Source organism: Triticum urartu, chromosome 7A (genome assembly GCF_056163025.1).
Source record: "Triticum urartu cultivar PI428250 chromosome 7A, HENAU_Tu73, whole genome shotgun sequence".
In the NCBI taxonomy this organism is placed as follows: Eukaryota; Viridiplantae; Streptophyta; class Magnoliopsida; order Poales; family Poaceae; genus Triticum; species Triticum urartu.
Window position 1 is genome coordinate 1,968,053 of NC_141879.1, and position 72,089 is coordinate 2,040,141.

General features: G+C 40.9%; 1 protein-coding gene and 1 long non-coding RNA gene across 4 annotated transcripts; both read left to right on the forward strand.

Moving 5' to 3' along the window:
• The first annotated feature begins 9,572 nt into the window (after positions 1-9,572).
• On the forward strand, positions 9,573-27,933 carry LOC125524235 (achilleol B synthase). 2 transcript variants are annotated; one of them, XM_048689306.2, is made up of 18 exons: positions 9,576-9,955; positions 14,372-14,557; positions 15,022-15,111; positions 15,228-15,413; positions 15,868-15,952; positions 16,898-17,064; positions 17,472-17,660; positions 18,275-18,388; positions 20,386-20,508; positions 20,596-20,715; positions 21,241-21,339; positions 23,080-23,136; positions 24,707-24,753; positions 24,847-24,990; positions 25,078-25,255; positions 27,127-27,201; positions 27,280-27,363; positions 27,635-27,933. In XM_048689306.2, exons 1-18 carry the CDS (start codon positions 9,758-9,760, stop codon positions 27,746-27,748), a joined length of 2,256 nt encoding a protein of 751 aa, XP_048545263.2. In that variant the 5' UTR covers positions 9,576-9,757; the 3' UTR covers positions 27,749-27,933. The 2 variants fall into 2 exon arrangements, with proteins under 2 accessions (XP_048545264.2, XP_048545263.2); XM_048689307.2 differs by lacking the exon at positions 23,080-23,136 and having other exon boundaries at positions 9,573-9,955.
• Positions 27,934-32,550: 4,617 nt separating this feature from the next.
• On the forward strand, positions 32,551-34,331 carry LOC125525900 (uncharacterized). 2 transcript variants are annotated; one of them, XR_007291469.2, is made up of 4 exons: positions 32,551-32,815; positions 32,889-32,953; positions 33,025-33,475; positions 33,978-34,331. It is a non-coding gene; the product is annotated as an uncharacterized LOC125525900 (long non-coding RNA). The 2 variants fall into 2 exon arrangements; XR_015611194.1 differs by having other exon boundaries at positions 32,552-32,953.
• The last annotated feature ends 37,758 nt before the right edge of the window (positions 34,332-72,089 follow it).

Consider the following 72,089-nt stretch of genomic DNA (forward strand, 5'->3'; position numbering starts at 1 on the left):
TTCCACTGCAGCAGAGCAACAAAAATCTGCATATAGGGTGATTAAATATGTACCATCTTTTTTGGCAAGGGGGCAAAAAGTAGAATTCTGGAAAGGTGAGGGGTTGTAACGTGACTGAGCTTATGATAGTTCTACAAAGTTCGGTATGGATGCGTAATCAGAATGTACAATTTCGAGCAAGTGTATGCCTCCGCGCGGAAATTGCACCTTATTATAAACAATGCGAAAATGTGTAGTTAGAGGTCGTGAAGTATTGCCCTTCCATCTCTATTAGTTGAGACATGTCCTATTCTCCTCTTATTTGATGCTCTTTATTAAATATAGCAAATTGCACAAACGGATATTTAAGATCGAATCAACAACAGGTAGCCTAGCACAGACCAGGACCTCGCGCGTGTGTTATTTCATTTGTAACGTGCATTATTAGCAATAAGTTGAGGAAGCAACAGGTAGCCTATCACACAACAGATAGCATTAAGTTGATTGTGATGTGTGTAATATGCATTATTCGGTCCAAGATCTGAAATATACAGAGTGACGTACCATGCATATATTATTGCATAACTTATATTCTGTGAGACACAACAAGTGACTAGTACACAATCCACCCGTTCTACATTTGCTCGAGCGCCACTTTGTCCCGCTAATTGTCGTAAAATTAACTGCAATAATCGTAATACACTTTAGTTGGTTACTGGCTAGCGAAAATAGTAACGAACTAAAAGGATTACTGGCCGTGCATTAGTAGACGGCCCAAGTGACTACTAGTGAAGTTCCTAGAAAAGATTGTAAAATATTAAAACGGTTACTAAATCTGCTAGCAACCATGCTACTAGTAAAACTCTCTGAAAAATATAGTAATATAAATAACTTGATTACCCAGTACGTTGAATTGTAATTGTATTACGATTCCAAACAAACCTATTCCTATCTAGGTCGTAATTACATTATTACTATCTTCTGTACGTTACTACTTGGCCATACAAATCCATTAGCTCATAGGTAGTAATTACGTTACTACTTCCATCATATGGTTTACTACCTGACCTTACAAGATATGTCCGGTAAAGTATATTTCTTTTATTACTATATTTTACTTCCTAATTACGTTGGAGTTACTGATACGGGCGCCTCGGATGGGAGGGTTGAGTCAGCCTAATTAGGCGGTCCGTACGTTTGGTCGGCGCGTACGCTAATAATAGTACCCTCCCATTGCATAATTGAATTTTTTTGCATGGTAATATGTGTCTCATTAATATCATAAAGATTAAAATACAAGTCACATAAAGACCCGCATGAGAAAACTGAAAAAACAATGAAACGTCTCTGAGCTTGACACCAACGCACGTCACCTTCCTCCAGCACCACCATACCAATCATCGAAAGAAAAAAAATGACAGATCACCTTCTAACCCGAGCTCGACGCAGCTCCATCGCTGATATCCATATTTACAGACTTCTAAGGTGGCTCGCCAAAGACGAAACCATTACCGTTGAACGAACCAGACCGGGGCAACACCCCGGACATGCCATTGAATTCTAGATCTAAAACCCCCACATGATAAAGACGTCGGAGGAGGAAACCTATCTGCCATCCAAGAACCACGAGAGACATGTCCACCACAAGGATGCCGACCAGAGAAGAATCCAAAGCTTCTTTATTCAACATCGCTGTGGCTGCCACCAAAGCCAAGATGTCGAATGATCCAAAACCCCAAGCTTCCTGGGCCCTAAAAGCTAATGCTAAAATGATCCACACGTGCAGGATCCAGCGACCCCCTCATCATCGCGGACCAAAAGTTCAACGGTGGAGACGAGCCGCCGGAAGATGGCGCGGGAAGGAGCAGCTCTCCTGGTGGCGCGGGCTAGGTTTCTCTACAGGAGGAAAACGATCTTGCATAGCACAGACCATGACCACGCGCGTGTATTATTGTATATGTAACGTGCATTAGTTGAGGAATCAACAGGTAGCCTATCACACAACAGGTAGCATTAAGTTGATTGCCATGTGTGTAACATGCATTATTCGGTCCAAGATCTGAATTGTACGGAGTGACGTACCATGCATATATTATTGCGCAACTTATCTTTTGTGAGACACAATGACTCACTAGTACACAATCCACAAATTTTACAAGCTACAATGACCTCTACTAGTTTCTTTACATATAAGCTCTCATTGCATAATTGGACTGGGGCAGACTATTCAGCGCTGGTCTAATTATGGGTATAAAATATAAATTTTAACACGTACAAGGATAATTTGTCGAGATCAACCATACGCTAGTAGGCGGTAGCTTGCTACTCACACCTTTTCATTTATTAAGCCAATTTATAAACTTATTAGACAATATATATGGACAGTAAGATTATGACAGTTGGTCGATTGACTAGCTAGTACTCCCTCCATCCTTTGAAAAGTGTACTTCCAACTTTGTTGGAAAGTCAAAATTTTTATGTTTGACCGTATTTATACAACAATACATCAACATTTATGCCATCAAATTAATAGTATTAGATTTACGATAAAATATATTTTCATTATATACCTATTTGGTTTCACAAACATTAATATTTTTTTGCATAAACTCGGTCAAACTTTAAGATAGTTTGACTCTTCAACAAAGTTGGAAGTACACTCTTTAAAGGACGGAGGGAGTAGGCGGTAGTTAGCTACCCACTAGTTTTAGCATTAGTAGTAAGGTTAGTATAAGTCAAAAACAGGTGGAATATAACACGTAGTCTCCAGATCTTTTCCTTCCCCTCTCACGAAAGCAAGAACTAGGGCAAATAACTCATCTCCTCCGGGCTAGCCAACCCATTCATTCTCCTCCCCTCTGCATGCCGCTTCGGTGGCTGGTGGCGGGAGGGGAATCCCGATGCATCAGTTCCAGCTAGTAATTTAGGTTAGGGTTTTTTAGTCCATGCTTCATCTTCGAGCCGTTCTTCCATACTACGATCCTCCCTAAGTTCATCCATCAGGGCCGAGGCGACTGAGCTCTAGTGTAGATTCCTGCCGTCTCCTAAAGACAGCGAGGTTAGGGTTTCTCGTCATGTGTGCGCCACAGCGAGATGTATTTGCAGGCGTTCGAGATCGATTCAAGGGTTAAGCGTCGAATCCACGGCCGTCCTTAGGGGCACATGCACATGAAGACTTCTCGACTATCAACAATAAGGCCAAGCCAGCTCCGGTAGGGGAGCAGCAAGAGTAGCGCATCAGCGGATCATTCTGACGGCGGTAGTGGTTATTCGGTGGTCCAGGAACCTTGATGTAAGTTTTATTATGGTTGAGTGCTTTGTGTTTCTTAGGAACTTACATAATCAATCTGGACCCTTTTGCAAAGAAAGGAGTAGAAGGCGTAGTGCTCACAACTAATATCTCTATATACTACTTAAAAACAACGTAATGATCCTCTTTCACCCTTTCCGTCATACAACCTCTCAATATATGGTCTGCACTTCCCTTCTCCTATTTGTTTTTTCTCCAATTTCTGAATTTTCTCCCAAATAAAAATACTCCTTTGTAAGACAACACTCCCTTCGTTCCTTCATACCAGGTGTGTATTTGTTTTTTGACAAAATTTCACAATGTAAGTTCACAATGTAAGGTGCATTTATTTTAATTCCTCGCAATTTCGTTCTTGACCTTCCAGAAAAACAAAAGTATCTTTCGTTGCATGTATCTGTGCTTGTAGACAAAAAGGAAATTATGTCTCTCCTGATTGCATGTATCTCTTTGTTTCCTAGCCTAAATGATTTACCTGCAGCTAATCAATGAATTAGACAAGGGTAATTTCATCCTAAATTGTATATAATTATGTGACTTGGTCACCATGCCGAAAATAATACACTTTACATAAAAGAATGTAGGAAGTACTTTTTTCTCCCAAAAAAGTAAATAAATTCTTAACAAGTAAGTATTTAACTATACGATGACATTTTTCATCCCATCTCCAATGTTTCTTTGAAATAATATTTTCTTTGGTAAGTCAATGAATTCTTACCAGATAAATGCTTAGCAATAAGATGGCAGGTGTATCGTGGCAATTGCATACAAAAACTTGTCAAGATTTTAGCGCTCCAATGTAATAATTGGCATGCAATTACAGGCAAATCCAATAGTACAATATTTATACTACCATCGCAACACACAGGCAATTATCTAGTTTTATATAAATCATTTAACTGTATGGACAGTCAATTATTGTGCCGTTCATATACGAGACAAAGCTATGGTAAGTATATCTCATGATCCACACAGATTCACATTCACGAGGTGCAACCTTCATTAATTGTTTAGCTTACCTCGCTTGCATTATTTGATGGGAAAAAGTTGGCCTTCAAAAGGAAACAGCAGTTTGTCATATTTAAATTATTCTTTTGTAATATAAGATACATGGTATGACGGTCTACCTCGTCTTCTGTGGTCTTAGGGCCATGGAGGTGTGGTGGATCCCGGCCCTTGCCAGCGGGAGGGCTTCGGTTTTTCATACTCTTTTGAGTTTTGTTAGGGTATGTGTCCTGCTCAGAGAGACGAGACAGCATCGGCTCTCTGCAAATGGAATAAGGTTCTCCCCGACCTGTCCCTGTCCCGGTGGTGTTTCTACCATTGTCGGAGGGTGTGTGGAAGTTTGTCTCTGGCGGATCTCACAGGATTCAGTCGGCGTTTGTCTTTGATGGATCCATGTGGATCATGTCTTCGTTCGTCTGTATTCGTGTGTCTACAAGTTGGATCCTTCTGATCTACGCTACTCTTCACCGGCGACGGATGCTGTTCTGGTGCGCTGGTCCTATGGGGCCTTAGCATGACGACTTCTTGAATATCTACTACAACAAGGTTTGCCCGGCTCCGATGAGGGAAGGGCGAAGATGGCGGCGCGTCTTCGGCTCGCTCCCACTAGTAGAAAACGGACCATTAGTACCGGTTTGTAAGGGCCTTTAGTGCCGTTTATGGAACCGGCACTAAGGTTTCGGCACTAAAGCCCCCCCCCTTTAGTACCGGTTCGGCACGAACCGGCGCTAAAGTGCCACCACGTGGCGTGAGCTCGCGCCCTGGTACGGGGGACCTTTAGTACCGGTTGGTGTTACCAACCGGTACTAAAGTTTTTTTTTGAATTTTATTTTTAAAATTTTGGAAAAAAAATTTGTTTTTTTTATTTTTATTTTTTCTGAATTATTTGATGATTTAGTCTCTAATCACCTCTCTTAACTGCTCAAGTGTGGATCAATCATTCCAAATCATCTAACTTCCCGACCGGTCACCCATCCCTCTCACTACTCCAGCCCGAGCACGCTCAACTTTCAGGTTCTATTCTCCTTCGTTTCCGAGTTTGCACTTGTTGTTTTCCTGACAATAGTAAGATGTCAATCCTATTAACCTTCAGGAATTTTGCTTGAGCATGAAGTGACACATTTCACTGTTTGAGTTTGAAACTATTGTTTTAAAAACAATAATTATTTAGTAACACTAATATTTCTTGAATAATTAGTTTGACCATTGTTTGACCACAGTTTGACCACAGTTTGACCAGATTTGACCAACATTGAAATAAATAAAATAATTATTTAGTAACACTAATATTCTAGAATAATTAGTTTGACCATTGTTTGACCACAGTTTGCCCACTGTTTGAATATTTTTCAATTTTTTCCACTCTAGATCTTAAAAGCCCCGTAACTTTTTTCTATTAGGTTTTTGAGGATTTTGCAAATGTTTAACGGGGTACCCCCGGTTAAATTCGGATGTAACTTTTCGAGTAGATGATTTTTCATATAAAAAACTTTTTCATCCGAGTTAGTATGCAAAAGTTATGCCCATTTTTACAAATTTCAGAGAGATTTTGCAAATAAAGTCAAAATTCACATTTGCAAATTTTCCCAACAACTAGACCACATATCACATGAGAAACTTATTTTCTTTTATTTTTTTGACATTTCCAATTTCCATTATTTTCTTTTATTTTTTTTAAAACTGAAAAGGCGATCCACGTGGGGGGGGGGGGGGTAGAGTTTGAAAATGGGACCTTTAGTACCGGTTCGTGGCACGAACCGATACTATAGGTTAGACCCCTTTAGTACCGGTTCGTGGCACAAACCGGTACTAAAGGTTAGACCTTTAGTACCGGTTCGTGCCACGAACCGGTACTAAAGGTGATCGTGGGGCCCCGGCCTGACGCCAGCCTGCCACCACCCCTTTAGTGCCGGTTCGTGCCACGAACCGGTACTAAAGGTTCAACACGAACCGGCATTAATGCAAATCCGTTCGAACCGGCACTAATGGTACCATTAGTACCGGCTCAAATACAAACCGGCACTAATGTGCTTCATGTTTGACCCTTTTTCTACTAGTGTCCAATGCTAGTAGTCGTCGCTAGGTGGTCTACGGACCTAGATGTATTTCTTACTTCTGATGTTTTTTGTACTACCTTACAGTGGATGAGTGGATCGGAAGTTATTCACGCAAAAAACGTAGGTAACCTGACCCACCACATGCAGGTTTAAAATTTACTTGAGCTACCCGTTATATTCTCGAGCCATATTTTTTGTTATGAGCGCATTGAATTGCCTGGTTGCTAGGATTGACGGAAAAATGTGCTCACTTGCCCACACGCGGTGCGTCACCCGTCAGTGTTCACTTCATCTAGTTTATTACACCATTTCAAAAACACCATTTTTTGATAGAAAGACTGTAAAGGAACCCCCTACAGTATAAATGGTGCAACAAACCCAAATTGCAAGTACCATGCCTTGAACCTGGGTGAGTGGGAAGGCATCAGCCCCTTCCCACCACTAGGCTATGACTGAGTCTGCCAAAAACACCCTTTGGTGATTGCACCTCATAAGAAACACCTTGGTTTGAAGATCCTTCACGGAAAAGTCAAGGGGGCCAAACTCCACGGAACATTAATTATCACATGTAAAATTGTGAATGGAGATAAGATTTGGAACGATATTTGGTGATAATATGGTGAGATAGAACGGTTGAGGAGGGATGCGACTGTTACCGATGGCGGCGATCAAAAGACAGCCCCCATAATTGACAGTGATGTGACCAGAATTATGCCCTAACTAAGGATGAGACTCGAGCAAAGTACCTAGTCCCGGTGACATGCGATGACGCGTCCGTCTCAATAATGTAGGGGAAGGTGGACCCATGGATTGGTGCAGCATGGCACATCGCCGTCCTATCCCAGGAGTAGGGTGGAGCTTGCGGGGATGATGGGTACATTAGTGGGTACGTGTGGGTAGCTGTCGTGAAGTCTTGCCCTTTCATCTCTATTAGTTAAGACATGTCCTATTCTCCTCTTATTTGATGCTCTTTATTAAATATAGCAAATTGCACGGAAGGATATTTAAGATCGAATCATGCTTCCGGTCACCCCCCGCTAGGGCGGCTCGGGTGGAAACCCTAACCCCCGCCACCGGGCACATCCATCCTCATCCTCCCCTCCACCGCCACTGGAGGCGGTCACCGGGCCAAGCCCCGGGCGGCTGACGGGAGAGGCGGAGGCCCTCGCCCCCCCCCCCCCCCCCCCCCGCGCCGGATCGGGTGAAGCGGGTCATCCATGGCGCCGGGGCATTCTTCCCCGATCTGCGTCGTGGTGGCGCTGTTGTTGGTCTGTGGCGACGGCGCAAGGTGGCGGCGTGGTGCTAGGTAGAGGTGGCAGAGCTGCTGGGCTTCATGGAATATCTGGTGGCGTCGGCTGCTCGGTGGGCTCGCAGAGTCATGGCAGCCTTGGTCATGGTGGCCGGCGGCTCGGCCTGTCGGCGGCGGCGGAACATGGCCGGTGGTAGCGTTGATGTTCTGTCTGGATACCGGGGCGGCGTCCCTAGAAGGTGGTGGCGGGAGAAGCTCGGGCTTCCCGCGGCGGCATGGCGTGGTGCAGTCCCTGTCCAAGGCGGATCTGCGTCGGTGATTTGGTGGTTTTTGCTACGGATTGGTTCAGATCAGAGATGGTGACGAGCGCGCGGGGTCATCTCGGCGGCTCTCACGGTTTGGCGAGGTGGGGTGGGAGCCCTCCTCCCAGGGTCCAGTGGTGGCACACTCAGGCAGTGGCCGGTGCGTCAGGGCTCCTACGGTGGCACTGCTATTGCGGTTGGTCGCCGAATTTAGGAAGCTAGATCTAGGGCTTTGAAGGCGGTCGAGACAGTGCACAGGTTGTCGGGTGGATTTCTAGGAACATATCCGGATGAAAACCTAGTCTTCGGTCGGTGGCCGGAGCTGGTGATGATGATGCCCTCATGAAGGCATCATCGAGGTGAAGCAGTGGAGGCTCGACGTCAGATGTGCGGTGATGGACACACGCAGGAGGACGACGTTGTCTAGCATCGTGGTGGCGTCGATGGTAGAGAGGCTTGACAAGGTCGATGCGTCAGTATATGCTTTGAGGATGGATAGATGAAAGACGGAGGTGACGGCCCTTGCAGTGTGTGCGTGTGGTACTCACTGAGAGTGCACCAGAACGGAGTGTTACCCAGTCCCGCCTATGTGGCTTGGATGGGGCATCCGGCTTTAGATGTTAGGCTTTGGTGCGATGTCTGTTTGGTATTTGGCCCGAACATTCTGCACCCCTTAATCAAGAGGATAGGAATAGCGTCAGGTGTCATCTAGATGATGGCTTCAGATTTACTGATGTATTACTTTGTAAGGTCTTTATGAATAATAAATAAAATGACCGCACGCATCACCCAGATGCAGCGGACGGGCATGCATCCTCCTTTTCTAAGAAAATAAGAAAAAACAACCAGTAGCCTAGCACGGACCATGACCTCGTGCGTGTATTATTGTATATATATGTAACGTGAACTATTGGCAATAAGTTGAGTGATATGTGTAGCATGCATCATTCGCTCCTGAGTATCAATTATATGGGATGACGTACCGTGCATATGAGTGACTAGTACAGGATCTTACGTGGGACACTACGATTGACTAGTACAGGGTTCACAAATTTTACAAGCTACGATTGACTAGTTTACATGTAAGTTATCTTTGCATATAGTTGTGAGACTTCATTTTTTGAGGGTGCGACTTCATTTGGTTGGAGCTGGCAGCAAAAATGGAACCTCTACTCGCCCTGATCACCGGAGACAAGGTTAGAGAGGAGAACGATGAACACAGAAGATTTGATGGCGCACAAACACCAAGACGCGCTTACGGCTTTTTTGTATTTTCTCACGAGCTCAAACTCGGCAAATCACCACAGCTACACAGGAGGAAGGGGACTTATACAAGCACGCGCTGATGCACCACGCCGCGGTCGAGATGCACCCCACTCGCACGCTCTCCACGTCCCGCGCTCCACGGCTCGCGCGTCTGTCGCGCTCGTACGCGATCGCTGCGGCCGGGTTCAACGCCCTAACGCGGTCACTCCTCTGCCTTTGTCGCTAACTAACACACCCACGAACGAACACATGCACACACATGCTCGTGCCCTGCACGGACCGCACCTGACGCACCCGACGCCGGTTGCCACCACATAGGGCATGGCTTATTACGCCAACAGGAGCTACCACAACCCAATCATTCGATCAGTTTAGAAAAGTTCGTTCCCTGGTTACAACTTACAACAAGGTTCTGGAGCTATCACATCCCTTAGATCAATAAACTTGGTTTAATTACTTAGATGGCTGGTAGCAGCCTATAAAACCCCGATAGCTGGATGGCTCCGCCCACCATATTTTGAGTTAGCTAGCGACCGAACATATTGTGAGCTCAACTCCCCGTCCGTACCGTTCGTCGCCCGCACCGAGTGAGATGTGGAGGCTGAAGGTGTCGGAGGGTGGCGGACCGTGGTTGCGGTCCGTGAACAACTTCCTTGGCAGGGCAGTGTGGGAGTTCGACCCCGATCACGGCACCCCGGAGGAGCGCGCCGAGGTCGATAGAGTCCGCCGGGAGTTCACCCAGCGCCGCTTCCACAAGAGGGAGTCACAGGATCTTCTTATGCGTATGCAGGTATATGATATCCGGACACATACTCTCAATTGTTGGCACAGCTGGACCTATCACTCAACGACGATCACCGGAGACACGACCCACACAGAGGATTTCCGCCGCACAGACGGCTTTTTCTATTTTTCACCTCGAGCACGAATACACAGGAGGGAGAGGGGTTTTATACCAGCGCGCACTGACATGCCAGGCCGCGCTCGGACACACCCTCTCACCCACTTGCCACGTCCCGCGCGCACCGGCTTGCGCACGCCTATCGCGCATGCAGGCGATCGCCGCGGCCGATCCCTACGCTCGATATGGTCGCTTTTCCCTAGTCTTTCGCCAACTAACCCACACACACACGCACGCTCCCTCGGTCACACAGGCACACACCCGAGGCTTCCACGGCACGCTGACGACTGACAACACGCGCGGTGGGCCTCACCATGAGTAGCAACGGCATGCGGCCGGCCAACAGGCGGTGGTGCCAACATGGTGACAGCTGCTGGACGTCAAATTTGAGCTGGAGGGCACGAAGGCCATATAGCTGCAGCTACAGCACGACAGCGGGGACATTCGGGCGTGGAAGTGGTTTCAATTAGCTGATGTGGGGATGTCAACGACCACATTTGCCGCCGTGTTAAGTTTCAGATAAAATCAGGCCACATTAAAATTTGAAAAGAGGGACTGAATATATCTGGTTTTACAAATTGAGAAACTGGTTTCTCTGGTTTTGGTGTCGAGAGACTATTTCCAGGCTTTCACAATTGTTGAGGTTGAGCGGTGAAAAGTATATTTTTCTCATGAATTTGGATATCAAGTCATGTGTTCACTTTTTGCATGCTGCTCATTCAGATTTAGAAGTCCCTTGTGTATTTATTTTATTGATAGTTGAGATGAGGAGTATATCTTTCCGAGCATGGGTATGTACCTAGTAATTTTTCAAAATAAATACCAAAACTCTCTGGAGAAATACTTCCACCCAAACAGGGCTTTAGTTTGGCACCTGCCAGCTAAAAAACACATGAATAAAAAGTATATTCAAATTTGATAGGAACAAATCGAATGAGTGATATATAGTTTGGACGGGGCATAAATAACTGAAAGAATTATAGTTATGTTTAAATTATTCCAATTCATTTCTTTTAGGGAAACTATAGGAACTCGAATTCGTATCCACAGTAACTTGAACCCAACTGATGGAATTGTATATCCCCAAACTAAGTGCGCTAGGCTAACTTCCTAATTAGTCCAATTCTAGATATTGAAAAAAAAGTCCTTCGGTTGTGTTGCTTCTAATTTTGGGTTTTTCCTTTTCCACCACTTGACCGTTCTTATATTAACGGATTATTTGATCCTAGTTTTCATCTAACTCTGGGTAGCCCTTTCGCATTATTTCAGCAACATATTTACACTATTTCAGTATATCGTAAAATCATTTAGCATATCGATTTAAAAAGGTCATATAAAACATATATGGCACTACAAGGTATTTTTGGGTAACTAAAAGAGGAAAAATTGAGTGTATATTCGAAACCAGACTAATTCTATGAGGTAAATCAAGAATTCTTCATAGAAAATTACATGGGAGTCTGTGCTAACCAATGGTTTAAATAGGACTAGCAAAAAGGCCCGTGTGTTGCAACGGGAGAAAAAAATACCACACACTCTTAATTTACAAAAAAATGGTCTATAATCTCAGAATTTGTAGTTACGATCCAAACAAAGATGGTCTTAACTTATAAAAGTGTGGTTTAAGAGTCTACAGGTGTTCTATTTCAACACGGCTTGCATGTAAATTTAATATGTACGAAGAAACGGGCAAGCGATCATGCATTTATTCATGTCATGTTCGGAATGGGGTGTTGTTATGGGTGAGTAAAGAAAAACGACAAAAACAAACGATGACATATTAGCACACTATGCAGACATGTGTACATCAATGGCAGTTTTTAGTTTAAGAATCACCAACTTAGGGTAACTCTTGAATACTTTTTTCACATGCATATTTCTTAAATACATGAAGAGTTGTTAAAAAGGTTGTTAAAAAGATACATGATTTTTTAATCATAAAAAGAGAATTTTTTTTGTATGGAAAAGAACATTTTTGTATAGTCTCCTGTGGACGCAGGTATTTACGCCTCTATTTCATCACTATTTCTTGCCATACATGTCATAGGTATTGGTCCTTGTTTCATCACTATTTATATCTTATCAAATTTGTCTTTTATTTTATTTTTTTCATGCATGCCTACTTTTTACTTTTTTTCATGCATCTCCTCTTTTTTCTTCTTATATATAGGAGAATAGCGCAACATCTCATTTTTATCTGACCTCCTCTGCATTTTCTCTTTTATTTCTTTTATGGCGGACATCCCATCTTTATTGGGTCTTTATTTTATTTCTTGGCATGCATGTCATTATTTATTGGGTGTCTCTAGCAAATTTATTTTCAATTTCATGTCCAATCTTGATTTTGCTGGGGTGTTCATTCCCGATCAGAATCAGTACCGGTATGAAAAAAGATGAATAATGCATTGTTGATTAACATTGCAGCCTAGATAGTATTTTCTAAATGTTAACAGGTAAAATAACATCATATTCAGATTCTACATATTTTTTAATCAAATTCCGTATATAACATGTTAAATTTGGAGTTACGGTTTAGAAGATATGAGTATTTAAAAAAACAATTACTATGTACTGCGGGTTTAATGTCAAAAATATTAAGGGGTTTTCTATAAAATAGCAAACGGACTAAGAATACCTAATTTTTTTATTAGTAGGTATAGATTGCGGTTTGTAGCATGGACCAGGGTTACCGCAGTGTCTAGGGGAAACCACAATGGAAATAGCGATGGTGGCAATAAATTTTTAATGGGAAACAATATATCAAACCATGCACAATTTAGGAGTTTTTTTCCACGTAAAATGTTCCTCTATTCCCTGACAAGTAAAATATTCTTTTAAACAATCAAAGGATAAGTTTCCCAGACTATGCCTTGCGCGCATAATCACATTAATTCAAACAATGTTCAAGGAAACAAGGTTGAATGGCTTACAAAATGCGAAAATGTGCCACAGGATGGATAACATCAGGGAAGATTAGCTGCTGCCGCTCTTACATCCTATCACAAAACACAAATGACAAACAATGCAAAGAACACAGTTAGGCCCTGTACAACGGGTTTAGCCAGATGCCATAGGAAAAAACCGGGTTTTTTTTCTCACATGGGATTGCATCGGTGCTTAAGAAGGGAGGTACAAGCAAATGTTTGCTTCGGTGCCAGCCGGTGCTTGGAAGGAATAACCTTTGCATGGCACCTCTGCATTGCAAATGTTCCCTTCAAGCCTCCATCCACAGAAAAAACATTCAGAAAAAAGACCCCAACGCCTCCTTATGAGAAACGAAGCACCTTTGCATGGCACCTCTGCATTGCAAGACGAGGCGCAAATTTACTCTTTTTCCTCAAGCATTTGTGCATAGGCACCTACCATTGTACAAGGCCTTAGCAGTTCGGCACCAAGACAACACCTTCAGGAAGGTAGGAACACCCATATGACAAAGTTGCTTGAACCACCCAGTGAAGGCCTGAAAAGGGGTTTTCACCTGGAGCACTCCTCTACCATGAACCTAACGCAATTAGTGATGGCTAGATCACGCGAGGCATCATGATAGTTCAAGACATGTCTTCAAGAAGGACATGACACCAAAGTATTGTTGTTGTCGACCAACCAATGAAGGTCATATTAGGAATTTTGCTCCGTAGCTCAAAAAGCCAACATAACATGACCCAGCCAATGAAGGTCAGATCTTCATAAGCATTTGAATTTGAATCGATTCTTTCACAGCCATGGCAACTAAAGCAGCCACCAACTGTAGGAAGTAGATCGATGAATAATAGCCACTCAAATGCGCGCTAGTGTTATGCCGGTACAGAGTGCATCGAAAATGGCAAAGCACTCCTGGCTGATGTCGCACTATCCCCAGCTTCCAAGCATTTTCGCCGCCGGATCGCCACCACAGAGCGAGAATGGCAACAGCCACCGTACACTACAAGGGAATGTATGGAGCAGACTCCGGCGGTGGAGGTAGGACTCGGATCACATCCTTGTTCATGGGAAGCCACCACGCATGGTGATCTACAAGAATCCCCATCATGGCCAGGTATTTCACCGCGGTAGCCTTCGGCAACGTATGTGGGGGTTGAAGGGGGGAGGTGACCATGATTTTTTTCTACGTAGATGCATATTTCCGATAGGCGGGTATATGATAAGGGCCAACCTTCAGAACGGTTACTTAGACTCGAGCTCAAAGTTCCCCAGAAATTTTAATTTTTTACTTCCACTCATTATTATGTTAATATGCAAATTTGGTTTAAAATAAGTAATATCATCTATCATAAAATACTCAAATTTGACTATTATCTATTGCAGTATGCAAAACAAAAGGACCTTCAGGCGGATCTTCCGGCCATCAAGCTTGTAGATAGTGCAGAAGTCACGGAAGGGACTATGTTAATATCCTTGAGGCGAGCCCTTAGTCAACACTCCGCTCTGCAAGCACATGATGGGCATTGGGCTTGCGATTTCAGTGGAATTATGATCATTATGCCTATATTGGTGTGTATTTTGTTTACGTGTAGCACTATATTTTGACATTGTTTCACGAAATATATTTTATGCTGAGTTGGTGGATATTTCTGGTAGAAAGCACAAGCTCTATTGTTGGTGAATTTTACTATCTGATAGATAATTTTCAGTAATTAGTTGCCTTTTTACTTAAGTCATTTAAAGGAGTTATGTCTATACAACACAAATTTATGTAGTTAAAAAAAGATGTAGCTATGCTAGGAATCTTTCTCATATCACTTCCTTTTGTAATTCTTAATGACGTTCTAATTATAATGCAACCTATACTATCGATACACAAGATACATAATGGTTTTACCAACCTAGTCTAATAGACTCAAATGTTGGAGAGTTCAATTTAATTTTTGGTTGTTAATAGTCATGTATTAATTTTCAAGAGGTTCATACCACAGTTGGTCTATGGACAACAATACGGTGATGATTTTTTTCTGCAGATATTTGCTCTACATGTTACTGGATTACTCCATACCGTCCTTTCAACGGAACATCGACGTGAGATTTGTCGCTATATTTACAACCATCAGGCATGCCAACATCAGTTCTAATAATTTATATTAGCAGACTATATATGCCAAATGTGTATTACTATTCCATGGTACAGAAAAACATGATGAAATTTTATGTATTGTGCTTTATGTAGAATGAAGATGGTGGTTGGGGCACGCAAGTGTTGGCGCCGAGCACAATGTTTGGATCATGCTTAAACTATGTTACCTTGAGGCTTCTTGATGAAGTGGACAATGAAGCCTTGACCAAGGGACGTGCTTGGATTCTATCGCGTGGAAGTATTGTTGCAATACCACAATGGGGAAAGATATGGCTCTCGGTATGACACACACACACACACATGTTAAGTCTAACTTTTTCCCTACTATGTTGAAAAAAGATAAAGCGCAGTTCCAAATCTAAATATATTGTGTTTTACACAAATTATTTGTGTATCTACTAGATTGTTAATAAATAATACAACCAATTAACTTTATCAAAATCTTTTATATTGGATGGTATTTTTCCCGGCTAAGTTTTCCCACATACAAGTTGCCTTCCAGTTACTGTTTGTTGTTTGTATGTTAATTATGAGAATAGTTTTCTCCAAACTTACGAGTAAAGTTTTTAGCATACTATTTATCTTCAGATTAACTTGTGGAAGCAGTCCCGGTGACATAATTTAGCTTCTTACTTTCTAGGTCATGTTAGGTCTCAACCCTAGAATTACCAAATGTTGGGTACCAAAATTTATGTTGTAGTTATTAACTTGACCTAGTAATCATTATTTCTAGGTGATCGGTTTGTATGAATGGTCTGGAAATAATTCGATCATTCCTGAATTATGGCTTGTCCCACATTTTCTTCCATTTCATCCAGGTACTTGTTATTTTGTGAGGGTAAATATTATTAAATCCTCGACATATATTATGCCCCTCACTACTAAAATGTGCACTGACTTGCTAAGTTTTTTTCTACTATCTATCTTGTCCTTGTTTTTTTGTACATTCACCGGTTAATTTTCTTGATTTTCTCCTTGTGAATTTTATACCGTACATGACAATATTGACATGTTGATGCATTCATTTATTCTCTATTAACTATGTCACTAATTTTGATTAAATTTACAATGTTACATGGAGTTGTTAGCGATATAAGAAAGTATTTATTCCAAGCTGATGTGTCCGTAAACTGTAGATACTTGGAAAATATTTTAGTAGACTCAAACTTCGTTGCACCCATTATATTCAGTGGACGCTGATATCTGGGATTCCACCTGTTAAAATGGTAATAAGAAATAGGACTTAATTGTAATGTAGTATAATAAAATGCAAATATATATGTGATTGATAGTTTTGAAACTTGACATGTAACTTTGTGAAATGTTTTCGATCATTTATGACCACTTAGGGTAGTGTGGTGCCCTGGGGGATAGTTGTCCCCCCATTTCGGGGCTACCTTACAATCATTGTGCCTTATTAGATTGTTACTGGTGGAAAGATATATGGTCACATGAATTCCTAGGATGGTGTGGACGGTGGTTGAAGGAGTACGCTAACCCCCAAGGGTAGTAAATCCACACTCTTCGGTGTTATTATGAGTGTAAGTTGAGAACATGCATACAGCCGATGATGGTTCTATACTAGTAAGTAACATGTGTTACTTCTTTGTTTTGAAACTTTAATTCTTAAGTGCTATGTTTTGTTGTTTATGTGGCTAAAAGGTAATGAATCAAGAACCATTCAGCACTCAACATCTCCAAGAATGCGTTTGGATGTTGCATTTATGATCATTTTTTATTAAGGTGAACTTTATCTTCCACAGGACGATTCTGGTGCTTTTGCCGGTTGGTTTATATGCCAATGTCTTATCTTTATGGAAAGAAGTTTGTTGGTCCAATTACACCAACAATATTGGCAATAAGGGAGGAGCTATATAGCACACCATACCATGAGGTCAATTGGAATAAAGCACGTGTTACTTGCGCCAAGGTTCGTTTTAGTAAGATTGCTAGCTCGAAGTGTAACCATTATTTCAGAAGCAAATATATTGGAAAGTCATTTTTAAGAAAGTATTGACCGCAGAGTACAAACCACATACATAATTTGTCTCTTTATGGATAGCATCTCATAGCTAGTAGTAATAAATGTGTATGTGTAGATTTGTAGTTTTATACGACATACTATCATTTGGTTATTTGTATGCTCTTTGCTTATAAAATTAGAACAACATTGAATATCTCAAACTGAGTTTAGTTTTCTTTTAATTAATATTTTCAAGTATTTACTAAGTGTAATTCTTTTCTGTTTTTCATTGATTAAAATTTCTATTATTTAACTTACGTGTCTAAATAGATGCTTTTAACTTCTTTTCTGTTATTGTTTTTTGTTGCATGCAGGAAGACCTTCGTCAAACACAATCATTGCTGCAAAATGTTATTTGGACATGTCTTAATAAATTTGTGGAACCAGCATTGAATTGCTGGCCAATTAATAAGCTAAGAGCCAAAGCACTGAAAAATCTCATGAAACATATGCATTATGAAGATGAAAGTACTCAATATATCGGTATATCTCCAATTAACAAGGTAATCTAGGCTTCATTCTTAATTTGTGCAACAGAATAATGGGTGGCTTTTGCTACTTTTGCAATATTGTTTTTAGGCCATATCTAATTCATTTCCAATGATCCACGCTTTATGTTTGCTATCATAAGTAAGCTAAATAGGACTGAACTGTATATATCATGCATGTTCCATATCTATATGTCATTGCCTCAGCCTGTAATTATGGAGAATATTTTTGGTAAAAAACACATAGCTAATGCTATCTCGACAACAATTTTATTGACTAGAGGATCTATGGGCACTCACATAAAGAAATATTTTAATGATTCAGCATGCATATATTTTAATAACCTTTGTGCTTATGCATTTTACACCTTGTTTCCACCTTTCTACAGGTGTCGTATTAATATATGCATACAAAAGGAAGAATATCATGATAGATGTTTTGTGTTATTTTATCATGTATATTTAGAATAGGAAAATCCAACCAGACCCAACACACAAAATTCAAGTTCATGTGTTAAAATCCCTATTATCCATGTTACCATCCAACTGATTTCCTTGCCATTTTTTGGCAGTTTTATCTCATAATCTAATTAATTTGAACTAACACTTTGGGAAAACTATTTCTCTAGGCACTAGATATGATTTGTTGTTGGATTGACGATCCAAATTCAGATGCACTGAAGTTACATATTCCAAGGATCTATGATTATTTTTGGCTTGCAGAAGATGGCATGAAAGCACAGGTAACACTTTGTTGTTAAGTTTTGTCGACTAGTTTTGCGTCATTCCATTTTTATTTGTTAGAATGACTTAGGACCATTATGTGTGTAAACAATGGCTTAACTACTTCATCCTTTAGATCCCATTAAAATTGGCAGATTGTGTATTTGTGCCTTTTGTGTTGCCTGATTGTTTGTTTGCCATTGACACGGAATTATAAGAAAAGAATACAAATGTTGAAATTAAATATAAATGTACTAATTTCCTTTTAAAAGTGTTTTTCACCACTCACACGCATGGTTCTTTCTTTTGATCGAAGTATGGAAATTTCACTAATGCTTATAATCAATCCAATAAATGGGTGGAACTACACTGTCAACTTTCGCTTAATTTCGTATATTTTTGCATCATATCATTTGTCAAAAACCTTCTTGATGCTTATTGATGAATGTCAGAGTTGGGTAATTAAAAAACAACTAAGGGAAGGGATATTTCACAAACCGCTTTGTTTTGTTGAACTTAATATGTTGTAGTTGAGAATATGTTGGATATTTGAGTGTCTTTGCTTTGAGAAGAAATACAAATGTTACACAACAAGGAGTTCTTCGCATGTTTATAGGGAGCCAATAGAGTTGTAGGGGTGATTCGGTGAGAAATGGGTGGCGTGATGGCTGAAAAGGCTCGTATATAGTGTGTGAGAGGGAGGAACTAGTGTTAGTTTCCAGGAGCTATATATAGTGAGATTCTATTATTAGGGATTAATTAACAATACATATATGTAGATACATGCCATAATATTCATACCCGAGTGATCGCCCATCGTATTATAGGTATAATCATTTGACATGTATAGACATAGGAATACCATGAGAGGAACCTTGATGCTAGAACTATAATGTTGTTTTTTACAGTTCTTCTCACATATGTGTATGTTCATATCCAAAATAGGTAAGTATAGATGACGTCCCGCAATTTATAGGGTTTTTTAGTTCCATCCCTCGTCATTTTTGGTGTGTAATTTCAGTCTAACTACCATTACTGGGTATTTTTGGTCCATTGGGTAGTTTGGGTTGGTCAAATACTGACGCGATATTATTAGGTCGGTCAAATCTGATAAAATGATGCATGAAACCAACACATCCAGATAAGTTGAAGTCAATCATAAATAAATACATTTTTAAATATAAGTTCAAGGAAAATAGCATCAAAAAATTGTGTGTCATGAGGTAGCAAGATATTAATCAAGGCATAGAGCAAGAATGAGGTAGCACGATGTGGAGGCAAATACAGAGAATCCAATGAATGGTCAATGTCAGGGTTTAACCTAGCTAACCATATATTTACCAACAAGATTTAAATGATACTATTATGAACTATGCTAGATTAACTACTACTAGCACCCATCATGTCACTTGGGGTAAATACTATAGGTATGAACACAACACACACACACACACAACACACACACACATGTGTGTGTGTGTCTACAATACACGAAAAGCTAAAACTATGCTATGCATTTCAATGATACAAGCAACAACATGGCGTGATCAAAGTAATAATTAAACACAAATACCTTTCCTCCTTTTGATTTTCCTTAATTTTCTTAGATAATATTTGTGCCATTTGCATTTTTATTTTAATTATTACTTTGATCACGCCATGTTGTTGCTTGTATCATTGAAAAGAAAATACTGAAATACAAATATAGGATATTATAGAAATTCATTTCCTCCTTTTTATTATGCAAGTTAATTCCAAAATATTTGGGATTATTTTATGCAGCTCCAAATAAGTAAATGTATTGACATATGTTCACGTTTGGCAACATCCTTTTCTTAAAAAAAATTAATTCATGAAAATATGGATGTTAAATTATCATACTTTTTTCCTGATATTTGCTTTCTCATTGACGCGAGAGCTTCATTATATACACATGTATAAGTTGTGTGTATTCTAGTGTTCTATGAAGGTACATTTGTATTTCATGCACCTATTTTGACTAAAATCTTTACAATAGGTGTACGATGGTTGTCAAAGTTGGGAGATAGCTTTTATTATCCAATCCTATTGCTCAACGGACCTTGTTAATGAGTTTATTCCAACACTTAAAAAAGCCCATGAGTTCTTGAAAAGTTCACAGGTTCAATATTCTTGACCTCCTAACCTTGCATACCGTAGATGAAATAATGTTGGGATAGTAATTTTTACTTTAATTTCTTACTTATAGGTTCTTGAGAACCATCCCGACAGCGAAGCTTATTACCGCCATAGATCGAAAGGTTCATGGACACTTTCAACAGCAGATAATGGCTGGTCCGTATCAGATTGCACCGCAGAAGCACTTAAGGTCAAGACAAGTTACTTTTTATATTCTCTTAATCTAGAAAAGGAATGTACTTTCCTGGCAAAAACTGATCACTAAGTCTAGTACTATTTAATATATGTGGTTCATAAAAAGCAAATGAGATTTTTTGATTCCAGTCTAAATATGTTTTAATCAACTTAACTACGCACATTTGCAACTATTATGTCTTAAACAATAGATTGGTGAATGATTCTAAAATTTCCTAGTATGCCAATGAATTTCTATAGAAAAAGATAACGCAAAATCATATACATAACTAATACAACCCATCTTGGTCGGCCTTTTTTGTAGTACCTTTGTAAAAAAAATATAAGATGTGTTTAGGTCTCTACTTTAGTGATTTAAAACATCATATATTTTTTCACGGAGCGAGTATTATACATACATTGTCATATTTTTACACCAAATTTTGCAAGTGCATGTGTGTCATTATTCCTGAGTTTTATGTTGTGTCGACATGTCACTAATTGCTTAACATAAGTTTCTTAATAATTCTTACCTCTTTAGGCATTATTTCTATTGTCAAAGATCTCTCCCAATCTTGTGGGGGAGCCCATAAAAGGAGAAAGGTTGTATGATGCAGTGGATTGCTTACTTTCTTTCACGGTATAACTCTAACTTCACTCTTGTTTCATGTCCTTATAGTTAATTTGCTCAATTTTGTGAGGTATTCAATATAAATGATAAATAATCCAATCCACTTCTACCAACTCTTGTGTTGTCATGCCCATAGGAGATGTTGGTGTGGTAATGCATAGAGTTCAACAATGTGTCGTTGGGATAAAGATAGCATGAAAAGGCCATATAAAATATCGATTAACTATCTTGTGCAATTCAAAATCATGCAAATCCACACATTTAAATAGAAAGTCATTACAATGTGAAGATGCAAATTAATTTATTAAAAGTTACTAATAGATAGTGCCCCGACGGACAATAAATGTGTGTGAGTAGTGTCAAGAATAATTTGTTACATATGAGTAAATGACACAGTGGTTCAGCAAAATAGTGCAGGGATTATTACATAGATCAGTGCGCTTTGAAACTACTAATTCAGTTCCTTGAAGTGTGTTAAGTGGGTAACTTGATGTCCTGACTAATTAGACATCTATAGACATCCTCCCATGGTGCAATAACATGGCGCTCAACTTGTTGAAGCCTGCTTGCCAAAATAGAGAAAAGTTAGCAACAATGGAAATGGGCTCCACTTCAAAGTCTAGTGCCGACAGTCGGTTTACCCTACCAGTTACCCAGAATCTTAAACCCGTGAGAAAAGGTGGGAAATATATTTCAACACCCCCCTCGTGTCTAGGTTTATCGAAGACCTAGATGTGGGATGGATTCTGGTTATGATTATTATTGTCAATATCTTGTTGTCTGGGTCTTGAACTCGATACACCTTGTCTCCAGCGTCAATGCCAAAGGTTAAGAGTTGCGGGTTAAAATTATAGGTGTTATAGAAAATGTTGTGGTGACAGTAGACCCCATAACCGCCACCTAGAACAAGTAGTTCTTGGCTCTTGTGGCATGTTGAATTGCATGCACAATCTATCTCACCCACAAGCTCAAGCCTATAAGGAGAGGTCGGCAATATATTTCACCAAGTGCCTCCTACTCCTCCTTGTAGGTAAGATCAGGTTACAACCAATTGTTTCTCTCTCTTAGGTAATGCTACGCTTGCATGGTCTAATGTCGACCGGGATTCTCTATGTCCATTGAACCAATGTGAGGCCTTTGTTGGTCCTAGACCCATTTTCCAAGGGTGGCACACCTAAAATATTGCTTCAGACTAGTTTAATCCTATTGGCCTTATGCCAAGATAAATTACATACATTATGTCAAACATCATGAAGGTAGGAGTTGTTGTGGTGGAACGATGAGAATGGTAGCAGCGACATTGATTTGTTAGATGTAATTTTTATGTGGCTGTCCTATTGTTGTCATTGCGAGTTGTGGAAGAAAATATTGGCGATTCCTATGGTGTAAACAAGTATTAGCTACAAAAGGTTTCTCAAATTTCTCTCCCGAATTTTTCCACATCTAACACTCCGTCTTGATGACAAATAGTTTGTAGAGGATAAGAGTTCATCAAGTGAATAAGATACAATCATATGTATCATAATCATCCCTTTAATACAATATTATTTACTACATTTGATGTAGTGTTCTCCTCTAGTATGTATTATAAGTTAATATGTTGTTCAAGAACAAATCTTCTTCCTTTTTTATGAATTTTTTGTATGTTTTATTTTATAATGCTTACCTATGGTTTATGTGTTCTTATTAAATCATTTAACTTTCACTCTAATTCAATTATTATTGTTAATACATTTTTATCTATTGAAGAACAAAGATGGTACATTTTCTACATACGAGTGTAAGAGAACTACTTCATTGATAGAGGTGAGTATTTTGAAGTTCTACTTCAGTTTTGGGAAACCAAGTGCCAGAACACTACTAGGAAAAAGCCTAGTAGTAGCGCGAGTTAAACAACTAGTAGTAGAGCGGGTGTCTGCGCTACTATATGGCGCTATAACTAATTGGTAGTAGTAGCGCGGTGCATCCCGTGCTACTAGTACGTGTGTTAGTAGTAGCTCATGTATCTGACCTGCGCTACTACTATTAATTTCAAATACCCAAAACAAAAAAATCTTGACCCCGTGCATGCTTTCAATGGTATCAATGGTTCGATCCAGCTACGACAGGGGTCGCCTGAGGTGCGGACGAGTGGCGGTAGACCAGATCCGGCGATGGCTGTTGGAGAGGATCGAATCTAGTGTAGAGCAAGACAACAGTGTGAGGATCCTCTTCATGACCAAGGCGGAGAGCTACTGGTTGGCCATGTCGACGACCTGCGCATGCATGGGCATGGGAGGTGAGTAAAATCGAAGGGAGAGGGAGAGGCAAAAAGAGAAACAAGGGAGAAAGGAAGGAGATGGGGGCGCATTGGAGCTGGTCACCGGTGGAGAGATGCTCCGTCGTAGTGGCATGGAGGCGAGTGGGAAGACGAGCGAGCTCCTGGATGCCAGCGACGCGAGGATGCGGACTCATTGGGCGCCATGGAGGAGGAGATGTGCTTGGGCAGGAGCACCATAGGAGAGCCTATGGAGAGAGGGGGGAGAGTGAGGGATAGAGGAGGGATTCGGCCTAGGATATGGGGACTTCACCTACCTCGTACTAAGTTGTAGCGAGGGGCATAAACTCGCGCTACTACTATCAACTTAGTAGTAGCGCGGGTTTGTACCCATCGCTACTACTATGACATGACTCGGGGGCACGATAGAGACTGCTTAGTAGTAGCGAGGGGTAAAAACCAGCGCTATTATTATTAACTTAGTAGTAGCGAGGGATAAAAGCATGCGCTACTAGTAAGTAGCAGTAGCGAGGGGTATAAACCCGCGCTACTAGTAAGCGTCTGCCTATATGCTTTTCCCTTGTAGTGGAATCCTATGGCGACTCTATTTTAGTTGCATGTGATGAGGTTAAAGAAAACCTTGTGTGCACAAAATTATCTTATAATCAATACAAGCAATTCCCATTTGGAAATCCAGACTGGAAATTCCAATTTAACTAGTTCTTGACTAAAATTACTATTTGCCAATATAAAATTTTAAAGTAGCCAAAAAATCAGTACACCTGACCTCCCATGGGAACCATTTGGTTCTGAACAGTTTTGATCACCCCAAATGAATCATAGCAATACAGTCAAAAACCAATATTACCAATAGATGACACAAACACGAATGGGCCCAGCTTATGTAGAGAACCTTTTATATTAATACTACAACCCAATAGGCACATGAATATTAAAAAACTATAGCATAATCTAATAGTACAAATTTTGGAATGAACTTTAATTTCCAAGATTCATTTTGCTCTACTTTTAATTTTTATGCTCATCGGTTATTCCTCTTTCTTGTCTAGTTTACATCTATTCAAAAGGAAACACTGACCAGGAGTTTATTTATAACAGGTTCTCAACCCTTCGGAGTCATTTTTGAATATTATGGTCGATTATCCGTAAGGAGGAAACCATCTTGCTTGCAGAAAATATCATTTATTCCTTTTCCTTCTAAATACTTAAGCTAATTCACCTACTAAACCAATTGACAGATCTGTCGAATGCACATCATCAGTGCTTGAAGCCTTGATTATGTTTAGTGAAATTTACCCGGGGTACCGCAAAGCTGAGATAGAAAAATGCATAAAAAATGCTTCCATGTTTATTGAGGATAGTCAACGAAAGGATGGCTCATGGTATCTAAAATAATTTTGTCTATTGGTGCTAATTATTTGAAGATCCAATATTACCAATCAATAACTGGAATAATTATTATCCAATAGGTTTGGCACTTGGGGTATATGTTTCACTTATGGAACATTCTTCGCTGTAAAAGGATTAATTGCCTCTGGAAGTACATATGAAAATAGTTCCTTCATAAGCAAAGCATGCAACTTTCTGTTATCAAAGCAGCTAAGTACAGGTGGATGGGGTGAGACTTATCATTCTAGTGAAACTGAGGTAATTATCAATCTTTTCTATATCTCACCACACGATTTGGTTAAGGTTTGGTAAGGTCATGGTTAGTTTTTTATTTTTTTAGCTTGAAATGTTAGACACAAGCTACTATCTCACTATCCTCAACCAATCTTTTGAGACGTGCTATATGCCTATCCCTAAGAAAGATTTTGAAATGCTATCCACTCATAGTTATATCTAGCAGATCACTAGCATAAACTCAAAATTCCTAAACAATTCATAACTTCGAACCATCCATTGGAAATTGATTAGGAACAGAATGTGGTGCGCAACCCTAGACCCACTAAACCAGTGTCCTTGCCCCTGACCGGTTATAATTGCAATGCTAACTATAGAGCAACACCGTCTTATAAGAGATCTTGGGCCCTCCATCTGTATAATAACTACTCTACTGCCCCCATAGTCGTGTTTGTACATATCATATCTCTAGTGTTGAGTTGTAACTAATATGGTTTCTAAGTTCTAGTTTCTAGCCAAACTCTTGTCGAATGAGCCTGATTTCACTTCAATTGGCTAGATTCTAAACAAATACATATCATTATGCGTCAATGGAAAAGCAAAAGGTCAATCGCTGGTATGCTACCCAAATCTATCATCGTTAGCTATAGGTTTTACAAAATGGGAACATGGAAAAATTTGGCCGATTACCATTTTGCTTGTAGTAGCTAACCTCCAAAGTTTCTCTCTGAAAAAACTAACCTCCTATGTTTGGGATCATATATTTTTTCTGAGAAAATGCAATATCTAGTTTGCCTCATTGTATTGATAGATTAGAGAACATATGTACCCACCCAAGCATACACCAGTTGAGTGAAAGAAAGTGGACCAACTAGCAGGATCGCACCATGCACTGTTGGGACGTTCGAACCGGGTAGATGGTGACTGCAGTCAATATTTTGATGACCTCTAACAATGTTCATAACACACATTCATTCTATATTAAAACCATCATCGGTTTTTGACCCCAATAAGACAGGATCTGCTAGGGGGTTAACAAGATCTTAACCGACTGCCTTCTGAACCCTACTTGTTTCATCATGGTTAACTTGCATATTTTATTTTATTTTATTTACTATTTTTTAGAGAAACCATGCTAAGTCTAGGAACCTGGGTGAGCCAGTTCCACTAAAAGGAACCTACTTTTTGAGCTACACTTAGTTCTCTTGTAATTACTAGTTGTATATATGCCATACTGAACCATCCCACAACTCATATGCTCTTCAACAAATTCGAATTTCTAAGTATAATATTCTTGCTTATTCTTTATTTATAATCAACACAAACAGTTCTATTATTATGTTGCCACGTGAATAGAGAAATTGGTCATGTTAGTTCATGTGAATTTAGTGTCTTGGAGGGTTTTTAAATTGTGACAACAATATGTTTGTTCTAATTTGCTAGTTCATGTTACTCTTAACTTGCGAGGCTAAATGTCTTACTGTAAAGCCCATAATGTACAAGCTACCAACTTGTGTCTTCTCATTAAATAGTTAATTATTTTTATAATGGCTGGCCATTTCACATTAGTATAACTGCTATATCATGTTCCCTTTGAACCATTGATATATTGCCTACACTGATTAGGGAATATCTTAATGAATTGAAAAGTGGTTCCCACTCTAATATTTTACTCTTAACTTGCGAGGCTAAATGTCTTACTGTAAAGCCCATAATGTACAAGCTACCAACTTGAGTCTTCTCATTAAATAGTTAATTATTTTTATAATGGCTGGCCATTTCACATTAGTATAACTGCTATATCATGTTCCCTTTGAACCATTGATATATTGCCTACACTGATTAGGGAATATCTTAATGAATTGAAAAGTGGTTCCCACTCTAATATTTTACAGGCTTATGTGGTTGCTACTAGTCCTCACGCAGTCAACACTGCATGGGCAATGTTGGCTTTAATTTATGCTGGGCAGGTATGTTTTGTTAACAATTCATTTTTAAACTATTCTGATATCCATATGATATTTCCATACCATGGTCATTCTATTCAGGTAGAACGAGATCCCACACCACTATATCATGCTGCAAAAGAATTGATGAATATGCAACAAGACACAGGGGAGTTTCCCCAGCAAGTAAGTATTGAACTTTTGAGGCTACAAAACTATCACACTATATTAATAGATTATTGTTCCTTCTTAGAATTAAAACTTGTACATACTCTTCAAAAGGCTATTTCTCAAGGCACACAACGACACCATGATATAATCAAGTTCTCTTATAACCTTGCTAGTAGTGGACCCTATTATGCTAATACATATATGAAAGTATCACACTATAGTACATTATATGGAAATGCCTATTAATGCTACCTAAAATAATATGAACTTTCATCTTTGGTGATAGGAACATGTTGGGTGCTTCAATTGCTCCTTTTACTTCAACTATGGCAACTACTGCAACTTATATCCCATTTGGGCTATTGGAGAGTTTCGTCGTCGACTACTTGAGAAGAACTGAAACCGATGAACACTATATGTTACTTCATTGCTCGTAGGTGTAACCGTGCCTATTGCAAAAGGAAGTATAGACAAACTACATATATGTAAAACATATATCCTTAGCACCAATTGACTAAGGAAAAACACACTAGAGAACATTGGTATCTTATGTACTATAATGATATGAAATGTGAATTATGTTGCTCTGCGTGGTTTCCAATATTGTATTGAGTTTATTTCCAAAAATTCAAGGTAGTAATCATGTCATTTACCTATCAACAATCTAAACTTATGTAAACTAGATCTCCCATTGTGCCAATCGGCGTAGAGACCAACTCCAACTTGCAAGTTAAGACAACTATATGAAACTTGAAGTGGAAGTCAAGTGAACTGTTTGAAGAGAACAAGAAGAGGAGAAACTAATACAACAGAAAACATAGGTAAATCGCTTGATGGATATTTATATCTGCATCGCTAATTCTCATCTCTTGTGTAAAAAAGATGACCCAATGCGCCAATTGGCGAAATGACCAAACTGCAGCCAGAAGCTAAGTAGACTATTCAAAGAACTTCCTCAACTATCTTCAGATGATAATTTTCATACTGCATACAGAAGGAAAAATGTTGAAGCTGGCCAGTTCCGATTGTGTGTCTTTGGACATTTAGCCTTTGGGTTCTAGCGTGGGATGTGTTGGCTAATTGCACCCCTTTTCTAGTGGCAACATGTGCTACCTCTTGAGCTTGCGTAGAGTAAGTATTTCCCTCAGTTTTGAGAACCAAGGTATCAATCCAGTTGGAGACAACACGCAAGCCACCAAATACCTGCACAAACAAACAGCAACTTGCACCCCACGTGACAAAGGGGTTGTCAATCTATATCAGATCTCAATTTGCAAATAACCGTGGGGTGCAAGTTGGTGTTTGTTTGTGCAGGTATTTGGTGGGTTACATGTTGTCTCCTACTGGATTGGTACATTGGTTCTCAAAACTGAGGGAAATACTTACGCTACTTTGTTCCATCACCCTTTCCTCTTCAAGGGAAAAACCAACGCAAGCTTAAGAGGTAGCAAGAAGGATTTCTGGCACCGTTGCCGAGGAGATCTATGCAAGTCAAGATATACCAAGTACCCATCATAAACTCTCATCCCTCGCATTATATTATTTTCCATTCGCTTCTCGTTTTCCTCTCCCCACTTCTAAAACAATTTTCAAAAAGATTCGCCTTTTCTTTGCCCCTCTTCCGTTCGTCTTTTCATTTGCCTTGATGACTTATTTGCTTATTTGCTCGTCTGTTTGGAATAATTGTGTATTTATTGCAAAACATAGAACCTAAGATTTATGGATCCTCATCCGCTTGCCAATCTTTTTAAGAGATCCAATTATCATGAACCAATTGCTAGTGAGTTTTGTGCACTAGACTATCTTTATGAAGTTTTGCTTGAAATTCGTGAATCTGAAAATTGTGATGAAGTACTTTATGAAGTGATTCACGATAGATCTTTGCATAAAAAGAATGATTGCAATGATGTCACTATAAATTGTATTAATGTCAATTGTGCTAATAATATGCAAAACCCTAAGCTTGGGGATGCTAGTTTTGCTATGTCCACTACTTGTTGCAATGATCATGATTGGGGTGATTCTTCTTATGATCTTGGAAATGAAATTATTCCCCATGATGAATATGAGATTGATAATAATGAAATAATATTAAAATTGGGTTTGGAAGAGTGTCAACTTTAGATCCCACATATTTGGAGTATGTTCATATTTTATGAAGTTTTCGATAAAAGTGGGTTCAGAGAGGTCGTGACTTTATTTTATGATAATCCCACTATTTTGGAAGAGTGTCAACTTTGCAGGCATGTGGATCATGTTGAGAATATGCTATGTGATAGCTATATTGTTGAATTTTCTTATGATCCGACATGTAATTATTATGAGAGAGGAAAATAAGGTTGTAGAAATTTTCATGTTACTAAATTACCTCTCTTCATGTTGAAATTGCTATCGTCTCTTTCTTGTTCCTTGCATATACTAGGTTTTTCTTGCCTTGATAATTTGTTTTCTTACAAGTTTTATGATGCTCCCTTTGTGTTTAAATTATTATCTTTCATATGAGCATCATTTGAAATCTCAATGCCTAGCTAAAAAGGATTTAAAGAAAAGCGTTTGTTGGGAGACAACCTGTCATGGAATTGTCATGGCAGATGTCCTAGTGAAAGGACTTACTCGTGGAGCCATCGCAACTAGGAAGCTTAAAGGGGTTAGTCGGGACAAAGGACACGAGAGGTTTATACTGGTTTGGCCCCTTGCGGTGAAGGTAAAGCCTAGTCTAGTTGATGAGGTATTGCTAGGTTTCATTGAGCAAGGAGCGAATCCGCTAGCTTGGCTCTCGATCTGTTGTTTCTTACCCTAAGCCACCGCCGGGTCGTCCCCTATATACACGGATTGACGCCCTGCGGCCTACAGAGTGTCCTGCGGCCGGCTCATACAATGTGTCCGGCTCGGTGACATCTCTTACATGCCTTACTTTACAAGACTTATTCATACATGGCGGTTTATACTTATGGGACTTAAGCCGCCTCTGGGCTTGGGCCTATTATAAGCCTTATCATAAACCGTCACCTTGTACACTCTTTGGGCTTCACTTAAGTAACCCGCCATTGTGGTAGACCCGGCCCCTCCTGGGCGAGTCATATCTGGTAGTCATATCCCCAACATTAGGCACCGAGTTGATTTGAACTTTGTTCATGTCAATCTTCAACACTTAGAAGAAATCCATCTTCCACTGCTTGTAAAAGCTTTATAAACCGCCATGACGTCACCTTCAGAAAATTTGGGAACCCGCCACGATGTCATCTTAACGGATCCTTATCTTAAATGCTTTCCGGAAATTGAGGCGTCTAATTAGCTGGATAATCATCATTTTAGCCTTCCTCGTTTTTCGCTCCTGCCTGTTCACCCATCTCCTTATAAATAGGCACGACTGGTCTTCCTCATTATTCTTCTTCCTTCTCTCGCCATCCCTCTGTCGCTCGAGCTCCGCCACTACTGCAGCGCTCACCGTCGTCCTCGACCTTGGCCGCTGCATCAACCTAAGCTTGTCCCAAGAACGGCGGCAACCCTCCGTAGTAAAACTGCATCCGTAAGTTCTTACCCTTCCGCACCTTACATCCGCATTAGGGTTTGCAAGTTCTTCTATGTTCTTCGCCGTTCATCACAGATTCTTCGTAGTTTCTCCACCGCATCCTCTTTTGATCTAAAATAAGTATAGAACTAATGCGGTAGGTGTTTCGCATCCATTTGAGATGCTAGTAGGTCCCCTTTTCTTACATAAAAGCCTCCTTAGGACTGATGAACTGCTGTGCACTGTTTTTTAGGTCTACATTTATTTTCCTTTTTTGAACAGCCTTGATCCAAAATAATAGCAACAGCCTGTGAAACATGTTCATCTCAGTACTTAGCCAATTTTTTGTCGCTGGCTACCTTTGAATACCTTTAGTCATGGCAGCTTATCCTGCCGGCTCATTTTTTCTTCATGTATCATTAGCCCTTACATAAGTTGCCATTACGCATCTGTATTGCAGAGATTAACCTGTGATTCCACCATTTAACTTAAATCGACAAATGACTTCCTTTTTAGCTTGTCCTCTCACCTTGCCGCCAAAGACGGCGACAATTTGCACCTGGGTCCCTTCCACCGTTACTGACGCCACTCTGAAGGACTTTGTTAACATTGGGTTTTTACCGGAGAAGAGCACTATGTCTTATCGCGCCCCTGACCCGGCCGAAGAAAAACCTCAACCTAAGGATGGTGAAGTCATCGTCTTTACTGATCATATGAACCGGGGGTTTTCACCGCCCGGCTTAAAATTATTCAGAGATGTTCTGCACTTTTTCAAGCTCCATCCCCAAGATCTTGGACCCAATTCCATATCAAATATCTATAATTTCTAGGTTCTCTGTGAGGTTTATCTTCAAGAAGAACCTACTTTTGAACTCTTCAGACTGTATTTCTATTTGAACCGCCAGAATGAATACACCAATGGCCCCAGCTTGGGACATGCTGGAATTTCGATTCAGCGTAGACAGGGTGCTGTCTTTCCCTTGGTAGTCTTACCAAGCCATCCCAAGGATTGGAACCAAACATGGTTTTGCAAATACACGTCGCCAGCTGACGAAAAACCAATGCCGGGTTATCGCGCGGAGCGCCTTGATGCTAAGTTTTCACTCCCTGACAAGCTTACTGCCGCTGAACATAAGAAGCTCATCCCAACCACCAAAAGGGTGCAAGCCTTGCTGGGAAACAGCTTAACTAGTGTTGACTTGATCCTCTGTTGGATCACATGGTGGATCATCCCTCTGAGCCACCGGTATGACTTAATGTATAATTACACCGGAGGAGCAGACGATCCATTGCATTATAGATCTCTACGTCTGACTGAAGAAGCCATCGTCGAAATGTCAACTACCCTTCTAAACAACAAATAGGAATACTGCAGTAAAGTAGGATTAAACCCATTCTGCAAACTTAACCCGGCACCAGAGGTAAATCCCCTTGATTCCTTTTTTTCTTTAATAGTTAAGCGCTTGCATGATGTTTCAACCTGTTATTTGCCTACAGGCAAAATCTGACTTTTGGAAGGCCAAATATGATCATAAAGCTGCTAAGAAGGCTAGAGCCGCCGCCATGGCCGCGAAGAAGACAACCCGAAAATCTAAGAAGAAACAAACTGCTTCTGATATGTTCAAGTTGGCTGATGTTACTGAGTCGGAGGTAGCCCTTGAGTCTCTTGGCCTACTTTTTAACAACCTTATTGACACTGATCATTGTCAGGATGACACGGGGTCTAGCTATCCAGTAGAGGAAGAGGTAACTATTTCCTCCAACTCAGAACCTTTGCCAAGACAGAAACCTCAACTGGTAACCCGGAAAGTAAGGTTTTCACACCCTTTAGCTTATTTGGATCCTCATTTTCTTTTGAAAAAATAGCAACACGAGAACCACCGTCACACCCGGACCAGTGATGACAATGAACTGCCCTCCGGCTAACCAAAAACTCCTTGGAAACGCCAGAATGAGGTTTCTTTTGACTTTTGCTTTTATCAATGAATCTATTTCCTTGCTATTTTAAACTGTGATTTCACTTTTGTAGGAGGTCTCTCGATCTTTTGGTTATTCCTGTCAAACTCAATTTACGGCTTTCAAGACTGCCCCTGGGTAAGGATAATTATCCTTCTTCTGCACCTTTATGTCCATATAATTATACTGACTCATCAAATTCCTCTTAGTGGTCAAGCAAAACCCAAGAAAGCCAAGGTGATCAAACCGACTGAAAACCTGGAAACCGCTGAACCGGCACTGCCAACTCCTACCCCAGGACAACCTGAAGCACCAGAAGACCCTGCTGTCCATGTTCAAATAGATCCTCCTGAGCCGTCTGTTGATGAAACTATTCTCAACCCATCCACTGTTGAACCGTCAAGCTCAACTAACCTGCCGACGACTTATAAAAGTGATGTTTTCATCACTGGTAGTAGATTTGTTGAAACGGGAAATCCGACGGTACTGGCCAGACACTCGGCCAAGCAAGAGGGTTTGGAAAAGTAGAAAGTTCGCTTCGACATCTCTCACTATGCTCACCTGAGCACTAGTGATGTGCTATCTGGCTATCTTAGTCACGTGCATTCTAGCTGTGACTCTGAAATTGAGATGGTGAAACAGCTGCAATTGAAATATGAGGTATGATCTCCAGCTTTCCTTAACTTATATGCTCTACCAGCCCTCCAAGTCTCCTGATTATGATAAACTTGAATGATCTGTAGGCTTGTGATATATGTTGACGTTTTGACCTAGATTTTTCCAAGTCCGGTTTAGAATGTTTAACCGGAGTTATCTGATTAACATAATTTCACCTATAGTCCCCAAGGGCCGGCTTAATTCATCATGAATGAGTCGGTACTTAACTTCATAGCTGTCTTGAATCAGTCCAAACTAATATTATTATCCGGCTTAAGGGGAATAAACTTTCTGAATATCGTGCATTAGCCCCCAAGTGCCAAGCGTTGTTACTTGTAAAACACTTGGGACTTTAATCATAGAAGAGTCATTTATACATTTAAAAATTGCTTTGGCAGACATTAGCCCCTAAGTGTCAAGTGGTGTTGCGTTGCAAAGCACTTGGGACTTTAATCATTATGACCTTTATTGGAATAAATTTTGACATACTTGTGCATGTCTGTAGACCGCCATAACTAAATTGGATTCTGAACTGACGGATGCCAAAACCCGGTTGGCGGCTCAAGAGACTGAGATAAAGAATACTGACTCCAAACTCCAGTTGAGCCTATCTGAAGTAGAGAAACTGAAGAGCAGTTTTGATGTAGAGAAAAAAATCCTGGGCCGATGAAAAAACCTTGCTGATACAGCATGCTGAGACAGCCGAGGCATCTCTCAAGGAGGTTACCGCGGAACTCACCGGTTTAAAGAACCGTGTGTCTCAGATGGTCTCTGCAATCTTCAGTGAGTCATTGCATTATGTACTTCAACTCTATTTTTGCCACATATATAAGCCGTCTGCTTAACCTTTTAAACTACTCATAGGTCCACGGAGCAGCAATCTGAGCCAAAATAGCTTGATAAAGCTCAAGGCGGTTTACACCCTGGTGGAGCAACTGTACACTGGAGCTCAACCTGCGCTTGCCATTATCTCCCCAGCCAACCAAGGACCAAACCTCTTGAGTGATGTCTTGAAGAAGTTATCTATCTTACCTGCCAGATTCCAAGAGGTCAAGCGGTCTTGTGCAAGAGCGGGAGCCCTAACTACTCTAAGCCGCTCCAAAGCCTGGGTGCCGGAGCTAGACCCGGAAGATGTAGCCAAGGGGTATCCCAGCCTTAAGGAAGACGGGACCCCGTTTGATCAAGATGATTTTTCTGCTTGTGTGAGGGGAAATCGTCCTCATGCTACTATCCTTGGCGATGAGACCAATATAGATAAGTATCAGCCGAGTTTTAATGTTGAGAATAAAAAGATGGTGACTCCTTCGTATAAAGTGACAAATCTAATCCCGCTGGCTCGCCAAAACACCTTTGCCCCAGAAATTAACCCGTCTAGTCTAATTGACGATGAAGCTGAGTTCGTTGCTCTTCATGGCTTCGATTTGTCCCATCCTAGTTTCCAAACAATGGAGGAAGATGAACCGGCGAGGGAGGAGTCGTGACCATCCAAATAATCCGGCTAAGATTTAATGAACTGGCCTTGGCTTAACATCTTCTTAGGAGAAAAAACAGTTTTAACCTTTTGGGCTCCCAATGCCTTGTAATAGGATAGCTTAAAACTGCATGTTCTACCTTGTTGACGCTCCAAATTGGCAGTCATAAAATTAGCATAGGTTATATCAAGAACAATTCAAACTTATGATTGGAAGTCCCCTTGGAATGTCTCTCTTCGAGAAGATCAAGATGGATATCAAGATAGTCTAAAACGGAGCTCGGACTCAAAAGTTATGACAAGTTCAGAGATGCTCATGTTGACACCAGAGTAAAGAAAGGCATAAAACTCAATCAAGATGGCCTCTGGTGGAATCTGTTTCAACATGAAAGTTGTGCGTCTCGTCGAAACGATTGATTTTGATATAAAAATCGTGTTAATCCGAGTTCATATGCAACCTGTGGAGGCAAAACAAGGTCAGAAACAGAAGCTGCAGAGTCATTTCGGACAAACCGAGTTGATTGACTCGGTGAGACCGAGTTGATCCGAAAAATTACAGAAAGTTACAGAAAGTTTGCAACGTTCACTCGGTGAGACCGAAAAAAACTAATCGGTGAGACCGAGATTGATCCGGAAATTGCCAAAGATTCCTGTCCGAGTTAGGTTAGGGTTTTTGATGTTTTGGACGGAATTTTTAGTCCTTTTCTTGTACGGGAAGTCCAGCCGCCTCTTATATATGTTGGGGGTGATGGCCGATTGAAACAACACACAATCGAACAAATCTATCTACATCTTTTACCTTTACTTTTCCTTCTCCCTTGTTCTTCTTCTTCCTCGTTCTTCGTTCGTTCTTCTTCACTGTAGGGCGGCGAACCTCGAGGCCCTAGGGGCGATCAGGTCGACCTAGGGCAGCCCATAGCCGCTACGCGCCCTGACGGGGTCCCTCCCGGGCATGTGGGGTTTCGGGTCCTCAAAAGCGCCCGCCGGATTGTCTTGCGTACCGCGCTTCCGGCAGGTCTCCTTCGACGTGAGCTGCGGTGCATCACCCCCGGCGTCGAGGGTACACGGTGACGTGTTCGTGTGCGAACACACTTTTTGGCGACTCCGCTGGGGACGAAGCTTTGAATGGTCTCCAGCCCGTTCTTGCTACGAAGAGATCGTCATCAAGTTGCTGCAATCTACAAAGGTAATATGAATACTCAATTCCCCTTTGTAGATGCAAATAATCCATATGTTGTTGCTGAATCACCTAATGAGCATAATGTATCGGCTAGCCCTAGTTTTATCAATCATGCATCTAATTATGCGCAAGGGCCGATGCAAAGCAATCTTCATGCTTCAAATTCTTATGATTTTAGCAACGTACAACATATGTATCCAAACTCTCATGCATCGGCAACCCCACAATTCCATATGCCGATGAACAACATGATGGGTTTGGTTAATCAATTTGAAACACCTCATGTTAAAATTTCCAATAGCATACAAGAAAGTGTTTCACCTTTTCATTCATCGGCAACTAATTTGCAATATGTGAATACAACCTGCTGATGGATGGGAGAATCGGCCATGCTACTACTAGCTATTCGGCCAATTACTCTCAACCGTCATATGCTACACCCCATCTCAGTAATTTTTCAGCACCATACACAACTGTAGATGTTCATAATTCGGCTTCACACCTTCCTGGTCATAGCCGAATAAATGTAAATTTTACAGGAGAGGTTGTGCCCAATATTGTAGAAGATGAGGTAGTAGTGGCTACATTCAAGAGTTTAGCCCAAAATAAGAGGATTAGTGCTCTTTGCCTTGAACAACATGAAAAGGGGCTATTTCCTGATTATGTCGCAATAAAAGCTAGAGTTTTGCAAGAAGATGAATCTTTGCCAATTTATAAGATTGGCGAGCAAAAATATGGTTTCACAACAATGCATATGCCTTCACCTAGTACTACATCATATTATACAGCCCCTACACAATTGCAAAGTTTCGGCAACACCCATGTGCCATTGCCGAAAGAATCTAAAAGCATTGGGGGGCAATCGTATCCGAAGTGGGCTGAAATTGAGAGAAAGATTAAAGCCAATTTTGCCGCTCGCCGCCAGAAACAAAAAGAAACAGAATTGGCTCAAGTGAAAGAAGCATTGCCAATTGGTAGAAGCAATGTAAAGAAAGATGATTCAGAACATGAAAGTGCTCCGATTAAAAGAGCCGAATCTAGAAGTATATATTTCGAATCCATCAAATGCAAAGAGGCAAGCATTATTGAGAAAGGGCATGGCAAGCCTAGCAAAGCGACCATACTTGATTTTTCCAAAGTTAATGGAACCTACTTCCTGCCCTATGAGTTTCGTGCCAGAGAAATTGATGAACTTCAAGGACAAGAACAAGTAGCCGAACAAAGTTTGGCCGACAAAATTTTTCAATGTAATGATGCACGGAATCAAGAAAAAGATGATGAAGAGGCGTTGGGGAGCCATCCAAAGGCGGAGCAAGATATTGTTCAAGTCACACCACCATCGTGCTCTCCCAACATATTTGAAGAGGTATGTTTAGCAAGTAATTTACCTATTTTCACATTTGGTCAGGACTTTATTGTTGATGAATCTGTTAGAAAAATCCTCATAAGTAATTTTGAAAGACCAATGAAGAAGGGTAATTTACTTGCTAGCAATAAAGTTGTTATTGAGCATATCGGTCAACCCATTACGCCATTTATAAAGACCGGTAGTGACTTATTATTACAGCCAAAGCTTTCCCCGTTGCTTTATCTAAAGTCCATATCTATTTGGGTAGCTTTGCTTATTTCATACTTGGCTTGCACTTGGTCTCAATTGAGACATGTGTGTTCTAACTATTTTTGTTTTAGAAATTTAAAGCCGAGATTAAATTCTGTTGAGAAAATCGATGCTAGTATAATATCTTACCCAAAGACATCGGAGATAGAGTGCAAAACACAATGCATAGCCGAATGGTGTGATGCAAAATCTGAACCATTCGTTTGCTTAATTCCAAAGCCGTTCTCACAGCAAGATCGGCTAGAAAACAAGAAGTATACCTTCAATTCAAGCATGTGTGATCAAATATTTGATTTGTTGCTGAAAAATAATTACATTAAAATTCTTGATCACCATGTTAAGCCATCAATCCAAGGACGAATGTATTGTAAGTTCCATGATTCGTCCAAGCATAATTTTGAGGATTGCAACATGTTTCGTCAAATAGTTAAATCGGCCATTGAAAAAGGACGATTGAAGTTTGTTGAAACACCAAGAGATGACCAGTCTATTCCGATTGGTCCCGATGGCAAAAAGTTTTTGCATCGGCTGCTTCAAGCCGATCCATTTAAAGAGAAGGTAAAAACTGCAGGTGATGGGATCAAGCTTTCAAGTAAAGAAATTATTGAAGAGCATAATGAACATAATCTTGAGGGTGAGAATTCCATCGAAGCTACAATGGAGACGCCAAGGACTGGGGGGTAGCAAGCAAATCCAACGATCGATGAAAGCAAACCAAAAGAAAACAAAGGCCGAAATAAGTGCAGGTGTAAAAGATCAAAAATCACCTTCGCTGAACTATTGGCGAAATATCAAAAGAAGAGTGAAGAAAAGAATGCTTATCGGCCCAATCAGGCAAAGAAACCAAGATCACCCCCAAGGCGCAAATATGAGGATCGGTATTGGCAAAGTGAGAATTTTAATGCAACATATTTATATCCTTATTTTGGGCCGCCAATGCCAATGCCGTGGATGCCTCCCTATGCTCATATAGATCCATATCCATCATGGGACAGGTATGATACAAGGGCACATTCTCCATCTTATTTTAGATCATCTCACCAATATTATGCAGCTCCGAGAAGATCAATATCTGAACAATCACATCTTAAAGACCGTTTCAATCATAAGGAATCGGTCCAGAGCTCAAGGATGAAGAAAGAGGTGGTCAAGCAAGTCTACCGCGTGAAAAGAGATGGTCGTAAGTGTGCTACTGCAGATTTGATCTCAAATAATAAAGAGCCAATTAAAGTGTTGACATTGGCTACAAAAGGCAATGAGACGAAGCAACCAATTATTGAGAGTCAAAGTGCCAAATCTGAAGAAAAAAAGTTGAGAGTGCACAAGGTCAAGAAGGAATTGCCATTGGTCAAAACAGAATCACAGCCGAGATGCCCACTCGGCTTATCGTATTGGAAAAAGAGGGAATTATACAAACTTAGTGCACAAGAACTTGAAGAAAGGAACATGGCATGGGTTCCCAAAGGAAGTGCTCAAAATAAGAATTATGTGCAAGCCTCCATTACAAGGAGTGCGGCAAAAGTGAAGAAGGAAAAGAGTAAAAACTATGAAGGACCAAGCCAAAGGTTTCAACATCTTTGGTCTACACATTATCCATATTCTTCAACTATACCGTTAACGCCTACGCCATGGAATTCGTCATCGGGTATGATTGGTAACCCTCGATGGGCTTATTTTAATCCATGGATGCAATATAATTTCTTACGTCATGAGAGGGTATTACCAAGTCACTATACATTTGATTAGCTACAAGTTTGTTGCTGATCCAAAGGGCCGAAATACTTGATTTGTCATTTCATTTGTTTATTTCGGCTATATGTGCTTTGAATGAAGTTTACATGGTAATGGCCGATATTTATCTATCGTCCTAAGAGTATGTCAATGCATGGTCGGTGTAGTATTCTAACATCGTCCTTAGTTTGATTGGAGAGCGAGACAAGGTATACATTTATTGAGAAACTATGTCGATGCTTATATTATGCTTGCACAAAATTGAGACATTATTTAGTGCGGAATGCTTGTATAGTAGCTTGTCAAACCGATGTCATTAAATACATGTTGCATAGGCCAATTCTTAGTGGTAGAATTGGCAAGTGGGCTTATGCTTTGATTGAATATGATTTGGCTTATGAATCTCTAAAATCCATGAAAGGCCAAATCATTGCTAAATTTATTGTTGAACATCGGATTGATGACAAGTATGACATTGATATAAACCTTGTCTCATTAGTACCGTGGAGATTATATTTTGATGGTTCAGTTTGTAGCAATGGCCAAGGTGTTGGTATTGTTTACATATCTCCTCATGGTGCTGTTTTTGAAGCCTCATGCCGCTTGGAATATTTTTGCACAAACAATCAAGCCGAATATGAAGCATTATTATTCGGCCTAGAGATGTTACTTGATATAGGTGTTACATACATTGAGGCTTATGGTGATTCGTTACTAGTGGTGCAGCAAATATCCAAAGTCTTTCAGTGTTTGGACGAATCACTTAATGTTTATCTTGATAAATGTCTAGATATAATCTCTACTTTGGATTGTTTTAGCATTGCACATATATCTAGACATGACAACTGGAAAGCAAATGAGTTGGCACAACAAGCATCTGGATACCATGTTGATCATGGCATGTTTCATATTTCTCAAAGTCTGATGTCTTGTCTTACCAGTATAGAAGAGGCCGAACCAGAACCCACTGATTCGGTCATTAAAAAAAATCTAGTGCAGGTGACAATTCCGACTGGAGGAAGCCCATTGTTGCTTACTTACGTAATCCGAGTGAAAGGGTGGACAGGGCTGTTCAGCGTATGGCTTTTAAATATACTATGAGGGATGATGATCTTTATCGCCGAACAGTTGATGATGTTATCTTAAAGTGCTTGGATGAGGGCCAAGCAAGAGTTGCTATGGGAGAGGTACATGAAGGCATTTGTGGTACTCACCAGTCGGCTCCCAAGATGAAATGGTTATTACGACGTGCTGGGTTTTATTGGCCGACCATGATTAATGATTGCTTCAGATATTATAAAGGGTGCGAAGCTTGTCAAAAATTTGGTGATATTCAGTTGGCTCCTGCTGCTATGTTACATCCCATTATCAAGCCGTGGCCTTTTAGAGGATGGGGTTTAGACTTTATTGGACAAATTCATCCGTCTTCCTCAAAGGGGCATCGGTTCGTATTGGTGGCAACCGATTATTTCACTAAATGGTCTGAAGCAGTACCTCTCAAGAACATGACACATACGGAGGTGATAAAATTCATAACCGAGCACATTATTCATAGATTCGGCATTCCTCAAACATTGACTACAGATCAAGGCTCCTCTTTCATGTCACACCAAGTTAGAGAATTTTCCGAATCTTATAACATAAAATTGCTCAATTCATCTCCATATTATGCCCAAGCCAATGGACAAGCTGAGTCTAGCAATAAAATTTTAATCAAGCTCATCAAGAAGAAGGTTGAGGATAATCCAAGGAGATGGCATGACTTGTTGTCTGAGGCATTATGGGCACATAGAATCTCAAGGCATGGTGCTACGAAAGTGACTCCATATGAGCTAGTATATGGTCAGGAGGCTGTTTTACCAGTGGAAGTAAATTTGAATGCTTTGAGAATAGCCAAACAAAATGATTTATCGGCAATAGACTTCTATAACTTGATGATGGACAACATTGATGAGGTTGCTGATAAACGTTTGGCTTCTTTGAATGCCATAGAGAGAGATAAGTTGAGGGTGGCAAGGGCTTACAATAAGAAAGTCAAGTTGAAGAATTTTCAAGTTGGCGATCTCGTCTGGAAAGTGATTCTACCGATTGGTTCAAGAGATAGAAAATTCGGGAAGTGGTCTCCAAGTTGGGAAGGTCCTTTTAGGATTACAAGAGTTGTTCCCGGAAATTCATATTTGGTGGAATCAATACAGGGGGCATTGTTACCTCGAGCCCTCAATGGAAAATATTTGAAGAAGTACCACCCGAGTGTGTGGCAGGAAGCCTAAGTAGGCAACGGCCGATATACGATTATCGCCCTTAGCACAAACATGGCCGATAAATAATTATCGCCCTGAGAAAAATAAATGGCCGATGGAGTGTTGGCATCGTCCTTAGAACGAACACTATGCATATTATTTTTCGGCGTGCAAGCTTTGCCGAAAAACAGGGGGGCATGTGTTGACGCTCAAAATTGGCACAGTCATAAAATTAGCATAGGTTATATCAAGAACAATTCAAACTTATGATTGGAAGTCACCTTGGAATGTCTCTCTTCGAGAAGATCAAGATGGATATCAAGATAGTCTAAAACGGAGCTCGGACTCAAAAGTTATGACAAGTTCAGAGATGCTCATGTTGACACCAGAGTAAAGAAAGGCATAAAACTCAATCAAGATGGCCTCTGGTGGAATCTGTTTCAACATGAAAGTTGTGCGTCTCGTCGAAACGATTGATTTTGATATAAAAATCGTCTTAATCCGAGTTCGTATGCAACCTGTGGAGGCAAAACAAGGTCAGAAACAGAAGCTGCAGAGTCATTTCGGACCAACCGAGTTGATTGACTCGGTGAGACCGAGTTGATCCGAAAAATTACAGAAAGTTACAGAAAGTTTGCAACGTTCACTCGGTGTGACCAAAAAAAACTAATCGGTGAGACCGAGATTGATCCGGAAATTGCCAAAGATTCCTGTCCGAGTTAGGTTAGGGTTTTTGATGTTTTGGACGGAATTTTTAGTCCTTTTCTTGTACGGGAAGTCCAGCCGCCTCTTATATATGTTGGGGGTGATGGCCGATTGAAACAACACACAATCGAACAAATCTATCTACATCTTTTACCTTTACTTTTCCTTCTCCCTTGTTCTTCTTCTTCTTCCTCGTTCTTCTTCATTGTAGGCCGGCGAACCTCGAGGCCCTAGGGGCGATCAGGTCGACCTAGGGCAGCCCATAGCCGCTACGCGCCCTGACGGGGTCCCTCCCGGGCGTGTGGGGTTTCGGGTCCTCAAAAGCGCCCGCCGGATTGTCTTGCGTACCGCGCTTCCGGCAGGTCTCCTTCGACGTGAGCTGCGGTGCATCACCCCCGGCGTCGAGGGTACACGGTGACGTGTTCGCTGGACGGGTCAAAACACCCAATACACAACTATGAAATTATCATAATATAATAATCAAGGATAGATGTAAAAATGAATAAGGCTGGAAGGCCTCTGATTAAAGGAAAAACACAGATAAGTCTGTTTATGAATTTTAAACGACAATATCATACATGTGTCCTTTGAATCTGGACTGCTGGCTTATGTCACCCGGACAATAAGGGTGACAACCCTATCTTTTTAGAAGTCAATACTTCCATATGCATGATGAATGTTATACCTTGGCAACTCATTGTCAAAGAACCATGCCGGTTTAAATTGAAACCATACTTATAGTTAGATTCTAGACAACAAAAACTAGTAAAACAAAAGAGTATCTCTTAAACAATGTAAATCAAGCATCAAAAAATTTGGAGGCTTCTGATTCGAATATGATCAGTAAACCGGACCAAAGGGGTTAAGCTAGGATTCGAATACGATCATGTAGCCCCCAGTGCCTTTGGCATTGCGCCGATCAAGAAGGTACCGACAGCTATGTTCTCTTTGGTTCGAATACGACCTATGTTTGAACAGGAAGCCCCCAAATGACCTTGAATGGTTTTTAATGACCCTGATTCGAATACGATCCAAGTCGGACCAAAAAGGGGTTAAGCTATGATTCGGATATGATCAAGAAGCCCCCTAGTGAGTTTGGCTTTGCCCCAATCAAGAGGGTAACGACAGCTATGTTCTCTTTGGTTCGAATACGACCTATGTTTGAACAGGAAGCCCCCTAGTGACCATGAGATTTTAATGGCTATATTCGAATACGATCAGCCTCCAATTGGTCGTCTTATACTTAAGATAACAAAGACATGTGATCATTAAGGAAAAACAGACAGAGGTCTTGTTTCATTACTTATCATAATATATACAACGTCGAAGTATGTACGTTATGAGAGCCGATGGCTCAAGTATAGTACGGCCGAAGATGTGCAATATTCCACGGCCGGCGGGTCTCCTCCTCCGCCTTACGTGAGTCTTTGTGCTCTCGAACATTGATAAGGTAGTATGACCCGTTATTCAAGTTCTTGCTGACCACAAAGGGTCCTTCCCAAGGTGGGCATAGCTTGTGCGCATCAGACTGATCCTGGATGAGCCGGAGCACCAAGTCACCTTCTTGAAAGGTTCTTGACTTAACCCGACGGCTATGATAACGGCGCAGGTCCTGTTGGTAAATCGCTGAGCGGGCTCCTGCTAAGTCGCGCTCTTCATCCAATAGGTCAAGTGCATCCTCATGGGCTTGTTCGTTATCAGCTTGAACGTAAGCCGCTACTCGGGGCGAGTCATGACGGATGTCACTGGGAAGGACTGCCTCTGCTCCATAAACCATGAAGAAAGGCGTATAACCCATAGACCTGTTAGGGGTAGTATTGATGCTCCATATTGCTACCTCTTTAGCACTGCGTTGGTTTTCCCTTGAAGAGGAAAGGGTGATGCAACAAAGTAGCATAAGTATTTCCTTCAGTTTTTGAGAACCAAGGTATCAATCTGGTAGGAGGCTACGCGCGAGTCCCTCGCACCTACACAAAACAAATAAATCCTCGCAACCAACGCGATAAGGGGTTGTCAATCCCTACACGGTCACTTATGAGAGTGAGATCTGATAGATATGATAAGATAATATTTTTGGTATTTTTATGATAAAGATGCAAAGTAAAATAAAAGGTAATGAAAATAGCTAAGTGTTGGAAGATTAATATGATGGAAAATAGACCCGGGGGCCATAGGTTTCACTAGTGGCTTCTCTCAAGAGCATAAGTATTTTACGATGGGTGAACAAATTAATGTTGAGCAATTGACAAAATTGAGCATAGTTATGAGAACATCTAGGTATGATCATGTATATAGGCATCACGTCCGAGACAAGTAGACCGACTCCTGCCTGCATCAACTACTATTATTCCACACATCGACCGCTATCCAGCATGCATCTAGAGTATTAAGTTCATAAGAACAGAGTAACTCCTTAAGCAAGACGAGCTGATGTAGAGGGATAAATTCATGCAATATGATAAAAAAACCATCTTGTTATCATCGATGGCAACAATACAATACGTGCCTTGCTGCCCCTACTGTCACTGGGAAAGGACACCGCAAGATTGAACCCAAAGCTAAGCACTTCTCCCATTGCAAGAAAGATCAATCTAGTAGGCCAAACCAAACTGATAATTTGAAGAGACTTGCAAAGATAACCAATCATACATAGAATAATTCAGAGAATATTCAAATATTGTTCATAGGTAAACTTGATCATAAACCCACAATTCATCGGTCTCAACAAACACACTGCAAAAGAAGATTACATCGAATAGATCTCCACGAGAGAGGGGGAGAACATTGTATTGAGATCCAAAAAGAGAGAAGAAGCCATCTAGATAATAACTATGGACCCGAAGGTCTGAGGTAAACTACTCACACTTCATCGGAGAGGCTATGGTGTTGATGTAGAAGCCCTCCGTGATCGATGCCCCCTCCAGCGGAGCTCCGAAACAGGACCCAAGATGGGATCTCGTGGATACAGAAATTTACGACGGTGGAATTAGGGTTTTGGCTCCGTATCTGATCGTTTGGGGGTACGTAGGTATATATAGGAGGAAGGAGTACGTCGGTGGAGCAATAGGGGGCCCACGAGGGTGGAGGGCGCGCTTGGGGGGTAGGCGCGCCCCCTACCTCGTGGCTTCCCTGTTGGTTGTTTGATGTAGGTTCCAAGTCTCCTAGATCTTGTTCGTTCCAAAAGTCACATTCCCGAAGGTTTCATTCCGTTTGTACTCCGTTTGATATTCTTTTTCTGCGAAACTCTGAAATAGGCAAAAAACATCAATTATGGGCTGGGACTCCGGTTATTAGGTTAGTCCCAAAAATAATATAAAAGTGAATAATAAAGCCCAATAATGTCCAAAACAGAAGATAATATAGCACGGAGCCATGAAAAATTATAGATACGTTGGAGACGTATCAAGCATCCCCAAGCTTAATTCCTGCTCATCCTCGAGTAGGTAAATGATAAAAACAAAATTTTTCATGCGGAATGCTACTAGGCATAATTTCAATGTAATTCTTCTTAATTGTGGTATGAATATTCAGATCTGAAAGATTAAAGACAAAAATTTAATATTGACATAAAAAATAATAATACTTCAAGCATACTAACAAAGCAATTATGTCTTCTCAAAATAACATGGCCAAAGAAAGTTATCCCTACAAAATCATATAGTCTGGCTATGCTCTATCTTCACTACACAAAGTATTTAAATCATGCACAACCCTGAGGCAAGCCAAGCAATTGTTTCATACTTTTAACATTCTCAAACTTTTTCAATCTTCACACAATACATGAGCGTGAGCCATGGACATAGCAATATATGTGGAATAGAATGGTGGTTGTGGAGAAGACAAAAAGGGAGAAGATAGTCTCACATCAACTAGGCGTATCAACGGGCTATGGAGATGCCCATCAAGAGATATCAATGTGAGTGAGTAGGGATTGCCATGCAACGGATGCACTAGAGCTATAAGTATATGAAAGCTCAACAAAAGAAACTAAGTGGGTGCGCATCCAACTCGCTTTCTCACGAAGACCTAGGGCATTTTGAGGAAGCCCATCATTGGAATATGCAAGCCAAGTTCTATAATGAAAAATTCCCACTAGTATATGAAAGTGATATCATAGGAGACTCTCTATCATGAAGATCATGGTGCTACTTTGAAGCACAAGTGTGGTAAAAGGATAGTAGCATTGTCCCTTCTCTCGTTTTCTCTCATTTTTTAATTTTTTTTATTTGGGCCTTTTCTCTTTTTTTATGGCCTCTTTTTTTAGTCCGGAGTCTCATCCCGACTTGTGGGGGGATTATAGTCTCCATCATCCTTTCCTCACTTGGGACAATGCTCTAATAATGATGATCATCACACTCTTATTTACTTACAACTCAACAATTACAACTCAATACTTAGAACAGAATATGACTCTATGTGAATGCTTCCGGCGGTGTACCAGGATATGCAATGAATCAAGAGTGACATGTATGAAAGAATTATGAACGGTGGCTTTGCCACAAATACGATGTCAACTACATGATCATGAAAAGCAATATGACAATGATGGAGCGTGTCATAATAATCGGAACGGTGGTAAGTTGCAAGGCAATATATCTCGGAATGGCTATGTAAATGCCATGATAGGTAGGTATGGTGGCTGTTTTGAGGAAGGTATATGGTGGGTGTATGATACCGGCAAAAAGTGTGTGGTATTAGAGAGGCTAGCAATGGTGGAAGGAATAAAAGTGCATATAATCCATGGACTCAACATTAGTCATAAAGAACTCATATACTTATTGCAAAAATCTACAAGTTATCAAAGCAAAGTATTACGCGCATGCTCCTAGGGGGACAGATTGGTAGGAAAAGACCATCGCTCGTCCCCGACCGCCACTCATAAGGAAGACAATCAATAAATAAATTATGCTCCGACTTCATCACATAACGGTTCACCATACGTGCATGCTACGGGAATCACAAACTTTGACACAACTATCTCTCAAATTCACAACTACTCAACTAGCATGACTCTAATATCACCATCTTTATATCTCAAAACAATCATGAAGCATCAAACTTCTCTTAGTATTCAACACACTCATAAGAAAGTTTTGACTAATCTTGTATACCTAGCATATTAGAATTATTTAAGAAAATTACCATGCTATTTAAGACTCTCAAAATAATCTAAGTGAAGCATGAGAGATCAATAGTTTCTATAAAACAAATCCACCACCGTGCTCTAAAAGATATAAGTGAAGTACTAGAGCAAAACTATATAACTCAAAAGATATAAGTGAAGCACATAGAGTATTCTAATAATTTCCGAATCATGTGTGTGTCTCTCAAAAGGTGTGTACAGCAAAGATGATTGTGGTAAACTAAAAAGCAAAGACTCAAATCATACAAGACGCTCCAAGCAAAACACATATCATGTGGTAAATAAAAATATTGTTCCAAGTAAAGTTACCGATGGAAGTAGACGAAAGAGGGGATGCCTTCCGGGGCATCCCCAAGCTTTGGCTTTTAGGTGTCCTTAGATTATCTTGGGGGTGCCATGGGCATCCCCAAGCTTAGGATCTTGCCACTCCTTGTTCCATAATCCATCAAATCTTTGCCCAAAACTTGAAAACTTCACAACACAAAACTTAAAGTAGAAAATCTCGTGAGCTCCGTTAGCGAAAGAAAACAAAACACCACTTCAAGGTACTGTAATGAACTCATTCTTTATTTATATTGGTGTTAAACCTACTGTATTACAACTTCTCTATGGTTCATAAACTATTTTACTTGCCATAGATTCATCAAAATAAGTAAACAACACAAGAAAAAACAGAATATGTCAAAAACAGAACAGTCTCTAGTAATCTGTAGCTAACACAAAATCTGGAACCCCAAAATTCTAAAATAAATTGCTGGACATGAGGAATTTATCTATTAATCATCTGAACAAATGATTAACTAAATAGTTGTAACGCCCTCGATGCGGCTATATCTCCCACGTGTCGAAGCACGACTTAGAGGCATAACCGCATTGAAAGCAATGTCACAAGTGAGGTAATCTTCACACCAACCCATGTAATACATAAGGGAAAGAGATACATAGTTGGCTTACAATCGCCACTTCACACAATTACATGAATAAAGCATTACATCATCCAAATACACTCAAGGTCCGACTATGGAACCAAAATAAAAGAAGAACCCCAAATGCGACAAGGTCCCCGATCGACCCCAACTGGGCTCCACTACTGATCAACTAGAACGGAACAACACAAAGGACAAGATCTTCAACGAGCTCCTCCTTGAGCTTGGTTGCATCATCTGCTTGGTTCAACGGCACCTGCAAGCTGGTTTTGGAAGCATCTGTGAGCCACGGGGACTCAGCAATCTCGCACCCTCGCGATCAAGACTATTTAAGCTTATGGGTAAGGTAAAGGTATGAGGTGGAGCTGCAGCAAGCGACTAGCATATCTGGTGGCCAACATACGCAAATGAGAGCGAGAAGAGATGGCAAAGCACGGTCGATAAAAGTATGATCAAGAAGTGATCCTGGAACAACCTACGTCAAACATAACTCCAACACCGTGTTCACTTCCCGGACTCCGCCGGAAAGAGACCATCACGGTTACACACGCGGTTGATGTATCTTAATTAAGTTAAGGTTCAAGTTATCTACAACCGGACATTAGCAAATTCCCATCTGCCCATAACCGCGGGCACGGCTTTCGAAAGTTCAAATCCCTGCAGGGGTGTCCCAACTTAGCCCATCACAAGCTCTCACAGTCAACGAAGGATATTCCTTCTAGCGGGAAGACCCGATCAGACTCGGAATCCCGGTTACAAGACATTTCGACAATGGTAAAACAAGACCAGCAAAGCCACCCAGATGTGCCGACAAATCCCGATAGTAGCTGCACATATCTCGTTCTCAGGGCACACCGGATGAGCCAGACGTCAGGTGGGCCAGCCCAGAGTTGCCCATGGTAGCTCCAGACATCGCTCAGTTTGAACCAACACTCAGAGGAGCACTGGCCCGGGGGGTTTAATAAAGATGACCCTTGGGCAGGCCTACCCAAGGGAAATAAAAAGGCTAGGTGGCGAATGGTAAAACCAATGTTGGGCCTTGCTGGAGGAGTTTTATTCAAGGCGAACTGTCAAGGGGTTCCCATTATACCCAACCGCGTAAGGAACGCAAAATCCGGGAACATAACACCGATATGACGGAAACTAGGGCGGCAAGAGTGGAACAAAACACCAGGCATAAGGCCGAGCCTTCCACCCTTTACCAAGTATATAGATGCATTAATTAAATAAGAGATATTGTGATATCCCAACAAGTAAACATGTTCCAACAAGGAACAACACCTTCATGTTCCAACAAGGAACAAACTTCAATCTTCACCTGCAACTAACAACGCTATAAGAGGGGCTGAGCAAAGCGGTAACATAGCCAAACAACGGTTTGCTAGGACAAGGTGTGTTAGAGGCTTGGTTCAACAATATGGGAGGCATGATAAGCAAGTGGTAGGTATCGCAGCATAGGCATAGCAAAAGAGCGATCAACTAGCAAGCAAAGATAGAAGTGATTTCGAGGGTATGGTCATCTTGCCTGAAATCCCGCAAGGAAGAAGAACGAGTCCATGAAGAAGACAAATGGATGTAGTTGAACGGGTCCTCACAAGCGTGACGTTATCGGAACAAACCCGAAGAAGCAAACACCGGAAAGAAGCACACAACATAGTAAACAACCAACACAAGAACATGGTATGATATGCGAGATGCGGTATGCGATGCATATGCATGATTTGACAAGGAATGATTGAACCTTGCCTCAACTTGGAAATCCGAGTGTGCCACTGGAAAGGTGAGATGAAATCGCTTGAAAATGATATAAAGATCACCGGAATCGGAGTCATGGTTTGGAAATGGCAAGCAATTCAAATATGGCACCGGTCTACGATATACAGCAAGTAGCCATCTAAATGCAACAAGATGAACATGCTATAGCACCCAAACATGGCATCAAAATACATGGCAGGGATCCATTCATGATGCTTAACAAAATATGAACACTGAGCTACGGCCAATTCATCCATTAACAGGTTCAAACAAGCATGGCAAAAGATCAATTGGTAAACAGATCTCAGACTTAGTGAAATTAACACTTGTCTGGAATTTCAGATCAGGTAGCACACTTTCGAGCATGAAAACTATATGCTACAGGTACTGAACATGGCAAAGTAAAGCATGGCATGGAGATACTCAAAGAGCTTAACAAAAGTCCCTTAGTGACCTTGAGCCAAAAGGGATCAGAAAATACAATTGCAAGCATGTGAACATGGCAAAAACATAATCAGATCTCAGACTTACTAAAAACAGGAGCATGCTGAAAACAGATATCAAGTAGGCATGTTTACGAGCTCGATGCACTCACTACAGAGCAAGTCATGACAATCTAAGCATACACCCATCAAGCTAGATATGGCAAGAACAATAACATAGCATGCACGGATCAACTACAACATCCTCGGCAAAATTGCTAACAAGTAGACAATCTGCCCAGATTCACAAAATAGCAAAAGTAGAGCTCGATTGACTCAAGCTAGGGTGCTCCATAATTGCAAACAAAGACATGGATGGATAGAGCACTACAAGATTAACAAATCATCTTTACTGGTCATCCTCAAAAGAGGCACGGATCACTAGGAAACAACATGAACATATGGCATATTGAGATACACAGATCAAGGACATAGTGGAAATGCTATGTCCCTGAAATCAGCATTAACGAATGCACCACTTTGCAAGCTTGTGCTAGTCACCACACATATCACAAAAATACATGGATGGCACCTCTGGAAAGATGGCAAAACATGTAACAAAACATATGTAGAGCTCATGGGCATATCATGCACACAATAATCATGGCAAAAATGAAAAATAGCTACTTGGTGAAGCAGATCTAACAAATAACTCAAATAGCTGTCTTCCAACAGCATATCAGGCATCAAGATGAGCTCAAATGAAAATGATGCAATGAGATGAAATGATGTGCTCTCTGAGACGAACATTTTGATATGCTACATGCGCAAAACGGACTTACGGATGCAAAGTTACGGCACAATGAACATGGGCATATGAATCTGGGAATTTCGGGGACTTAGTGAAAATTATACCTCCGGAGAAAGTCAACGGGACCGGACGAAGCGGGATGGCGAGATCCGGATCGGGAGGGACCGTTTGGTTCGTGGGACGGGTGGATCTCATCCCACCCGTCCAGATCCGGTGGGGAAAAGAACTCCGGCAAGGCGAGCGGCGACTCCGGCGAGCTCCGGTCGCCGAAGGCGGCGAGGCAGGAGGCGCGGCGCGCGGGACCGGCGAGGGCGGCGACCCGGCCGGTGGCAGCGCGCTCAAAGGGCGGCGGCGAGCAAACGCGGCGGCGTCGGACACAGCGGCGAGGACGCGAGGCGCCGGCGAACCTCGTTGGCGACGGCGGGGAGCCGGCGGGCGGCGCGGCCCTGGATCCAGGCGGCGGCGGCGGCAGGCGTTCCAGGCGCGGGGGCGCGGGCGACTTGGGCCGCGGGGGGCGGGGGCGGCCACGGGCCCCGGCGGGCCGGGCGCAGTGCGGGAGGAGAGAGAGGGTGGAGGGATGATGTGGCGCAGCCGGATTCGTCGGCGGACGGCGGTGCGGACAGGTCCGGTCCGGGATGGACACGTCCGGCGGCTGGAGGTGGAAGAAGGCTAGGGTTCATCCGCGAATTTTGGGAGGGGAGCACATATTTATAGATAGAGGGAGCTAGGAGAGTGCAAATGAGGTGCGGTTTTCGGCCACGCGATCGTGATCGAACGACCGAGATGATGGAGGAGGTTTAGGTGGGTTTTGGGACACTATGGAGAGGTGTTGGGCTGCAACACACACGAGGCCTTTGCGGTCCCTCGGTTAACCGTTGGAGTATCAAACGAAGCCCAAATGGCATGAAACTTGACGGGCTGTCTACGGTAGTAAACCAAGGCCGCTTGGCAAGTCTCAGTCCAATCCGGAAAAGTTTAATGCCCACACACGAAAAGAGGGTAGAAATGACCACCGGAGGAGATAGGAGCGCCGGATTGCAAAACGGACAACGGGAAAAATGCTCGGATGCATGAGACGAACATGTATGCAAATGAAATGCACATGATGACATGATATGCAATGCATGACACGCAAGCAATGAGAAGACAACAACAATGAATAACTGGAGGACACCTGGCACATCGGTCTCGGGGCGTTACAACAACACTTTCGAAATAATAATGGCAACAGTTCTCGTGAGCGCTAAAGTTTCTGTTTTTTGCAGCAAGATTAACAAGACTTTCCCCAAGTCTTCCCAACTGTTCTACTTGGCATAAACACTAATTAAACACACAAAACACAACCAAAACAGAGGCTAGATAAATTATTTATTACTAAACAGGAGCAAAAAGCAAGGAATAAAAATAAAATTGGGTTTCCTCCCAACAAGCGCTATCGTTTAACGCCCCTAGCTAGGCATAAAAAGCAAGGCTAGATCTAGGTGTTGCCATATTTGGTAGGCAATACATAAGTGGATCTCATAATAGATTCATAAGGTAATTTAATTTTCTTTCTAGGAAAGTTTTCCATGCCTTTCCTTAACGGAAATTGGAATCTAATATTTCCTTCCTTGATATCAATAATTGCACGAATCTTTCTAAGGAAAGGTCTACCAAGAATAATAGGACATGAAGGATTGCAATCTATGTCAAGAACAATAAAATCTATGGGCGCATAATTCCTATTTGCAACAATAAGAACATCATTAATTCTTTCCATAGGTCTCTTAGTTGTCAATCCCTTCACGGTCACTTATAAGAGTGAGATCTGATAGATAGGATAGGATAATATTTTTGGTATTTTTGTGACAAAGATGCAAAGTAAAATAAAAGCAAAGTAAAAAATCAAAGGAAATAACTAAGTATTGGAAGATTAATATGATGAATATAGACCCGGGGGCCATAGGTTTCACTAGTGGCTTCTCTCAAGAGCATAAGTATTTTACGGTGGGTGAACGAATTACTGTTGAGCAATTGACAGAATTGAGCATAGTTATGAGAATATCTAGGTATGATCATCTACATCGGCATCACGTCCAAGACAAGTAGACCGACTCCTGCCTGCATCTACTACTATTACTACACTCATCTACCACTGTCCAGCATGCATCTAGAGTACTAGGTTCCTGAAAACAGAGTAACGCCTTAAGCAAGATGACATGATGTAGAGGGATAAATTCATGCAATATGATAAAAACCCCATCTTGTTATCCTCGATGGCAACAATACAATACGTGCCTTGCTGCCCCTACTATCACTGGGAAAGGACACCGCAAGATTGAACCCAAAGATAAGCACTTCTCCCATTGCAAGAAAGATAATTCTAGTAGGCCAAACCAAACTGATAATTCGAAGAGATTTGCCAAGATTCAAATATTGTTCATAGATAATCTTGATCATAAACCCACAATTCATCGGTCTCAACAAACACACCGCAAAAAGAAGATTACATCGAATAGATCTCCACAAGAGAGGGGGAGAACATTGTATTGAGATCCAAAAAGAGAGAAGAAGCCATCTAGCTAATAACTATGGACGCGAAGGTCTGAGGTAAACTACTCACACTTCATCGGAGAGGCTATGGTGTTGATGTAGAAGCCCTTCGTGATGGATGCCCCCTCCGGCGGAGTTCCAGAACAGGCCCCAAGATGGGATCTCGTGGATATAGAAAGTTACGGCGGTGGAATTAGGGTTTTGGCTCCGTATCTAATCATTTGGGGTACGTAGGTATATATAGGAGGAAGGAGTACATCGGTGGAGAAACAGGGGGCCCATGAGGGTGGAGGGTGCGCCTGGGGGGTAGGCGCGCCCCCCTACCTCGTGGCCTCCCTGTTGGTTGCTTGACGTAGGGTGCAAGTCTCCTGGGTCTTGTTCGGTGAGAAAATCACGTTCCCGAAGGTTTCATTCTGTTTGGACTCTGTTTGATATTCCTTTTCTTCGAAACCCTAAAATAGGCAAAAAACAGCAATTCTGGGCTGGGCCTCCGGTTAATAGGTTAGTCCCAAAAATAATATAAAAGTGGACAATAAAGCCCAATAATGTCCAAAGCAGTAGATAATATAGCATGGACCAATCTAAAATTATAGATACGTTGGAGACGTATCACCGCTCAGCCTCTTGGCGGATCCTATCCATGTCAACTAAGTTAAGAGCTGCATCACTGGGCGAGTCATACGTGCGCGGTTGGTTACGGCGCTGGGCGTTGCTTGACACGGCCGCTGAATCCATATGCCTGCTATAGCTCGGGCTCCGTCTTGGGCGAGGGGTTGAATGAATCTTGTGTCGACTATAAGACTATGACTCCTGTTGTGCTAGAGCCGTCTGAAGAAGTTCTCTGACCCTCCACGTTTTGATCGCCGTCGGAGAGTCGCCTTCCATGGGGACAGCCTCCAAACGTGTCGATGCAGCGATCCGATTCTCCAGAGGGTTAGAAAAATGACCCAGTGGTGTTGGTGTATAATGAGGCGGATTAGTATTCACACGAGGGGGTTCCATAGCCCGCGGCTGACCCGGCGCCCTGGCCCCAGGCGTTGTAATTTGGTTTGCCTCCGGCGGGTTACTGGGACCAGCCCCGGGTCTGTGGAAGAGGTTCCTAGGAACGTAAGTCGGAGGCAGACGTGATTGAGCCTTTTGGTGCCCTCTCCTCGTGACCTCATTTGATGCATTCAGATCCATCGTGATTGAAGCTGCTGAGCCCGAGCGTCCAAAGTCGCCCGCTCCGCAACCATCCTGACATCCTCTGCCGCCAAGTTTCCTTGGCTTGCGCTACCTCCCCACGTAACTGTGCCACCTCCGCATCATGCTGAGCCTTATCCACCGGTTCGACCATGGCGGTCAACAGGGCCGTCATCCTATCCATGAGATCTATTAGCACCTGAGCCGGTGGGCACGCGGGGTCTCCTGACCCGACCGCTGCCAACCTAGTGGTTATCGCTGCCGCCGCCGTAGAGTTTTGAACAGGCTGTGTACCAGTCATGAATATCCCCGCTCTATTCGGAGGCTCCCAGGTGTCTGGAATATTGCTGCCATCGGAACAGCCCCCAAGCCCGCCATCTTTTAGTTGATACAATGAATCCGGTCTCACCTGTGGATGACTCACCATCAGAATAGATGGCCGTCTCACCGCCATCCACAGATCCTTCAGAAAACTCCCCTCCATGGATGCAACCCACGAAGGCACGCCTCACGGCGGGCTGAGTCTGGGCGGGTCTCGCACGCCGGGCCGTCTCGATGAGGTCGGTGCGGATGTCCGGCTCAGGGCCCGGCTCGCCGATCAGGCCGATGAAGACGTGGATTCCGCCGAAGGGGACCCGATACCCATACTCAATTGAGCCGGCATCGGAGCCCCAACTTGCATCATCGATGTAGAGCTTTCCACGAAGACTCTTGGTCATCCGGCCCACAACGTATCCCTTGAGCCCTTCGAAGCTGCCTTTCAAGAACTCAAATCCACCGTGCGTTAGCCCCACGGTGGACGCCAACTGTCGTGGAATTGTCACGGCAGATGTCCTAGTGAAAGGACTTAGTTGTGGAGCCATTGCAACTAGGAAGCTTAAAGGGGTTAATCGGGACAAAGGACACGAGAGGTTTATACTGGTTCGGCCCCTTGCGATGAAGGTAAAGCCTAGTCCAGTTGATGTGGTATTGCTAGGTTTCGATGAGCAAGGAGCGAATCCGCTAACTTGGCTCTCGATCTGATGTTTCTTTCTCTAAGCCGTCGCCGGGTCATCCCCTTATATACACGGGTTGACGCCCTGCGGCCTACAGAGTCCCAGCCGGCTCATACAACGTGTCCGGCTCGGTGACATCTCTTACATGCCTTATTTTACAAGTCTTATTCATACATGACGGTTTATATTTACGGGCCTTAAGCCGCCTCTGGGCTTGGGCACATTATAAGCCTTATCTTAAACCGTCACCTTGTACACTCTTCGGGCTTCACTTAAGTAACCCGCCATTGTGGTTGACCCGCCCCCTCCTGGGCGGGTCATATCTGGTAGTCATATCCCCAACACAACCCAATATTTATCATTGATGGTTGACAATAAATATTTCATCTAGCCTCTCATTAGATTGGTTATGTGTTTTAATTAGTGTTTCTTCCAAGTAAGACCTATGGGACAGCCTACGGTGATAGTTGATTTGATCTTGCTGAAAAACAGAAACTTTTGAGCTCACCAAAACAATTCTTATTTTTAGCTGGCGAGTGATATTTAGTTGATTCTGTATGCAGAAGATTAGTAGACAAATTATACAGGACTTCCTATTTTCTAAGGAGCTTTGGAGATACAGAAGTATTCGACATGTCCAGATTGCTACAGACTATTTTGTTTTTAGACAGATTCTATTTTTCGCGTGTTGTTTGCTTATTTTGATGCATCCATGGCTAGTATCGGGGGGTATGAACCATGGAAAAGTTGTAATACAGTCGATATTACACCAATATAAATAAATAATGAGTTCACAATAGTAAGTGGTGATTTATTTTCTTATACTAACGGAGCTTACTAGATTTTCTGTTGGACTTTTGTGTCGTGAAGTTTTCAAGTTTTGGGTAAGGATTTGATGGACTATGGAATAAGGGGTGGCAAGAGCCTATGGTTGGGGATGCCCAAGGCACCCCAAGGTAATGTTCAAGGATGTCAAAAAGCTTAAGCTTGGGAATGCCCCGGGAAGGCATCCCCTCTTTCGTCTTCGTCTATCGGTAAATTTACTTGAGGCTATATTTTTATTCATCACAAGATATGTGTTTTGCTTGGAGAGTCTTGTATGATTTCAGTCTTCTCTTTTTAGTTTGCCACAATCATCCTTGTTGTACACACCTTTTGAGAGAGACACGCATGAATCGTGATTTATTAGAATGCTCTATGAGCTTCACTTATATCTTTTGAGCTAGGCAAATTTCCTCTAATGCTTCACTTATGTCTTTTTAGAGCACGGCGGTGATTTTATTTTACAGAAATTGATTTTTTTGGAGTCTCTAAACAGCATGGTAATTTGCTTTGGTTATAAAATTAGTCCTAGTATGATAGGCATCCAAGAGGGATATAATGATAACTTTCATATAAAGTGCATTGAAAACTATGAGAAGTTTGATTCCTTATGATTGTTTTGAGATATGAAGATGATGATATTAGAGTCATGCTAATAAGTAGTTGTGAATTTGAGAAATACTTGTGTTAAAGTTTGTGAGTCCCGTAGCATGCACGTATGGTGACTCGTTATGCGATGAAGTCGGAGCATGATTTATTTATTGATTGTCTTCCTTATGAGTGGCGGTCGGGGACGAGCCATGGTCTTTTCCTACCAATATATCCCCCTAGGAGCATGTGTGTAGTACTTTTGTTTTGATGACTAATAGATTTTTATAATAAGTATGTGAGTTCTTTATGACAAATGTTGAGTCCATGGGTTATACGAACTCTCACCTTTCCACCATTGCTAGCCTCTCTAGTACCGCGCAACTTTTGCCGGTACCATAAACCCACCACATTTCCTTCCTAAAAATAGCCACCATACCTACCTATTATGGCATTTCCATAGCTATTCCGAGATATATTGCCATGCAACTTTCCACCGTTCCGTCTATTATGACACGCTCCATCATTGTCATATTGCTTTGTATGGTCATGTAGTTGACATCGTATTTGTGGCAAAGCCACCATTCATCATATTTTTTATACATGTCGCTCTTGATTCATTGCACATCCCGGTACACCGCCAGAGGCATTCACATAGAGTCATATTTTGTTCTAAGTATCGAGTTGTAATTCTTCAGTTGTAAGTAAATTAATGTGTGATGATCTTCATTATTAGAGAATTGTCCCATGTGAGAAAAGGATGATGGAGACTATGATTCCCCCACAATTCTGGATGAGACTCCGGACGAAAAATAAAAAGAAAAGAAAAGAAAAAGAGGCCAAAAATGAGGGAAAAGAGAGAAGGGAAAATGTTACTATCCTTTTTGCACACTTGTGCTTCAAATTAGTACCATGATCTTCATGATAGAGAGTCTCCTATGATACCACTTTCATATACTAGTGGGAATTTTTCATTATAGAACCTGGCCTGTATATTCCAATGATGGGCTTCCTCAAATTGCCCTAGATCTTCATGAGCAAGCGAGTTGGATGCACACCCACTTAGTTTCGTTTTGAGCTTTCATAAACTTATAGCTCTAGTGCATCCACTGCATGGCAATCCCTACTCACTCACATTGATATCTTTTAATGGGCATCTCCATAGCCCGTTGATATGCCTAGTTGATGTGAGACTATCTCCTTTGTTTTGTCCTCTCCACAACCACTGTCTATTCCACCTATAGTGCTATGTCCATGGCTCACGCTCATGTATTGCGTGAAAGTTGAAAAAGTTTGAGAACTTAAAAAGTAAGAAACAATTGCTTGGCTTGTCATCGTGGTTGTGCATGATTTAAATATTTTGTGTGATGAAGATGGAGCATAGCCAGACTATATGATTTTGTAGGGATAAGCTTTCTTCGGCCAAGTTATTTTGAGAAGACAAAATTATTTTGTTAGTATGCTTGAAGTATTATTGTTTTTATATCAATATTAAACCTTTGTTTTGTATCTTACGGAACTGAACATTCATGTCAGTATAAAGAGGATAACATGGATAAATATGTTAGGTAGCATTCCACATCAAAAAAAATTGTTTTTATCATTTACCTACTCGAGGACGAGCAGGAATTAAGCTTGGGGATGCTTGATACGTCTCCAATGTATCTATAATTTTTTATTGTTCCATGCTATTATGTTATCTGTTTTGGATGTTTTATACGCATTAATATGCTATTTTATATGATTTTTTGGACTAACCTATTAACCTAGAACCTAGTGTCAGTTTCTGTTTTTCCTTGTTTTAGAGCTTCGTAGAAAAGGAATACCAAACGGAATAAAACTTACGCGATGATTTTTCTTGGACCAAAAGACACCCAGGAGACTTGGAGTGCAAGTCAGAGGAGCCTCGAGGCAGCCACAAGGGTGGAGAGCGCGCCCAGGGGGGTAGGGCGCGCCCCCCGACCTTGTGGGCCCCTCGTAGACCCCCTGACCTAGATCTTCATCCTATATATACTCTTATACCCTAGAAACATCGAGGGGAGCCACAAAACCACTTTTCCACTGCAGCAATCTTCTGTACCCGTGAGATCCCATCTTGGGGCCTTTTCTGGCATCGTACCAAAGGGGGATTCGATCACGGAGGGCTTCTACATCAACACCATTGCCTCTCCGATGAAGCGTGAGTAGTTTACTTCAGACCTACGAGTCCATAGCTAGTAGCTAGATGGCTTCTTCTCTCTCTTTGATTCTCAATACAAAGTTCTCCTCGACGTTCTTGGAGATCTATTTGATGTAATACTCTTTTGCGTTGTGTTTGCCGAGATCTGGTGAATTGTGGATTTATGATCAGTTTATCTATGAATATTATTTGAATCACCTCTGAATTCTTATATGCATGATTTGATATCTTTGCAAGTCTCTTCGAACTATCGATTTGGTTTGGCCAACTAGATTGGTTTTTCTTGCAATCGGAGAAGTGCTTAGCTTTGGGTTCAATCTTGTGGTGTGGTTTCCCAGTGATAGTCGGGGCAGCAAGGCACGTATTGTATTGTTGCCATCGAGGATAAAAAGATGGGGTTTTCATCATATTTCTTGAGTTAATTCCTCTACATCATGTCATCTTGCTTAATGCGTTACTCCGGTCTCTATGAACTTAATACTCTAGATGCATGCTGGATAGCGGTCGATGTGTGGAGTAATAGTAGTAGATGCAGAATCTCTTTGGTTTACTTGACAGGGACGTGATGTCTATATTAATGATCATTGCCTTAGATATCGTCATAACTTTGCGCTTTTCTATCAATTGCTCGGCAGTAATTTGTTCACCCACCGTAATAATTTCTATCTTGAGAGAAGCCTCTAGTGAAACCTATGCCCCCCGGTCTATTTTACATCATATTAGTTTCCCGTCAACTTGCCAATTTCTGTCGCCATTCCCTTATTTTGCAATCTTTACTTTCCGTTCCATAAACCAAAAATACAAAAATATTACATTACCGTTTATCCATCTCTATCAGATCTAACTTTGTGAATAACCGTGAAGGGATTGACAACCCCTTTGTCGTGTTGGTTGCAAGTTGGTAATTGTATGTGCAGGTATTCGGTGGCTTGTTGCGTTGTCTCCTACTGGATTGATACCTTCGTTCTCAAAACTGAGGGAAACACTTACGCTTCTTTGCTGCATCACCCTTTCCTCTTCAAGGGAAAAAACAACGCAATCTCAAGAGGTAGCAGAAGCCCATCGTTGGAATATACAAGCCAAGTTCTATAATGAATATTCCCACTAGTATATGAAAGTGATATCATATATAACTCTCTATCATGAAGATCATGATGCCACTTTGAAGCACAAGTGTGGTAAAAGGATAGTAACATTGTCCCTTCTCTCTTCTCTCTCATTTTTTGGGCCTTCTCTTTTTTTGGCATTTTCTCTCTTTTTTATTTTTTTATTTCCTCACATGGGACAATGCTCTAATAATGAAGATTATCACACTTTTATTTACTTACAACTCAAAAATTACAACTTGATACTAGCTAGAACAAAATATGACTATGTGAATGTCTCCGGCGGTGTATCGGGATGTGCAATGAATCAAGAGTTACATGCATAAAAAATGATGAACGGTGGCTTTGCCACAATTATGATGTCAACTACATGATAATGCAAAGTAATATGACAATGATGATGCGTGTCATAATAAATGGAATGGTGGAAAGTTGCATGGCAATATATCACGGAATGACTATGGAAATGCCATAATAGGTAGGTATCTTGGCTGTTTTGAGAAAGTTATATGGTGGGTTTATTGTACCGGCGAAAGTTGCGCGGCACTAGAGAGGCTAGCAATGGTGGAAGGGTGAGAGTGCGTATAATCCATGGACTCAACATTAGTCATAAAGAACTCACATACTTAGAGCAAAAATATATTAGTTATCGAAACGAAGTACTACGCGCACGCTCCTAGGGGGATAGATTGGTAGGAACATACCATCGCTCGTCCCCGACCACCGCTCATAAGGAAGACAATCAATAAATAAATCATGCTCCGACTTTGTTACATAACGGTCACCATACGTTCATGCTACGGGACTCAGAAACCTTAACACAAGTATTCCTCAAATTCACAACTACTTACTAGCATGACTCCAATATCACCATCCTTATATCTCAAAACAATCATAAGGAATCAAACTTCTCATAGTAGTCAATGCACTTTATATGAAAGTTTTTTCGTTATATCCCTCTTGGATGCCTATTGCAACCTCTTGAGCACTGCATTGGTTTTCCCTTGAAGAGGAAAGGGTGATGCAGCAAAGTAGCGGAAGTATTTCCCTCCGTTTTTGAGAACCAAGGTATCAATCTAGTAGGAGGCCACACGCAAGTCCCTTGTACCTACACAAACAAATAAGAACCTCGCAACCAACGCGATAAAGGGGTTGTCAAACCCTTCACCGTCACTTACGAGAGTGAGATCTGATAGAGATAATAATAATAATAATATTTTTGGTATTTTTATGATATAGATTGAAAGTAAAGATTACAAAATAAAATAGATTGGAAACTTATATGAAGGAAAATAGACCCGGGGACCATAGGTTTCACTAGTGGCTTCTCTCAAGATAGCATAAGTATTACGGTGGGTGAACAAATTACTGTCTAGCAATTGATAGAAAATTGAATAATTATGAGAACTAGTCATCAACCCGTGCATTCGCACGGGCTAACCTACAAAAGTGAGTGCTAATTGGAGTTTAATATCTTAATCAGCTCCATTTCATCAGATGGCCTAGTTGTACTTTCAAGTCAGTACTTCCCCGTATCAATTAAATTTGAATATTAGATTGTTTCCTAAATCAAAATTTTATAGAGAACAATATGTATTTTATGTTGTAAAAATTATTCTGTGAGGATTCTATATATTTATATGGAATTGTAGATGCTAATAGTTTTTCAGTAAACACAATGGAAGTTGTGGTGCACATCTCTTCTCTCTGATTTGTATGTACAAAAATACTTATATATTGAGCATAATAAGAAAGGTGATTGTAACAGTAAGGAAGTCATAAAATCTATTTGGATTTCCACCGTTCTAGGGATATCCAAATCACTCATTAATAGAAAATTAAAATGACATGTTCATAGACAGATTTACGTAGTAGTTTTACCTACCATTGAAAATTAATGTTCATGTTGATAAATTCTTGACAAATTTGTTTAGTCTAATCTTCTCCAGACACATAGTTCAGAACTTAATGTCTTGCCTGTGTTTCATTGATCTGTCCTACATAAGTAGCTAATACAATGATGTCTTGTGATTGAAGCTTTCTTGATATATTATGGATGTTGTAAATCAGGTTGACATTTAGAATGTACAGATTTTCACCATTCGAAGATCCATGATGCCTACCTAAAACTTCCGTCCTGACTAAAAGATTTAGTATGATTTCACTATTGACCAGACTGAAACTGGTTGCCAATAGAATCTATGTATTTGCAATCATGTCTGGCAAGATTCTTGAATCTGTGGCCTAAACTTGTCTATCTTGTGCCTTTTATAACAACACATATCATTGTGTCATGTACTCTTGCGATAGTCATAGGAAAAACTGAGAATAAATAGAAAACAAAACTTGAGCGTCTTTTTGTACAACTCTGTCTCCATGTATGTGAATGTCAAAGAACATAGGTGATGATCATGGTGGAAAATTGAGTATATAGGTTAGTAACATACGAAAAAACTTCATAAGAACACGGGTAAGTTCAAACTTTCAACATCAGAAGAGAAAAATAACCTGATATAGATTAAATACCACATAATTGGACCAAGTTCTGAAGGAGAACATATCATGTGCAAATACTACTTTTCACATTCAGATTCTTCATCTATGGTTGATTTTTATATCATGCATATACCCTGCCACAAATCCATCTCCTTCATGATTTTATTCAGTATCATCGTCACCACGTGGATTTTACATGGATTCCCATTCCATGTTGTGAAAGAGATAAATGTCTTAGTGAAATATATATGCATTAATAGAAAGATACGATTGCACCAATTAATCAATACAAACCTCTGGGTGTCGGATGTCTTACCCTGCTGATCACGTTTCATCGATGTACACATGCATGCATCCCATTGTCCGTGATTGAAACTGCTTCTAGGATACAACACATCCTGTGCTGCAGGCGATGGGGCTACGTCTACGCCTGACCGAACGCGTAGCAATCACCACAACACAACAGAATACGTGATCTGGTAACTCATACAGATAAAGCATCAAGGCATGAGATATTGAGATCGAGACAACATATGGCGGGTTACTATACCATGGTAGGGAACAGAGAATTTTAATTTAAAGGAAAGATTGTGGTAATGTAAGTTGTAAATTGTATTATTTTTCAAATGTGCCTGCTGTAGTCTACCCTCCATGGATCAACCACCACATACTTCGGTTCATGCATAATATATACGTGTGCTGCTATGCTGGTACTGCGCAGCCGAAATTGCTACATTTACGAATATCATTTGTGTATCACAGATGATTGCATACCTGAAAATCCATGTATGTATGAAGCTCCTGATTTTCTGGGTCTATTGTACTGGACGGAACCATGCATGACTTGCGGAACAACACGTCCGGCAGCGGCGCCTTGAACATTGCCAGTTTGTCTCCATGCCCCTGACGTCCAAACCGCTAGGACCCCGATGCTATAGCTTTCTTAGGCTATAAATTGCATTGTATAGTTTATATACTATTTTTGTAGAAAATGATAGAACTGAATTACACTAATTAGAACTCAGAAAAAAGAGAATAACAAACATGAAAAGTTAAACATCTGGTACCATCTTGAGCGGTCTCAATTTTCAAAGTAGTTTTTCTCCTAAAATCAGACAACAACATATCCTAGACCTGCATTTGTTATTGGTATTTTTCCTGGGACTCCATCATAGGCTGCTACAGTTGGTTGTTCATGTGCAGATAGAACGCAAAACCAAAGTATGGCAATTGGTCTACTAACCTTGAAACTGGATACCATAACATGCTCTTCTCTCCAACCATGGCGAAGATTTTCTCGTGGAGTCATTCTGCTATTCAGCGACATATAAAGTATATGCGAAGGTCTGCCATTAGGGCACTGCAACATGGGTAGAACACGTCCTTGTCTATTTGATTGATGATGGGCATCGGTATCGCCGATGCAATTCTGCGCTAGGCTCCCAGCGTCAAATGTGAGTTGCCATACGTGTGCTTAAGTAAGAAATTAATGGAGATAACCAATTCCATTGTATTACACATATAGAAGATCTAGTTGATTCAATTACCTTAATTTTTCTGCAGATGGAACGGGATGCAGGCATGTAGCCAGACACATACATATATATTCCGGCAAGTACTGACGTGTCTTCCACCGGACAGAAGATCAAATGTCCTGACATATGGATGATTAGTCTCTCATCATCAGCAATTAACATCATGAGGCAGTTAGTAACTTATCAACATATCTACTCGCCAAGCGTTCTTAGACCACAATCTGAGATATTTTTTTACTACAATACATACCTCTCCATGCCTGCACAGATGCACATGAACAACCATATATTTCACGACCAGCCAACATGGCAGAGCTAAATTGCTTTACACAATATGTACCCACAAAGCCTGTTCAGATGTTCGGTGGAGGATAGAGGCGCCGACGTGCAGGATCCGCCTGAGGATTTGTAGAGCGGCCTAGATGTCTAACAGCCAAGATTTTCCAACCGTAGATCGAGGATAGAGCTCGCGAGAGAAGGGGATGGTGTGGCGGCTGGGGAATGGTTTGATGGTGAGGCGGAGAAGAGGAAGCATGAATTGGGGGCGATTTGTTTTGTTTGGCTGATCGAGAGGAAATAGAGTCCTGATATATTGGGAGAGAGGTGGAGCGTGGCTGTTCAGATCTGATGTGTTGGCTCCGATTTTCTAGCTATTTTTTTAACGTGAGAATTTCTAATATTGATATGTTGGTGTTTTTTTTGTTGCATGGGATAATTAACGTGGGAACTTCTGAGATTGATCTGTTGGTGCTTTTTTTTATTTTGCGTGGGATAAATCATGAGGACTTCTTAAGAGACTCATTTTTTTTACAATCGAAAAAGCCAAGCTTTTCTTGTTAAGGATTTCATGAGTGAATCCACACCGTAATAATTCGGTCCCACCAGGATGAACGGCTCGTAAAATATAATTAACATGGGAATTTCTTGAAAGTCTAAAATTAGTATAGGTATAGATAGATAGATAGTTATCTAGGCATGATCATGTATATAGGCATCACGTCCGTGACAAGTAGACTGACTCCTGCCTGCATCTACTACTATTACTCCACACATCGACCGCTATCCAGCATGCATCTAGAGTATTAAGTTCATAGGAACAGAGTAACGCATTAGATAAGATGACATGATGTAGAGGGATAAACTCAAGCAATATGATATAAAGCCCATCTTGTTATCCTCGATGGCAACAATACAATACGTGTTGTTTCCCTTTCTGTCACTGGGATCGAGCACCGCAAGATTGAACCCAAAGCTAAGCACTTCTCCCATTGCAAGAAAGATCAATCTAGTAGGCCAAAGCAAACTAATAATTCGAAGAGACTTGCAAAGATAACCAATCATACATAAATATTTCAGAGAAGAATCAAATATTGTTCATAGATAGACTTGATCATAAACCCACAATTCATCGGATCTCGACAAACACACCGCAAAAAGTGTTACATCGAATAGATCTCCAAGAAGATCGAGGAGAACTTTGTATTGAGATTCAAAGAGAGAGAAGAACCCATCTAGCTAATAACTATGGACCCGAAGGTCTAAAGTAAACTACTCACACATCATCGGAGGGGCCATGGAGTTGATGTAGAGGCCTCCGTGATCGTTGCCCCCTCCGACGGAGCTCCCGAAAAGGCCCCAAGATGGGATCTCTTGGGTACAGAAGGTTGCGATGGTGAAAATAAGGTTTCGTGGTGCTCCTGGATGTTTTCAGGGTATATGAGTATATATAGGAGGAAGAAGTAGGTCAGTTGAGCCACGAGGGGCCTCATGGACACCTCGTTCGTTTCTTGACGTCCACTCTAAGTCCTTTGGGTCACGTTTGTTCCAAAAATCACGCTCTCAAAGGTTTCATTCCGTTTGGACTCCATTTGATATTCCTTTTCTGCGAAACACTGAAATAGGCAAAAAAAACAGCAATTTGCACTGGGCCTTGGGTTAATAGTTTAGTCCCAAAAATAATAGCACTATGTGTGGAATAAAATATGATGATTGAGGTTGTGTGAGAAGACAAAAAGGGAGAAAGTCTCACATTGACGCGGCTAATCAATGGGCTATGGAGATGCCCATCGATTAATGTCAAGGCAAGGAGTAGGGATTGCCATGCAACGGATGCACTAGAGCTATAAATATATGAAAGCTCATCAAAGAAACTAAGTGGGTGTGCATCCAACTTGTTTGCTCACGAAGACCTAGGGCATTTGAGGAAGCCCATAATTGGAATATACAATCCAAGTTCTATAATGAAACATTCACACTAGTATATGAAAGTGACAAAATAAGAGACTCTCTATCATGAAGATCATGGTGCTACTTTGAAGCACAAGTGTGGAAAAAGGATAGTAACATTGTCCCTTCTCTCTTTTTCTCTCTTTTTTTGTTAGGGCCTTCTTTTTTTATGCCCTCTTTTATTTATTTATTTTTCGTCCGAAGTCTCATCCTGACTTGTGGGGGAATCATGGTCTCCATCATCCTTTCCTCACATGGGACAATGCTCTAATGATGATAATCACACTTTTATTTACTTACAACTCAAGAATTACAACTCGATACTTCGAACAAAATATGGTTCTATGTGAATGCCTCCGGCGGCGTACCGGGATTGCGATGAATCAAGAGTGACATGTATGAAAAATTAAGCATGGTGGCTTTGACACAAATACGATGTCAACTACATAATCATGCAAAGCAATATGACAATGATGATATGTGTCATAATAAATGGAACGGTGGAAAGTTGCATGGCAATATATCTAGGAATGGCTATGGAAATGCCATAATAGGTAGGTATAGTGGTTTTTTTGATGAAGATATAAGGAGGCTTATGTGTGATAGAGCGTATCATATCACGGGGTTTGTATGCACTAGTAGAAAAAGGGCCATTTGTCCCGGTTCATAAGGCCCATTTGTCCCGGTTGGGCAACCGGGGCTAAACTGTCGTTACTAATGCCCTAGGCCTTTATTCCTGGTTCTTATACTAACCGGGATAGATGGGCCTGCACGTGGCCGCTCCGGCAAGCCCAGGCACAAGGGCCTTTGGTCCCGGTTGGTAGCACCAACCGGGACCAATAAGCTTCCACGCGTCAGCATTTCAGGGGCTGGTTTTTTTAAAGGGGGTGGTTTAGGGGTTTGGGGGGTTAATTTAGGTTGGTATAGGTAACTAATAGAGAGATGTGTCCTCTCTTATCTCCGTGCTGCTGCTACTGCTATGCCTAAACATGACTTAGATTGAAGTGAGGCAACATGTGGTGCATGTCAAAAGTAATACTAATCCTAACTTGATCAAGTTTGGATTGTACTACTTTCGACATGCACCACATGCATGTTGCCTTCAATTCAATCCAATCCATGTTCATTTCACCCATAGATATATAATAACTCTTCATGCTCGCATCATGCATCATCATAACAACAAGTCCTACTAATCATCATCATATAACTTCTACTCGTTATTAATAACAAGTCATACGATCATCATCCTAATAGTCATCGAACCAAGCCTACTTAATTGTTCTTATCACATGATCATCAGTATTAGGTAGGACCTAAATACCCTCTTTAAGGTAAAATAGCATAAAACAATATAGACTCTGACTCTCCATTATGGAGAATGGAGATCATCCTGTCTCCAATTCATGCGCTTCGCTTCCTTTTGCTTCCAAGAACCTCCTTACGACTGTCCATACATTTTTTCCATTTTTTGATTAGCATGTCTCCACTTCTTTGAGAAATTCGGTATGGATAGTTGAGATTCGTAGGATGACCTGGATATATGTTCAAAACACGAAGGCTGTCATTCTGATACATCAAATGAGGCACACAATCCTCTGGGATTCTATATTGAAAAACATAGTAATAACTTCATAGTTAGCAATGATGTACTAGTTTTAGAAGTATGCAAAAGATGCACGGATGTCGTGATAGTAAAAAATCTTACCAGGGCATCTCCATGGTAGTTACCGTAGTTCAACACGTGCACTAGTGGCACGTATTGACCATAATGTTGAGGAGTTTGATTTTAGATATTGTAATTCTCAATATCAGTACAAAATCCGACCAGATGATTTTTCTCTTGATAAGTTAATTCGGAGCCATCGGTGTAGTGGGTTTTGTCTACCATCTCCCGCACATTCTTTGAAGAATGAAAATAAGCTGTCAAGGGAAATAAGCTGTCAATTATTTTGAAATAAACAATATAAATTAGCTACTAACTATGTTTGGGAAACTCACATAGCGGTAGAATTGGAGGCGTATCAACAAGGACCCAAATGTCCATATTGTCTTGCTTGATTTCAGGATCACCAAGATCCATGGTGACAAGCATACCCTCATCAAAACCATACATCTTGCAAAGTGCTTCCCATTTTTTGTAACCAAAATAGGTTACGCTCTCAGAATTGTATAGCTTTACTTCAAAATCCACATCATGATGAGTCCTTAGGTGAATTTTCTTTGTTTCGAAACTTTCATGGTCTTCAAAACCCATCCTCTCCAAGACATAGCGTCTTGCATGGCATGGGATAAGCTACTCGAATTTTAAAAGATCAAAATTACACGTTGAAATAATTGTAGTCATGCTTAATTACGAAAAAACACTTGTCGTCGTTGCATACCGTTTCAACATCGAAGGTCTCCTCGAGCTTAATGCTGAAGCGCCGATCATCGTCGAGGTGAGGCCTGTCGCACAGACCTCGATTGTCGTGGCACCAGCTGCACTCCCTCGGGAGACTTTCGTTGTCTGATGACGACATTTCCTACGTTCATAATTCAAAGATTAAACTTGTACAATTAAATATATGTACAAAAAAAACTAAATTAGATCATTATTATTCATCACGGGTTGACTATCGGTCTGTCGAGTCTTTTCTTGAAAACTCTCAGCTCACGTGGTGTATATATTCGACTCTCGGTGATGGTCGCTCCTCACTTCGTCCCCAAGTGCATTACACCAAAATGTTAGCACACGGGAACGAAGGAGAAGCGACCCCCACGACAACAGTCGGGATTCTTCGTGTGTTTATATATATATATATATATATATATATATATATATATATATATATATATATATATGATTTTCTACAAATGCTTGCCACAGAACTAGTTAAGGGTTTCAACGGTGCAAAAGTTTTCAAAAATTCTGAAAAAAATATTGAACCAACACACCTATAATATAACATGATCCAACAGAGGGATTAAAAAAATACGACTGTATGTGTCCTGGACAAAAAAAACAAATAGTTCAGTATATATTTATGTCGTAGTGAGCTGAAATGCTTATTATTTTTGCCGAGGACACACAGATGCATATTTTGACAATCCCTCCGTTGGATCATCTTATTACATTAGAGAGATGCTCCCATATTTATTTCATATTTTTTGATAACTTTTGAACCATTAAAAGTTTAGGGACACTTAACTAGTTCTGTGGCAAGCTATGGTACATACAGTTTTACCTATATATATATATATATATATATATATATATATATATATATATATATATATATATATATATATATATATTTGGTGGAACTCTCCCTCACTGATTCCTCTCTGACATTTGCGATCGTCGGTGATGGTCATTACTCCTTCTTCCCCTAGTGCATAACAAAGGTCTAGCACCCAGAGAAGAAGGAGAAACGACCCCCACGACAACAGTCGGGATTGTTCGTGCTCTCATATGTACATGGTGGAACTCTCCCTCACAGATTCCTCTCTGACATTTGCGACCGTCGGTGATGGTCGTTGCATCAATTTTATATGTAATTTTAGTTTCAATAATACTAGAGGTTGCTCATAATGTTTTGAACAGAAAATACTTTGATAATTTTAGTTTCATAAATTTTATTTATGTTATTAAAGTTTATTTTATTTTGTTTCTACTTATATATTTTATTATAGTTTATATTATTTTGTTTCTAATTACTTATTTACTTTATTTTATGATAATTCTTTTTGCTATTAATGTTTTGCACCAGGACCAATGCCCACGAGGCCCCGGCCGACCCCTATGCTCATGAACCGGGACGAATGCATCCATTGGTCCCGGTTCGTGGCAGAACCGGGACTAATGGGCTGGCCAGGCCCGAACGAAAGCCCCTTTTTCTACTAGTGATGCACCGGAGAAGTTTGCAGCAACTCTTAAGGTGAGAAAGGGCAATACACGATACCGAAGAGGCTATCAATGATGGAAGGGTGAGAGTGTGTATAATCCATGGACTCAACATTAGTCATGAAGAACTCACATACTTATTGCAAAAATCTACAAGTCAACAAAATCAAGCACTACGCGCATGCTCCTAGGGGATAGATTGGAAGGAAAAGACCATCGCTCATCCCCGACCGCCACTCATAAGGAAAGCAATCAAAGAACACCCCATGCTTCAAATTTGTCACACAACGTTTACCATACGTGCATGCTACGGGACTTGCCAACTTCAACACTAACTTCGGAAAATGTGGACTATATATTGCTCTCTAAGGTATGCACATCTTGGGAATCTTAGAAACCGAACTATCTTTTGACCGAAAGGGCATGCAAGTGTAGTTGCACACGAGGTGGACAGTAAACTAAAAACGCATGCGGGCCTACTTTTTATTTAGATTTGGAACTTTATTTTCGGCATCTCTGAATGAATTTTGTAATAGACTAATATTTTTTTCCAATACATAATTTTATTTTGCTGTATAATTATATGTTTTAAAATGTATGAATATTTCTTATAAGTACATAAAAGTTTCAAATTTTAAATAAAGGTTAATTTTATGTTCCCATTAACAATTTGAATTTAAACAGACTGGTGTCATGCAAAAAAAATCTTCACATAACAAATAGATTGCTCCTTGTTAAGTAATTTGCAAAAGATGAATGGTATGTTATGGATAATTCAAACTCTTATTTGTAACCTAGCAGAAAATGGTGTGTGTTGAGTGTATAAAAATTTCAATGCCAACATATGAAGTATGGCTGCTTCGCCTTCAAACCTGGCCCATTGCTTCTCGAAACCTAGATTCTTTCTTCGAGATGGTCTGGTTTCGAAGCAGCGTATGCCATAAATTTTTCAAAACCTTTTGAAAGTTTTCCCACATGATCTGAATCTGATGTGAGGGTACTATGCCAAATTTCATGTTTTTCAGACTCCATATGCATTTTTCCAAATTTAAAAAAGGGTAAACGCCA

What these genes read in the sequence shown, in the direction of transcription:
- LOC125524235 (XM_048689306.2), top strand. Translation starts at nt 9,758, where the DNA reads ATGTGGAGGCTGAAGGTGTCGGAGGGTGGCGGACCGTGGTTGCGGTCC. An exon ending in CACGTGTTACTTGCGCCAAG is followed by an intron (nt 17,065 to 17,471) that starts GTTCGTTTTAGT and finishes TGTTGCATGCAG; the next exon opens with GAAGACCTTCGTCAAACACA. An exon ending in ATCATTCTAGTGAAACTGAG is followed by an intron (nt 25,256 to 27,126) that starts GTAATTATCAAT and finishes AATATTTTACAG; the next exon opens with GCTTATGTGGTTGCTACTAG.